This window comes from Scyliorhinus torazame, unplaced genomic scaffold (genome assembly GCF_047496885.1).
Source record: "Scyliorhinus torazame isolate Kashiwa2021f unplaced genomic scaffold, sScyTor2.1 scaffold_81, whole genome shotgun sequence".
NCBI lineage: Eukaryota > Metazoa > Chordata > Chondrichthyes > Carcharhiniformes > Scyliorhinidae > Scyliorhinus > Scyliorhinus torazame.
This window is the reverse complement of record NW_027307808.1, coordinates 437153-509241: the sequence shown is the minus strand read 5'-3', so window position 1 is coordinate 509241 and position 72089 is coordinate 437153.

Here is a 72089-nt window from a genome sequence, read left to right as displayed (position 1 = left end):
TGGTCCTGTCAAATCTGATACAACAAGGAGCTGGTTACAGAACGGTGTCGCCTCCTTCAGCGCGGCCTGGAGCCTGACACCAGGCTGTGGATGGTCCTGTCAAATCTGATATAACAAGGAGCTGGTTACAGAACGGTGTCGCCTCCTTCAGCACGGCCTGGAGCCTGACACCAGGCTGTGGATGGTCCTGTCAAATCTGATATAACAAGGTGCTGGTTCCAGAACGGTGTCACGTCCTTCAGCACGGCCTGGAGCCTGACACCAGGCTGTGGATAGTCCTGTCAAATCTGATATAACAAGGTGCTGGTTACAGAACGGTGTCGCCTCCTTCAGCACGGCCTGGAGCCTGACACCAGGCTGTGGATGGTCCTGTCAAATCTGATATAACAAGAGCTGGTTACAGAACGGTGTCACCTCCTTCAGCACGGCCTGGAGCCTGACACCAGGCTGTGGATGGTCCTGTCAAATCTGATATAACAAGGAGCTGGTTACAGAACGGTGGCACCTCCTTCAGCACGGCCTGGAGCCTGACACCAGGCTGTGGATGGTCCTGTCAAATCTGATATAACAAGAGATGGTTACAGAACGGTGTCACCTCCTTCAGCACGGCCTGGAGCCTGACACCAGGCTGTGGATGGTCCTATCAAATCTGACATAACAAGGTGCTGGTTACAGAACGGTGTCACCTCCTTCAGCACGGCCTGGAGCCTAACACCAGGCAGTGGATGGTCCTGTCAAATCTGATATAACAAGGAGCTTGTTACAGAAAGGTGTCGCCTCCTTCAGCACGCCCTGCAGCCTGACACCAGGCTGTGGATGGTCCTGTCAAATCTGATACAACAAGGAGCTGGTTACAGAACGGTGTCGCCTACTTCAGCACGGCCTGGAGCCTGACAGCAGGCTGTGGATGGTCCTGTCAAATCTGATATAACAAGAGCTGGTTACAGAACGGTGTCACCTCCTTCAGCACGGCCTGGAGCCTGACACCAGGCTGTGGATGGTCCTGTCAAATCTGATATAACAAGGAGCTGGTTACAGAACGGTGTCGCCTCCTTCAGCACGGCCTGGAGCCTGACACCTGGCTGTGGATGGTCCTGTCAAATCTGATATAACAAGGTGCTGGTTACAGAACGGTGTCACCTCCTTCAGCACGGCCTGGAGCCTGACACCAGGCTGTGGATGGTCCTGTCAAATCTGATATAACAAGGTGCTGGTTACAGAACAGTGTCGCCTCCTTCAGCACGGCCTGGAGCCTGACACCAAGCTGTGGATGGTCCTGTCAAATCAGACATAACAAGAGCTGGTTACAGAACGGTGTCACCTCCTTCAGCACGGCCTGGAGCCTGACACCAGGCTGTGGATGGTCCTGTCAAATCTGATATAACAAGGTGCTGGTTACAGAACGGTGTCGCCTCCTTCAGCACGGCCTGGAGCCTGACACCAGCCTGTGGATGGTCCTGTCAAATCTGATATAACAATGAGCTGGTTACAGAACGGTGTCGCCTCCTGCAGCACGGCCTGGAGCCTGACACCAGGCTGCGGGTGGTCCTGTCATATCTGATATAACAAGGAACTGGTTACAGAACGGTGTCGCCTCCTTCAGCACGGCCTGGAGCCTGACACCAGGCTGTGGATGGTCCTGTCAAATCTGATATAACAAGGTGCTGGTTCCAGAACGGTGTCACGTCCTTCAGCACGGCCTGGAGCCTGACACCAGGCTGTGGATAGTCCTGTCAAATCTGATATAACAAGGTGCTGGTTACAGAACGGTGTCGCCTCCTTCAGCACGGCCTGGAGCCTGACACCAGGCTGTGGATGGTCCTGTCAAATCTGATATAACAAGAGCTGGTTACAGAACGGTGTCACCTCCTTCAGCACGGCCTGGAGCCTGACACCAGGCTGTGGATGGTCCTGTCAAATCTGATATAACAAGGAGCTGGTTACAGAACGGTGGCATGTCCTTCAGCACGGCCTGGAGCCTGACACCAGGCTGTGGATGGTCCTGTCAAATCTGATATAACAAGAGATGGTTACAGAACGGTGTCACCTCCTTCAGCACGGCCTGGAGCCTGACACCAGGCTGTGGATGGTCCTATCAAATCTGACATAACAAGGTGCTGGTTACAGAACGGTGTCACCTCCTTCAGCACGGCCTGGAGCCTAACACCAGGCAGTGGATGGTCCTGTCAAATCTGATATAACAAGGAGCTTGTTACAGAACGGTGTCGCCTCCTTCAGCACGCCCTGCAGCCTGACACCAGGCTGTGGATGGTCCTGTCAAATCTGATACAACAAGGAGCTGGTTACAGAACGGTGTCGCCTACTTCAGCACGGCCTGGAGCCTGACAGCAGGCTGTGGATGGTCCTGTCAAATCTGATATAACAAGAGCTGGTTACAGAACGGTGTCACCTCCTTCAGCACGGCCTGGAGCCTGACACCAGGCTGTGGATGGTCCTGTCAAATCTGATATAACAAGGAGCTGGTTACAGAACGGTGTCGCCTCCTTCAGCACGGCCTGGAGCCTGACACCTGGCTGTGGATGGTCCTGTCAAATCTGATATAACAAGGTGCTGGTTACAGAACGGTGTCACCTCCTTCAGCACGGCCTGGAGCCTGACACCAGGCTGTGGATGGTCCTGTCAAATCTGATATAACAAGGTGCTGGTTACAGAACAGTGTCGCCTCCTTCAGCACGGCCTGGAGCCTGACACCAAGCTGTGGATGGTCCTGTCAAATCAGATATAACAAGAGCTGGTTACAGAACGGTGTCACCTCCTTCAGCACGGCCTGGAGCCTGACACCAGGCTGTGGATGGTCCTGTCAAATCTGATATAACAAGGTGCTGGTTACAGAACGGTGTCGCCTCCTTCAGCACGGCCTGGAGCCTGACACCAGGCTGTGGATGGTCCTGTCAAATCTGATATAACAATGAGCTGGTTACAGAACGGTGTCGCCTCCTGCAGCACGGCCTGGAGCCTGACACCAGGCTGCGGGTGGTCCTGTCATATCTGATATAACAAGGAACTGGTTACAGAACGGTGTCGCCTCCTTCAGCACGGCCTGGAGCCTGACACCAGGCTGCGGGTGGTCCTGTCATATCTGATATAACAAGGAACTGGTTACAGAACGGTGTCACCTCCTTCAGCACGGCCTGGAGCCTGACACCAGGCTGTGGATGGTCCTGTCAAATCTGATATAACAAGGAGCTGGTTACAGAACGGTGGCACCTCCTTCAGCACGGCCTGGAGCCTGACACCAGGCTGTGGATGGTCCTGTCAAATCTGATATAACAACAGCTGGTTACAGAACGGTGTCACCTCCTTCAGCACGGCCTGGAGCCTAACACCAGGCTGTGGATGGTCCTGTCAAATCTGATATAACAAGGAGCTTGTTACAGAACGGTGTCGCCTCGTTCAGCACGCCCTGCAGCCTGACACCAGGCTGTGGATGGTCCTGTCAAATCTGATACAACAAGGAGCTGGTTACAGAACGGTGTCGCCTCCTTCAGCACGGCCTGGAGCCTGACACCAGGCTGTGGATGGTCCTGTCAAATCTGATATAACAAGAGCTGGTTACAGAACGGTGTCACCTCCTTCAGCACGGCCTGGAGCCTGACACCAGGCTGTGGATGGTCCTGTCAAATCTGATATAACAAGGAGCTGGTTACAGAACGGTGGCACCTCCTTCAGCACGGCCTGGAGCCTGACACCAGGCTGTGGATGGTCCTGTCAAATCTGATATAACAAGGAGCTGGTTACAGAACGGTGTCGCCTCCTTCAGCACGGCCTGCAGCCTGACACCAGGCTGTGGATGGTCCTGTCAAATCTGATATAACAAGGTGCTGGTTACAGAACGGTGTCACCTCCTTCAGCACGGCCTGGAGCCTGACACCAGGCTGTGGATGGTCCTGTCAAATCTGATATAACAAGGTGCTGGTTACAGAACAGTGTCGCCTCCTTCAGCACGGCCTGGAGCCTGGCACCAAGCTGTGGATGGTCCTGTCAAATCAGATATAACAAGAGCTGGTTACAGAACGGTGTCACCTCCTTCAGCACGGCCTGGAGCCTGACACCAGGCTGTGGATGGTCCTGTCAAATCTGATATAACAAGGTGCTGGTTACAGAACGGTGTCGCCTCCTTCAGCACGGCCTGGAGCCTGACACCAGGCTGTGGATGGTCCTGTCAAATCTGATATAACAATGAGCTGGTTACAGAACGGTGTCGCCTCCTGCAGCACGGCCTGGAGCCTGACACCAGGCTGCGGGTGGTCCTGTCATATCTGATATAACAAGGAACTGGTTACAGAACGGTGTCGCCTCCTTCAGCACGGCCTGGAGCCTGACACCAGGCTGTGGATGGTCCTGTCAAATCTGATATAACAAGGAGCTGGTTACAGAACGGTATCACCTCCTTCAGCACGGCCTGGAGCCTGACACCAGGCTGTGGATGGTCCTGTCAAATCTGATATAACAAGGAGCTGGTTACAGAACGGTATCGCCTCCTTCAGCACGGCCTGGAGCCTGACACCAGGCTGTGGATGGTCCTGTCAAGTCTGATACAACAAGGGGCTGGTTACAGAACGGTGTCGCCTCCTTCAGCACGGCCTGGAGCCTGACACCAGGCTGTGGATGGCCCTGTCAAATCTGATATAACAAGGTGCTGGTTACAGAACGGTGTCGCCTCCTTCAGCACGGCCTGGAGCCTGACACCAGGCTGTGGATGGTCCTGTCAAATCTGATATAACAAGGAGCTGGTTACAGAACGGTGTCGCCTCCTTCAGCACGGCCTGGAGCCTGACACCAGGCTGCGGGTGGTCCTGTCATATCTGATATAACAAGGAACTGGTTAGAGAACGGTGTCGCCTCCTTCAGCACGGCCTGGAGCCTGACACCAGGCTGTGGATGGTCCTGTCAAATCTGATATAACAAGGAGCTGGTTACAGAACGGTGTCACCTCCTTCAGCACGGCATGGAGCCTGACACCAGGCTGTGGATGGTCCTGTCAATTCTGATATAACAAGGTGCTGGTTACAGAACGGTGTCGCCTCCTTCAGCACGGCCTGGAGCCTGACAACAGGCTGTGGATGGTCCCTGTCAAATCTGATATAACAAGGTGCTGGTTACAGAACGGTGTCGCCTCCTTCAGCACGGCCTGGTGCCTGGCACCAGGCTGTGAATGGTCCTGTCAAATCTGATATAACAAGGAGCTGGTTACAGAATGGTGTCGCCTCCTTCAGCACGGCCTGGAGCCTGACACCAGACTTTGGATGGTCCTGTCAAATCTGATATAACAAGGAGCTGGTTACAGAACGGTGTCGCCTCCTTCAGCACGGCCTGGAGCCTGACACCAGGCTGTGAATGGTCCTGTCAAATCTGATATAACAATGAGCTGGTTACAGAATGGTGTCGCCTCCTTCAGCGCGGCCTGGAGCCTGACACCAGGCTGTGGATGGTCCTCTCAATATCTGATATAACAAGGTGCTGGTTACAGAACGGTGTCACCTCGTTCAGCACGGTCTGGAGCCTGACACCAGGTTGTGGATGGTCCTGTCAAATCTGATATAACAAGGAGCTGGTTACAGAACGGTGTCGCCTCCTTCAGCACGGCCTGGAGCCTGACACCAGGCTGTGGAAGGTCCTGTCAAATCTGATATAACAAGGTGCTGGTTACAGAACGGTGTCGCCTCCTTCAGCACGGCCTGGAGCCTGACACCAGGCTGTAGATGGTCCTCTCTAATCTGGTATAACAAGGAGCTGGTTACAGAACGCTGTCGCCTCCTTCAGCACGGCCTGGAGCCTGACACCAGGCTGTGGATGGTCCTGTCAAATCTGATATAACAAGGAGCTGGTTACAGAACGGTGTCGCCTCCTTCAGCACGGCATGGAGCCTGACACCAGGCTGTGGAAGGTCCTGTCAAATCTGATATAACAAGGTGCTGGTTACAGAACGGTGTCGCCTCCTTCAGCACGGCCTGGAGCCTGACACCAGGCTGTGAATGGTCCTGTCAAATCTGGTATAACAAGGAGCTGGTTACAGAACGCTGTCGCCTCCTTCAGCACGGCCTGGAGCCTGACACCAGGCTGTGGATGGTCCTGTCAAATCTGATATAACAAGGTGCTTTTTACAGAACGGTGTCACCTCCTTCAGCACGGCCTGGAGCCTGACACCAGGCTGTGGACGGTCCTGTCAAATCTGATATAACAAGGAGCTGGTTACAGAACGGTGTCGCCTCCTTCAGCACGGCCTGGAGCCTGACACCAGATTGTGGATGGTCCTGTCAAATCTGATATAACAAGGTGCTGGTTCCAGAACGGTGTCACCTCCTTCAGCACGGCCTGGAGCCTAACACCAGGCTGTGGATGGTCCTGTCAAATCTGAAAAAACAAGGAGCTGGTTACAGAACGATGTCCCCTCCTTCAGTACGGCGTGGAGCCTGACACCAGGCTGTGGATGGTCCTGTCAAATCTGATAGAACAAGGAGCTGGTTACAGAACGGTGTCGCCTCCTTCAGCACGGCATGGAGCCTGACACCAGGCTGTGGATGGTCCTGTCTAATCTGATACAACAAGAAGCTGGTTACAGAACGGTGTCGCCTCCCTCAGCACGGCCTGGAGCCTGATAGCAGGCTGTGGATGGTCCTGTCAAATCTGATATAACAAGGAGCTTGTTACAGAACGGTGTCGCCTCCTTCAGCACGCCCTGGAGCCTGACACCAGGCTGTGGATGGTCCTGTCAAATCTGATACAACAAGAAGCTGGTTACAGAACGGTGTCGCCTCCCTCAGCACGGCCTGGAGCCTGACACCAGGCTGTGGATGGTCCTGTCAAATCTGATACAACAAGGAGCTGGTTACAGAACGGTGTTGCCTCCTTCAGCACGGCCTGGAGCCAGACACCAGGCTGTGGATGGTCCTGTCAAATCTGATACAACAAGGGGCTGGTTACAGAACGGTGTCGCCTCCTTCAGCACGGCCTGGAGCCTGACACCAGGCTGTGGATGGCCCTGTCAAATCTGATATAACAAGGTGCTGGTTACAGAACGGCGTCGCCTCCTTCAGCACGGCCTGGAGCCTGACACCAGGCTGTGGATGGTCCTGTCAAATCTGATGTAACAATGAGCTGGTTACAGAACGGTGTCGCCTCCTTCAGCACGGCCTGGAGCCTGACACAAGGCTGCGGGTGGTCCTGTCATATCTGATATAACAAGGAACTGGTTACAGAACGGTGTCGCCTCCTTCAGCACGGCCTGGTGCCTGGCAGCAGACTGTGAATGGTCCTGTCAAATCTGATATAACAATGAGCTGGTTACAGAACGGTGTCGCCTCCTTCAGCACAGCCTGGAGCCTGACACCAGGCTGCGGGTGGTCCTGTCATATCTGATATAACAAGGAACTGGTTACAGAACGGTGTCGCCTCCTTCAGCACGGCCTGGTGCCTGGCACCAGGCTGTGAATGGTCCTGTCAAATCTGATATAACAAGGAGCTGGTTACAGAATCGTGTCGCCTCCTTCAGCACGGCCTGGAGCCTGACACCAGGCTGTGGATGGTCCTGTCAAATCTGATATAACAGGGTGCTTGTTACAGAACGGTGTCACCTCCTTCAGCACGGCCTGGAGCCTGACACCAGACTTTGGATGGTCCTGTCAAATCTGATATAACAAGGAGCTGGTTACAGAACGGTGTCGCCTCCTTCAGCACGGCCTGGAGCCTGACACCAGGCTGTGAATGGTCCTGTCAAATCTGATATAACAAGGAGCTGGTTACAGAATGGTGTCGCCTCCTTCAGCGCGGCCTGGAGCCTGACACCAGGCTGTGGATGGTCCTCTCAAATCTGATATAACAAGGTGCTGGTTACAGAACGGTGTCACCTCCTTCAGCACGGTCTGGGGCCTGACATCAGGCTGTGGATGGTCCTGTCAAATCTGATATAACAAGGAGCTGGTTACAGAACGGTGTCGCCTCCTTCAGCACGGCCTGGAGCCTGACACCAGGCTGTGGAAGGTCCTGTCAAATCTGATATAACATGGTGCTGGTTACAGAACGGTGTCGCCTCCTTCAGCACGGCCTGGAGCCTGACACCAGGCTGTGAATGGTCCTGTCAAATCTGGTATAACAAGGAGCTGGTTACAGAACTCTGTCGCCTCCTTCAGCACGGCCTGGAGCCTGACACCAAGCTGTGGATGGTCCTGTCAAATCTGATATAACAAGGTGCTTGTTACAGAACGGTGTCACCTCCTTCAGCACGGCCTGGAGCCTGACACCAGGCTGTGGATGGTCCTGTCAAATCTGATATAACAAGGAGCTGGTTACAGAACGGTGTCGCCTCCTTCAGCACGGCCTGGAGCCTGACACCAGATTGTGGATGGTCCTGTCAAATCTGATATAACAAGGTGCTGGTTCCAGAACGGTGTCACCTCCTTCAGCACGGCCTGGAGCCTGACACCAGGCTGTTGATGGTCCTGTCAAATCTGATATAACAAGGAGCTGGTTACAGAACGGTGCCGCCTCCTTCAGCACGGCCTGGAGCCTGACACCAGGCTATGGATGGTCCTGTCAAATCTGATATAACAAGGAGCTGGTTACAGAACGGTGTCGCCTCCTTCAGCACGGCCTGGAGCCTGACACCAGGCTGTGGATGGTCCTGTCAAATATGATATAACAAGGAGCTGGTTACAGAACGGTGTCGCCTCCTTCAGCACTGTCTGGAGCCTGACACCAGGCTGTGAATGGTCCTGTCAAATCTGATATAACAATGAGCTGGTTACAGAACGGTGTCGCCACCTTCACACGGCCTGGAGCCTGACACCAGGCTGTGGATGGCCTGTCAAATCTGATATAACAAGGAGCTGGTTACAGAAGGAGGCGCCTCCTTCTGCGCGGCCTGGAGCCTGACACCAGACTCTGGATGGTCCTGTCAAATCTGATATAACAAGGTGCTGGTTAAAGAACGGTGTCGCCTCCTTCAGCACGGCCTGGACCCTAACACCAGGCTGTGGATGGTCCTGTCAAATCTGATATAACAAGGAGCTGGTTACAGAACGGTGTCGCCTCCTTCAGCACGGCCTGGACCCTAACACCAGGCTGTTGATGGTCCTGTCAAATCTGATACAGCAAGGTGCTTATTACAGAACGGTGTCGCCTACTTCAGCACGGCCTGGAGCCTGACACCAGGCTGTGGATGATCCTGTCACATCTGATATAACAAGGAGCTGGTTACAGAACGGTGTCGCCTCCTTCAGCACGGCCTGGCGCCTGACACCAGGCTGTGGATGTTCCTCTCAAATCTGATCTTACAAGGTGCTGGTTACAGAACGGTGTCACCTCCTCCAGCACGGCCTGGAGCCTGACACCAGGCTGTGGATGGTCCTGTCAAATCTGATATAACAAGGAGCTGGTTACAGAACGGTGTCGCCTCCTTCAGCACGGCCTGGAGCCTGACACCAGGCTGTGGATGGTCCTGTCAAATCTGATACAACAAGAAGCTGGTTACAGAACGGTGTCGCCTCCCTCAGCACGGCCTGGAGCCTGACACCAGGCTGTGGATGGTCCTGTCAAATCTGATACAACAAGGAGCTGGTTACAGAACGGTGTTGCCTCCTTCAGCACGGCCTGGAGCCAGACACCAGGCTGTGGATGGTCCTGTCAAATCTGATACAACAAGGGGCTGGTTACAGAACGGTGTCGCCTCCTTCAGCACGGCCTGGAGCCTGACACCAGGCTGTGGATGGCCCTGTCAAATCTGATAGAACAAGGTGCTGGTTACAGAACGGTGTCGCCTCCTTCAGCACGGCCTGGAGCCTGACACCAGGCTGTGGATGGTCCTGTCAAATCTGATGTAACAATGAGCTGGTTACAGAACGGTGTCGCCTCCTTCAGCACGGCCTGGAGCCTGACACCAGGCTGCGGGTGGTCCTGTCATATCTGATATAACAAGGAACTGGTTACAGAACGGTGTCACCTCCTTCAGCACGGCCTGGTGCCTGGCACCAGACTGTGAATGGTCCTGTCAAATCTGATATAACAATGAGCTGGTTACAGAACGGTGTCGCCTCCTTCAGCACGGCCTGGAGCCTGACACCAGGCTGCGCGTGGTCCTGTCATATCTGATATAACAAGGAACTGGTTACAGAACGGTGTCGCCTCCTTCAGCACGGCCTGGTGCCTGGCACCAGGCTGTGAATGGTCCTGTCAAATCTGATATAACAAGGAGCTGGTTACAGAATGGTGTCGCCTCCTTCAGCACGGCCTGGAGCCTGACACCAGGCTGTTGATGGCCCTGTCAAATCTGATATAACAGGGTGCTTGTTACAGAACGGTGTCACCTCCTTCAGCACGGCCTGGAGCCTGACACCAGACTTTGGATGGTCCTGTCAAATCTGATATAACAAGGAGCTGGTTACAGAACGGTGTCGCCTCCTTCAGCACGGCCTGGAGCCTGACACCAGGCTGTGAATGGTCCTGTCAAATCTGATATAACAAGGAGCTGGTTACAGAATGGTGTCGCCTCCTTCAGCGCGGCCTGGAGCCTGACACCAGGCTGTGGATGGTCCTCTCAAATCTGATATAACAAGGTGCTGGTTACAGAACGGTGTCACCTCCTTCAGCACGGTCTGGGGCCTGACATCAGGCTGTGGATGGTCCTGTCAAATCTGATATAACAAGGAGCTGGTTACAGAACGGTGTCGCCTCCTTCAGCACGGCCTGGAGCCTGACACCAGGCTGTGGAAGGTCCTGTCAAATCTGATATAACATGGTGCTGGTTACAGAACGGTGTCGCCTCCTTCAGCACGGCCTGGAGCCTGACACCAGGCTGTGAATGGTCCTGTCAAATCTGGTATAACAAGGAGCTGGTTACAGAACTCTGTCGCCTCCTTCAGCACGGCCTGGAGCCTGACACCAAGCTGTGGATGGTCCTGTCAAATCTGATATAACAAGGTGCTTGTTACAGAACGGTGTCACCTCCTTCAGCACGGCCTGGAGCCTGACACCAGGCTGTGGATGGTCCTGTCAAATCTGATATAACAAGGAGCTGGTTACAGAACGGTGTCGCCTCCTTCAGCACGGCCTGGAGCCTGACACCAGATTGTGGATGGTCCTGTCAAATCTGATATAACAAGGTGCTGGTTCCAGAACGGTGTCACCTCCTTCAGCACGGCCTGGAGCCTGACACCAGGCTGTTGATGGTCCTGTCAAATCTGATATAACAAGGAGCTGGTTACAGAACGGTGGCGCCTCCTTCAGCACGGCCTGGAGCCTGACACCAGGCTATGGATGGTCCTGTCAAATCTGATATAACAAGGAGCTGGTTACAGAACGGTGTCGCCTCCTTCAGCACGGCCTGGAGCCTAACACCAGGCTGTGGATGGTCCTGTCAAATCTGATATAACAAGGAGCTGGTTACAGAACGGTGTCGCCTCCTTCAGCACGGCCTGGACCCTAACACCAGGCTGTTGATGGTCCTGTCAAATCTGATACAGCAAGGTGCTTATTACAGAACGGTGTCGCCTACTTCAGCACGGCCTGGAGCCTGACACCAGGCTGTGGATGATCCTGTCACATCTGATATAACAAGGAGCTGGTTACAGAACGGTGTCGCCTCCTTCAGCACGGCCTGGCGCCTGACACCAGGCTGTGGATGTTCCTCTCAAATCTGATCTTACAAGGTGCTGGTTACAGAACGGTGTCACCTCCTCCAGCACGGCCTGGAGCCTGACACCAGGCTGTGGATGGTCCTGTCAAATCTGATATAACAAGGAGCTGGTTACAGAACGGTGTCGCCTCCTTCAGCACGGCCTGGAGCCTGACACCAGGTTGTGGATGGTCCTGTCAAATCTGATATAACAAAGAGCTGGTTACAGAACGGTGTCACCTCCTTCAGCACGGCCTGGAGCCTGACACCAGGCTGTGGATGGTCCTGTCAAATCTGATACAACAAGGAGTTGGTTACAGAACGGTGTCGCCTCCTTCAGCACGGCCTGGAGCCTGACACCAGGCTGTGGATGGTACTGTCAAATCTGATATAACAACGTGCTGGTTACAGAACGGTGTCGCCTCCTTCAGCAAGGCCTGGAGCCTGTCACCAGGCTGTGGATGGTCCTGTCGAATCTGATAAAACAAGGAGCTGGTTACAGAACGGTGTCGCCTCCTTGAGCACAGCCTGGAGCCTGACACCAGGCTGTGGATGGTCCTGTCAATTCTGATATAACAAGGAGCTGGTTACAGAACGGTGTCGCCTCCTTCAGCACGGCCTGGAGCCTGACACCAGGCTGTGGATGGTCCTGTCAAATCTGATATAACAAGGAGCTGGTTACAGAACGGTGTTGCCTCCTTCAGCGCGGTCTGGAGCCTGACACCAGGCTGTGGGTGGTCCTGTCAAATCTGATACAACAAGGAGCTGGTTACAGAACGGTGTCGCCTCCTTCTGCACGGCCTGGAGCCTGACACCAGGCTGTGGATGGTCCTGTCAAATCGGATATAACAAGGTGCTGGTTACAGAACGGTGTCGCCTCCTTCAGCGCGGCCTGGAGCCTGACACCAGGCTGTGGATGGTCCTGTCAAATCTGATATAACAAGGTGCTGGTTACAGAAAGGTGTTGCCTCCTTCAGCACGGCCTGGAGCCTGACACCAGGCTGTGGATGGTCCTGTCAAATCTGATATAACAAGGAGCTGGTTACAGAACGGTGTCGCCTCCTTCAGCACGGCCTGGAGCCTGACACCAGGCTGTGGAAGGTCCTGTCAAATCTGATATAACAAGGTGCTGGTTACAGAACGGTGTCGCCTCCTTCAGCACGGCCTGGAGCCTGACACCAGGCTGTGAATGGTCCTGTCAAATCTGGTATAACAAGGAGCTGGTTACAGAACGCTGTCGCCTCCTTCAGCACGGCCTGGAGCCTGACACCAGGCTGTGGATGGTCCTGTCAAATCTGATATAACAGGGTGCTTGTTACAGAACGGTGTCACCTCCTTCAGCACGGCCTGGAGCCTGAAACCAGGCTGTGGATGGTCCTGTCAAATCTGATATAACAAGGAGCTGGTTACAGAACGGTGTCGCCTCCATCAGCACGGCCTGGAGCCTGACACCAGACTTTGGTTGGTCCTGTCAAATCTGATATAACAAGGAGCTGGTTACAGAACGGTGTCGCCTCCTTCAGCACGGCCTGGAACCTGACACCAGGCTGTGAATGGTCCTGTCAAATCTGATATAACAATGAGCTGGTTACAGAATGGTGTCGCCTCCTTCAGCGCGGCCTGGAGCCTGACACCAGGCTGTAGATGGTCCTCTCAAATCTGATATAACAAGGTGCTGGTTACAGAACGGTGTCACCTCCTTCAGCACGGTCTGGAGCCTGACACCAGGCTGTGGATGGTCCTGTCAAATCTGATATAACAAGGAGCTGGTTACAGAACGGTGTCGCCTCCTTCAGCACGGCATGGAGCCTGACACCAGGCTGTGGAAGGTCCTGTCAAATCTGATATAACAAGGTGCTGGTTACAGAACGGTGTCGCCTCCTTCAGCACGGCCTGGAGCCTGACACCAGGCTGTGAATGGTCCTGTCAAATCTGGTATAACAAGGAGCTGGTTACAGAACGCTGTCGCCTCCTTCAGCACGGCCTGGAGCCTGACACCAGGCTGTGGATGGTCCTGTCAAATCTGATATAACAAGGTGCTTTTTACAGAACGGTGTCACCTCCTTCAGCACGGCCTGGAGCCTGACACCAGGCTGTGGATGGTCCTGTCAAATCTGATATAACAAGGAGCTGGTTACAGAACGGTGTCGCCTCCTTCAGCACGGCCTGGAGCCTGACACCAGATTGTGGATGGTCCTGTCAAATCTGATATAACAGGGTGCTTGTTACAGAACGGTGTCACCTCCTTCAGCACGGCCTGGAGCCTGACACCAGATTTTGGATGGTCCTGTCAAATCTGATATAACAAGGAGCTGGTTACAGAACGGTGTCGCCTCCTTCAGCACGGCCTGGAGCCTGACACCAGGCTGTGAATGGTCCTGTCAAATCTGATATAACAAGGAGCTGGTTACAGAATGGTGTCGCCTCCTTCAGCGCGGCCTGGAGCCTGACACCAGGCTGTGGATGGTCCTCTCAAATCTGATATAACAAGGTGCTGGTTACAGAACGGTGTCACCTCCTTCAGCACGGTCTGGGGCCTGACATCAGGCTGTGGATGGTCCTGTCAAATCTGATATAACAAGGAGCTGGTTACAGAACGGTGTCGCCTCCTTCAGCACGGCCTGGAGCCTGACACCAGGCTGTGGAAGGTCCTGTCAAATCTGATATAACATGGTGCTGGTTACAGAACGGTGTCGCCTCCTTCAGCACGGCCTGGAGCCTGACACCAGGCTGTGAATGGTCCTGTCAAATCTGGTATAACAAGGAGCTGGTTACAGAACTCTGTCGCCTCCTTCAGCACGGCCTGGAGCCTGACACCAAGCTGTGGATGGTCCTGTCAAATCTGATATAACATGGTGCTGGTTACAGAACGGTGTCGCCTCCTTCAGCACGGCCTGGAGCCTGACACCAGATTGTGGATGGTCCTGTCAAATCTGATATAACAAGGTGCTGGTTCCAGAACGGTGTCACCTCCTTCAGCACGGCCTGGAGCCTGACACCAGGCTGTTGATGGTCCTGTCAAATCTGATATAACAAGGAGCTGGTTACAGAACGGTGGCGCCTCCTTCAGCACGGCCTGGAGCCTGACACCAGGCTATGGATGGTCCTGTCAAATCTGATATAACAAGGAGCTGGTTACAGAACGGTGTCGCCTCCTTCAGCACGGCCTGGAGCCTAACACCAGGCTGTGGATGGTCCTGTCAAATCTGATATAACAAGGAGCTGGTTACAGAACGGTGTCGCCTCCTTCAGCACGGCCTGGACCCTAACACCAGGCTGTTGATGGTCCTGTCAAATCTGATACAGCAAGGTGCTTATTACAGAACGGTGTCGCCTACTTCAGCACGGCCTGGAGCCTGACACCAGGCTGTGGATGATCCTGTCACATCTGATATAACAAGGAGCTGGTTACAGAACGGTGTCGCCTCCTTCAGCACGGCCTGGCGCCTGACACCAGGCTGTGGATGTTCCTCTCAAATCTGATCTTACAAGGTGCTGGTTACAGAACGGTGTCACCTCCTCCAGCACGGCCTGGAGCCTGACACCAGGCTGTGGATGGTCCTGTCAAATCTGATATAACAAGGAGCTGGTTACAGAACGGTGTCGCCTCCTTCAGCACGGCCTGGAGCCTGACACCAGGTTGTGGATGGTCCTGTCAAATCTGATATAACAAAGAGCTGGTTACAGAACGGTGTCACCTCCTTCAGCACGGCCTGGAGCCTGACACCAGGCTGTGGATGGTCCTGTCAAATCTGATACAACAAGGAGTTGGTTACAGAACGGTGTCGCCTCCTTCAGCACGGCCTGGAGCCTGACACCAGGCTGTGGATGGTACTGTCAAATCTGATATAACAACGTGCTGATTACAGAACGGTGTCGCCTACTTCAGCAAGGCCTGGAGCCTGTCACCAGGCTGTGGATGGTCCTGTCGAATCTGATAAAACAAGGAGCTGGTTACAGAACGGTGTCGCCTCCTTGAGCACAGCCTGGAGCCTGACACCAGGCTGTGGATGGTCCTGTCAATTCTGATATAACAAGGAGCTGGTTACAGAACGGTGTCGCCTCCTTCAGCACGGCCTGGAGCCTGACACCAGGCTGTGGATGGTCCTGTCAAATCTGATATAACAAGGAGCTGGTTACAGAACGGTGTTGCCTCCTTCAGCGCGGTCTGGAGCCTGACACCAGGCTGTGGGTGGTCCTGTCAAATCTGATACAACAAGGAGCTGGTTACAGAACGGTGTCGCCTCCTTCTGCACGGCCTGGAGCCTGACACCAGGCTGTGGATGGTCCTGTCAAATCGGATATAACAAGGTGCTGGTTACAGAACGGTGTCGCCTCCTTCAGCGCGGCCTGGAGCCTGACACCAGGCTGTGGATGGTCCTGTCAAATCTGATATAACAAGGTGCTGGTTACAGAAAGGTGTTGCCTCCTTCAGCACGGCCTGGAGCCTGACACCAGGCTGTGGATGGTCCTGTCAAATCTGATATAACAAGGAGCTGGTTACAGAACGGTGTCGCCTCCTTCAGCACGGCCTGGAGCCTGACACCAGGCTGTGGAAGGTCCTGTCAAATCTGATATAACAAGGTGCTGGTTACAGAACGGTGTCGCCTCCTTCAGCACGGCCTGGAGCCTGACACCAGGCTGTGAATGGTCCTGTCAAATCTGGTATAACAAGGAGCTGGTTACAGAACGCTGTCGCCTCCTTCAGCACGGCCTGGAGCCTGACACCAGGCTGTGGATGGTCCTGTCAAATCTGATATAACAGGGTGCTTGTTACAGAACGGTGTCACCTCCTTCAGCACGGCCTGGAGCCTGAAACCAGGCTGTGGATGGTCCTGTCAAATCTGATATAACAAGGAGCTGGTTACAGAACCGTGTCGCCTCCATCAGCACGGCCTGGAGCCTGACACCAGACTTTGGTTGGTCCTGTCAAATCTGATATAACAAGGAGCTGGTTACAGAACGGTGTCGCCTCCTTCAGCACGGCCTGGAACCTGACACCAGGCTGTGAATGGTCCTGTCAAATCTGATATAACAATGAGCTGGTTACAGAATGGTGTCGCCTCCTTCAGCGCGGCCTGGAGCCTGACACCAGGCTGTAGATGGTCCTCTCAAATCTGATATAACAAGGTGCTGGTTACAGAACGGTGTCACCTCCTTCAGCACGGTCTGGAGCCTGACACCAGGCTGTGGATGGTCCTGTCAAATCTGATATAACAAGGAGCTGGTTACAGAACGGTGTCGCCTCCTTCAGCACGGCATGGAGCCTGACACCAGGCTGTGGAAGGTCCTGTCAAATCTGATATAACAAGGTGCTGGTTACAGAACGGTGTCGCCTCCTTCAGCACGGCCTGGAGCCTGACACCAGGCTGTGAATGGTCCTGTCAAATCTGGTATAACAAGGAGCTGGTTACAGAACGCTGTCGCCTCCTTCAGCACGGCCTGGAGCCTGACACCAGGCTGTGGATGGTCCTGTCAAATCTGATATAACAAGGTGCTTTTTACAGAACGGTGTCACCTCCTTCAGCACGGCCTGGAGCCTGACACCAGGCTGTGGATGGTCCTGTCAAATCTGATATAACAAGGAGCTGGTTACAGAACGGTGTCGCCTCCTTCAGCACGGCCTGGAGCCTGACACCAGATTGTGGATGGTCCTGTCAAATCTGATATAACAGGGTGCTTGTTACAGAACGGTGTCACCTCCTTCAGCACGGCCTGGAGCCTGACACCAGATTTTGGATGGTCCTGTCAAATCTGATATAACAAGGAGCTGGTTACAGAACGGTGTCGCCTCCTTCAGCACGGCCTGGAGCCTGACACCAGGCTGTGAATGGTCCTGTCAAATCTGATATAACAAGGAGCTGGTTACAGAATGGTGTCGCCTCCTTCAGCGCGGCCTGGAGCCTGACACCAGGCTGTGGATGGTCCTCTCAAATCTGATATAACAAGGTGCTGGTTACAGAACGGTGTCACCTCCTTCAGCACGGTCTGGGGCCTGACATCAGGCTGTGGATGGTCCTGTCAAATCTGATATAACAAGGAGCTGGTTACAGAACGGTGTCGCCTCCTTCAGCACGGCCTGGAGCCTGACACCAGGCTGTGGAAGGTCCTGTCAAATCTGATATAACATGGTGCTGGTTACAGAACGGTGTCGCCTCCTTCAGCACGGCCTGGAGCCTGACACCAGGCTGTGAATGGTCCTGTCAAATCTGGTATAACAAGGAGCTGGTTACAGAACTCTGTCGCCTCCTTCAGCACGGCCTGGAGCCTGACACCAAGCTGTGGATGGTCCTGTCAAATCTGATATAACAAGGTGCTTGTTACAGAACGGTGTCACCTCCTTCAGCACGGCCTGGAGCCTGACACCAGGCTGTGGATGGTCCTGTCAAATCTGATATAACAAGGAGCTGGTTACAGAACGGTGTCGCCTCCTTCAGCACGGCCTGGAGCCTGACACCAGATTGTGGATGGTCCTGTCAAATCTGATATAACAAGGTGCTGGTTCCAGAACGGTGTCACCTCCTTCAGCACGGCCTGGAGCCTGACACCAGGCTGTTGATGGTCCTGTCAAATCTGATATAACAAGGAGCTGGTTACAGAACGGTGGCGCCTCCTTCAGCACGGCCTGGAGCCTGACACCAGGCTATGGATGGTCCTGTCAAATCTGATATAACAAGGAGCTGGTTACAGAACGGTGTCGCCTCCTTCAGCACGGCCTGGAGCCTAACACCAGGCTGTGGATGGTCCTGTCAAATCTGATATAACAAGGAGCTGGTTACAGAACGGTGTCGCCTCCTTCAGCACGGCCTGGACCCTAACACCAGGCTGTTGATGGTCCTGTCAAATCTGATACAGCAAGGTGCTTATTACAGAACGGTGTCGCCTACTTCAGCACGGCCTGGAGCCTGACACCAGGCTGTGGATGGTCCTGTCACATCTGATATAACAAGGAGCTGGTTACAGAACGGTGTCGCCTCCTTCAGCACGGCCTGGCGCCTGACACCAGGCTGTGGATGTTCCTCTCAAATCTGATCTTACAAGGTGCTGGTTACAGAACGGTGTCACCTCCTCCAGCACGGCCTGGAGCCTGACACCAGGCTGTGGATGGTCCTGTCAAATCTGATATAACAAGGAGCTGGTTACAGAACGGTGTCGCCTCCTTCAGCACGGCCTGGAGCCTGACACCAGGTTGTGGATGGTCCTGTCAAATCTGATATAACAAAGAGCTGGTTACAGAACGGTGTCACCTCCTTCAGCACGGCCTGGAGCCTGACACCAGGCTGTGGATGGTCCTGTCAAATCTGATACAACAAGGAGTTGGTTACAGAACGGTGTCGCCTCCTTCAGCACGGCCTGGAGCCTGACACCAGGCTGTGGATGGTACTGTCAAATCTGATATAACAACGTGCTGGTTACAGAACGGTGTCGCCTCCTTCAGCAAGGCCTGGAGCCTGTCACCAGGCTGTGGATGGTCCTGTCGAATCTGATAAAACAAGGAGCTGGTTACAGAACGGTGTCGCCTCCTTGAGCACAGCCTGGAGCCTGACACCAGGCTGTGGATGGTCCTGTCAATTCTGATATAACAAGGAGCTGGTTACAGAACGGTGTCGCCTCCTTCAGCACGGCCTGGAGCCTGACACCAGGCTGTGGATGGTCCTGTCAAATCTGATATAACAAGGAGCTGGTTACAGAACGGTGTTGCCTCCTTCAGCGCGGTCTGGAGCCTGACACCAGGCTGTGGGTGGTCCTGTCAAATCTGATACAACAAGGAGCTGGTTACAGAACGGTGTCGCCTCCTTCTGCACGGCCTGGAGCCTGACACCAGGCTGTGGATGGTCCTGTCAAATCGGATATAACAAGGTGCTGGTTACAGAACGGTGTCGCCTCCTTCAGCGCGGCCTGGAGCCTGACACCAGGCTGTGGATGGTCCTGTCAAATCTGATATAACAAGGTGCTGGTTACAGAAAGGTGTTGCCTCCTTCAGCACGGCCTGGAGCCTGACACCAGGCTGTGGATGGTCCTGTCAAATCTGATATAACAAGGAGCTGGTTACAGAACGGTGTCGCCTCCTTCAGCACGGCCTGGAGCCTGACACCAGGCTGTGGAAGGTCCTGTCAAATCTGATATAACAAGGTGCTGGTTACAGAACGGTGTCGCCTCCTTCAGCACGGCCTGGAGCCTGACACCAGGCTGTGAATGGTCCTGTCAAATCTGGTATAACAAGGAGCTGGTTACAGAACGCTGTCGCCTCCTTCAGCACGGCCTGGAGCCTGACACCAGGCTGTGGATGGTCCTGTCAAATCTGATATAACAGGGTGCTTGTTACAGAACGGTGTCACCTCCTTCAGCACGGCCTGGAGCCTGAAACCAGGCTGTGGATGGTCCTGTCAAATCTGATATAACAAGGAGCTGGTTACAGAACGGTGTCGCCTCCATCAGCACGGCCTGGAGCCTGACACCAGACTTTGGTTGGTCCTGTCAAATCTGATATAACAAGGAGCTGGTTACAGAACGGTGTCGCCTCCTTCAGCACGGCCTGGAACCTGACACCAGGCTGTGAATGGTCCTGTCAAATCTGATATAACAATGAGCTGGTTACAGAATGGTGTCGCCTCCTTCAGCGCGGCCTGGAGCCTGACACCAGGCTGTAGATGGTCCTCTCAAATCTTATATAACAAGGTGCTGGTTACAGAACGGTGTCACCTCCTTCAGCACGGTCTGGAGCCTGACACCAGGCTGTGGATGGTCCTGTCAAATCTGATATAACAAGGAGCTGGTTACAGAACGGTGTCGCCTCCTTCAGCACGGCATGGAGCCTGACACCAGGCTGTGGAAGGTCCTGTCAAATCTGATATAACAAGGTGCTGGTTACAGAACGGTGTCGCCTCCTTCAGCACGGCCTGGAGCCTGACACCAGGCTGTGAATGGTCCTGTCAAATCTGGTATAACAAGGAGCTGGTTACAGAACGCTGTCGCCTCCTTCAGCACGGCCTGGAGCCTGACACCAGGCTGTGGATGGTCCTGTCAAATCTGATATAACAAGGTGCTTTTTACAGAACGGTGTCACCTCCTTCAGCACGGCCTGGAGCCTGACACCAGGCTGTGGATGGTCCTGTCAAATCTGATATAACAAGGAGCTGGTTACAGAACGGTGTCGCCTCCTTCAGCACGGCCTGGAGCCTGACACTAGATTGTGGATGGTCCTGTCAAATCTGATATAACAAGGTGCTGGTTCCAGAACGGTGTCACCTCCTTCAGCACGGCCTGGAGCCTAACACCAGGCTGTGGATGGTCCTGTCAAATCTGAAAAAACAAGGAGTTGGTTACAGAACGATGTCCCCTCCTTCAGTACGGCGTGGAGCCTGACACCAGGCTGTGGATGGTCCTGTCAAATCTGTTAGAACAAGGAGCTGGTTACAGAACGGTGTCGCCTCCTTCAGCACGGCATGGAGCCTGACACCAGGCTGTGGATGGTCCTGTCAAATCTGATACAACAAGAAGCTGGTTACAGAACGGTGTCACCTCCCTCAGCACGGCCTGGAGCCTGATAGCAGGCTGTGGATGGTCCTGTCAAATCTGATATAACAAGGAGCTTGTTACAGAACGGTGTCGCCTCCCTCAGCACGCCCTGGAGCCTGACACCAGGCTGTGGATGGTCCTGTCAAATCTGATACAACAAGAAGCTGGTTACAGAACGGTGTCGCCTCCCTCAGCACGGCCTGGAGCCTGACACCAGGCTGTGGATGGTCCTGTCAAATCTGATACAACAAGGAGCTGGTTACAGAACGGTGTTGCCTCCTTCAGCACGGCCTGGAGCCTGACACCAGGCTGTGGATGGTCCTGTCAAATCTGATACAACAAGGGGCTGGTTACAGAACGGTGTCGCCTCCTTCAGCACGGCCTGGAGCCTGCCACCAGGCTGTGGATGGCCCTGTCAAATCTGATATAACAAGGTGCTGGTTACAGAACGGTGTCGCCTCCTTCAGCACGGCCTGGAGCCTGACACCAGGCTGTGGATGGTCCTGTCAAATCTGATATAACAATGAGCTGGTTACAGAACGGTGTCGCCTCCTTCAGCACGGCCTGGAGCCTGACACCAGGCTGCGGGTGGTCCTGTCATATCTGATATAACAAGGAACTGGTTACAGAACGGTGTCGCCTCCTTCAGCACGGCCTGGTGCCTGGCACCAGGCTGTGAATGGTCCTGTCAAATCTGATATAACAATGAGCTGGTTACAGAACGGTGTCGCCTCCTTCAGCACGGCCTGGAGCCTGACACCAGGCTGCGGGTGGTCCTGTCATATCTGATATAACAAGGAACTGGTTACAGAACGGTGTCGCCTCCTTCAGCACGGCCTGGTGCCTGGCACCAGGCTGTGAATGGTCCTGTCAAATCTGATATAACAAGGAGCTGGTTACAGAATGGTGTCGCCTCCTTCAGCACGGCCTGGAGCCTGACACCAGGCTGTGGATGGTCCTGTCAAATCTGATATAACAGGGTGCTTGTTACAGAACGGTGTCACCTCCTTCAGCACGGCCTGGAGCCTGACACCAGACTTTGGATGGTCCTGTCAAATCTGATATAACAAGGAGCTGGTTACAGAACGGTGTCGCCTCCTTCAGCACGGCCTGGAGCCTGACACCAGGCTGTGAATGGTCCTGTCAAATCTGATATAACAAGGAGCTGGTTACAGAATGGTGACGCCTCCTTCAGCGCGGCCTGGAGCCTGACACCAGGCTGTGGATGGTCCTCTCAAATCTGATATAACAAGGTGCTGGTTACAGAACGGTGTCACCTCCTTCAGCACGGTCTGGGGCCTGACATCAGGCTGTGGATGGTCCTGTCAAATCTGATATAACAAGGAGCTGGTTACAGAACGGTGTCGCCTCCTTCAGCACGGCCTGGAGCCTGACACCAGTCTGTGGAAGGTCCTGTCAAATCTGATATAACATGGTGCTGGTTACAGAACGGTGTCGCCTCCTTCAGCACGGCCTGGAGCCTGACACCAGGCTGTGAATGGTCCTGTCAAATCTGGTATAACAAGGAGCTGATTACAGAACTCTGTCGCCTCCTTCAGCACGGCCTGGAGCCTGACACCAAGCTGTGGATGGTCCTGTCAAATCTGATATAACAACGTGCTTGTTACAGAACGGTGTCACCTCCTTCAGCACGGCCTGAAGCCTGACACCAGGCTGTGGATGGTCCTGTCAAATCTGATATAACAAGGAGCCGGTTACAGAACGGTGTCGCCTCCTTCAGCACGGCCTGGAGCCTGACACCAGATTGTGGATGGTCCTGTCAAATCTGATATAACAAGGTGCTGGTTCCAGAACGGTGTCACCTCCTTCAGCACGGCCTGGAGCCTGACACCAGGCTGTTGATGGTCCTGTCAAATCTGATATATCAAGGAGCTGGTTACAGAACGGTGGCGCCTCCTTCAGCACGGCCTGGAGCCTGACACCAGGCTGTGGATGGTCCTGTCAAATCTGGTATAACAAGGAGCTGGTTACAGAACGGTGTCGCCTCCTTCAGCACGGCCTGGAGCCTGACACCAGGCTGTGGATGGTCCTGTCAAATATGATATAACAAGGAGCTGGTTACAGAACGGTGTCGCCTCCTTCAGCACTGTCTGGAGCCTGACACCAGGCTGTGAATGGTCCTGTCAAATCTGATATAACAATGAGCTGGTTACAGAACGGTGTCGCCTCCTTCACACGGCCTGGAGCCTGACACCAGGCTGTGGATGGCCTGTCAAATCTGATATAACAAGGAGCTGGTTACAGAAGGAGGCGCCTCCTTCTGCGCGGCCTGGAGCCTGACACCAGACTCTGGATGGTCCTGTCAAATCTGATATAACAAGGTGCTGGTTAAAGAACGGTGTCGCCTCCTTCAGCACGGCCTGGACCCTAACACCAGGCTGTGGATGGTCCTGTCAAATCTGATATAACAAGGAGCTGGTTACAGAACGGTGTCGCCTCCTTCAGCACGGCCTGGACCCTAACACCAGGCTGTTGATGGTCCTGTCAAATCTGATACAGCAAGGTGCTGGTTACAGAACGGTGTCGCCTACTTCAGCACGGCCTGGAGCCTGACACCAGGCTGTGGATGATCCTGTCAAATCTGATATAACAAGGAGCTGGTTACAGAACGGTGTCGCCTCCTTCAGCACGGCCTGGAGCCTGACACCAGGCTGTGGATGTTCCTCTCAAATCTGATCTTACAAGGTGCTGGTTACAGAACGGTGTCACCTCCTTCAGCACGGCCTGGAGCCTGACACCAGGCTGTGGATGGTCCTGTCAAATCTGATATAACAAGGAGCTGATTACAGAACGGTGTCGCCTCCTTCAGCACGGCCTGGAGCCTGACACCAGGCTGTGGATGGTCCTGTCAAATCTGATATAACAAAGAGCTGGTTACAGAACGGTGTCACCTCCTTCAGCACGGCCTGGAGCCTGACACCAGGCTGTGGGTGGTCCTGTCAAATCTGATACAACAAGGAGTTGGTTACAGAACGGTGTCGCCTCCTTCAGCACGGCCTGGAGCCTGACACCAGGCTGTGGATGGTACTGTCAAATCTGATATAACAACGTGCTGGTTACAGAACGGTGTCGCCTCCTTCAGCAAGGCCTGGAGCCTGTCACCAGGCTGCGGATGGTCCTGTCAAATCTGATAAAACAAGGAGCTGGTTACAGAACGGTGTCGCCTCCTTCAGCACAGCCTGGAGCCTGACACCAGGCTGTGGATGGTCCTGTCAATTCTGATATAACAAGGAGCTGGTTACAGAACGGTGTCGCCTCCTTCAGCACGGCCTGGAGCCTGACACCAGGCTGTGGATGTCCTGTCAAATCTGATATAACAAGGAGCTGGTTACAGAACGGTGTTGCCTCCTTCAGCGCGGTCTGGAGCCTGACACCAGGCTGTGGATGGTCCTGTCAAATCTGATATAACAAGGAGCTGGTTACAGAACGGTGTTGCCTCCTTCAGCGCGGTCTGGAGCCTGACACCAGGCTGTGGGTGGTCCTGTCAAATCTGATACAACAAGGAGCTGGTTACAGAACGGTGTCGCCTCCTTCAGCACGGCCTGGAGCCTGACACCAGGCTGTGGATGGTCCTGTCAAATCTGATATAACAAGGTGCTGGTTACAGAACGGTGTCGCCTCCTTCAGCCCGGCCTGGAGCCTGGCACCAGGCTGTGGATGGTCCTGTCAAATCTGATATAACAAGGAGCTGGTTACAGAAAGGTGTCGCCTCCTTCAGCACGGCCTGGAGCCTGACACCAGTCTGTGGATGGTCCTGTCAAATCTGATGTAACAAGGAGCCGGTTACAGAACGGTGTCGCCTCCTTCAGCACGGCCTGGAGCCTGACACCAGGCTGTGGATGGTCCTGTCAAATCTGATGTAACAAGGAGCTGGTTACAGAACGGTGTCACCTCCTTCAGCACGGCCTGGAGCCTGACACCAGGCTGTGGATGGTCCTGTCAAATCTGATGTAACAAGGAGCTGGTTACAGAACGGTGTCGCCTCCTTCAGCGCGGCCTGGAGCCTGACACCAGGCTGTGGATGGTTCTGTCAAATCTGATATAACAAGGAGCTGGTTACAGAACGGTGTCACCTCCTTCAGCACGGCCTGGAGCCAGAGACCAGGCTGTGGATGGTCCTGTCAAATCTTATATAACAAGGAGCTGGTTACTGAACGGTGTCGCCTCCTTCAGCACGGCCTGGAGCCTGACACCAGGCTGTGGGTGGTCCTGTCAATTCAGATACAACACGGAGCTGGTTACAGACCGGTGTCGCCTCCTTCAGCACGGCCTGGAGCCTGAAACCAGGCTGTGGATGGTCCTGTCACATATGATATAACAAGGTGCTGGTTACACAACGGTGTCGCCTCCTTCAGCACGGCCTGGAGCCTGACACCAGGCTGTGGATGGTCCTGTCCAATCTGAAGTAACAAGGAGCTGGTTACAGCACGGTGTCGCCTCCTTCAGCACGGCCTGAAGCCTAACACCAGGCTGTGGATGGTCCTGTCAAATCTGATATAACAAGGAGCTGTTTACAGAACGGTGTCGCCTCCTTCAGCACGGCCTGGAGCCTGACACCAGGCTGTGGATGGTACTGTCAAATCTGATATAACAACGTGCTGGTTACAGAACGGTGTCGCCTCCTTCAGCAAGGCCTGGAGCCTGTCACCAGGCTGTGGATGGTCCTGTCAAATCTGATATAACAAGGAGCTGGTTACAGAACGGTGTCGCCTCCTTCAGCACAGTCTGGAGCCTGACACCAGGCTGTGGATGGTCCTGTGAATTCTGATATAACAAGGAGCTGGTTACAGAACGGTGTCGCCTCCTTCAGCACGGCCTGGAGCCTGACACCAGGCTGTGGATGGTCCTGTCAAATCTGATATAACAAGGAGCTGGTTACAGAACGGTGCTGCCTCCTTCCGCACGGCCTGGAGCCTGACACCAGGCTGTGGATGATCCTGTCAAATCTGATATAACAAGGAGCTGGTTACAGAACGGTGTCGCCTCCTTCAGCACGGCCTGGCGCCTGACACCAGGCTGTGGATGTTCCTCTCAAATCTGATCTTACAAGGTGCTGGTTACAGAACGGTGTCACCTCCTTCAGCACGGCCTGGAGCCTGACACCAGGCTGTGGATGGTCCTGTCAAATCTGATATAACAAGGAGCTGGTTACAGAACGGTGTCGCCTCCTTCAGCACGGCCTGGAGCCTGACACCAGGCTGTGGATGGTCCTGTCAAATCTGATATAACAAGGAGCTGGTTACAGAACGGTGTCGCCTCCTTCAGCACGGCCTGGAGCCTGACACCAGGCTGTGAATGGTCCTGTCAAATCTGATATAACAAGGAGCTGGTTACAGAATGGTGACGCCTCCTTCAGCGCGGCCTGGAGCCTGACACCAGGCTGTGGATGGTCCTCTCAAATCTGATATAACAAGGTGCTGGTTACAGAACGGTGTCACCTCCTTCAGCACGGTCTGGGGCCTGACATCAGGCTGTGGATGGTCCTGTCAAATCTGATATAACAAGGAGCTGGTTACAGAACGGTGTCGCCTCCTTCAGCACGGCCTGGAGCCTGACACCAGGCTGTGGAAGGTCCTGTCAAATCTGATATAACATGGTGCTGGTTACAGAACGGTGTCGCCTCCTTCAGCACGGCCTGGAGCCTGACACCAGGCTGTGAATGGTCCTGTCAAATCTGGTATAACAAGGAGCTGATTACAGAACTCTGTCGCCTCCTTCAGCACGGCCTGGAGCCTGACACCAAGCTGTGGATGGTCCTGTCAAATCTGATATAACAAGGTGCTTGTTACAGAACGGTGTCACCTCCTTCAGCACGGCCTGAAGCCTGACACCAGGCTGTGGATGGTCCTGTCAAATCTGATATAACAAGGAGCTGGTTACAGAACGGTGTCGCCTCCTTCAGCACGGCCTGGAGCCTGACACCAGATTGTGGATGGTCCTGTCAAATCTGATATAACAAGGTGCTGGTTCCAGAACGGTGTCACCTCCTTCAGCACGGCCTGGAGCCTGACACCAGGCTGTTGATGGTCCTGTCAAATCTGATATATCAAGGAGCTGGTTACAGAACGGTGGCGCCTCCTTCAGCACGGCCTGGAGCCTGACACCAGGCTGTGGATGGTCCTGTCAAATCTGATATAACAAGGAGCTGGTTACAGAACGGTGTCGCCTCCTTCAGCACGGCCTGGAGCCTGACACCAGGCTGTGGATGGTCCTGTCAAATATGATATAACAAGGAGCTGGTTACAGAACGGTGTCGCCTCCTTCAGCACTGTCTGGAGCCTGACACCAGGCTGTGAATGGTCCTGTCAAATCTGATATAACAATGAGCTGGTTACAGAACGGTGTCGCCTCCTTCACACGGCCTGGAGCCTGACACCAGGCTGTGGATGGCCTGTCAAATCTGATATAACAAGGAGCTGGTTACAGAAGGAGGCGCCTCCTTCTGCGCGGCCTGGAGCCTGACACCAGACTCTGGATGGTCCTGTCAAATCTGATATAACAAGGTGCTGGTTAAAGAACGGTGTCGCCTCCTTCAGCACGGCCTGGACCCTAACACCAGGCTGTGGATGGTCCTGTCAAATCTGATATAACAAGGAGCTGGTTACAGAACGGTGTCGCCTCCTTCAGCACGGCCTGGACCCTAACACCAGGCTGTTGATGGTCCTGTCAAATCTGATACAGCAAGGTGCTGGTTACAGAACGGTGTCGCCTACTTCAGCACGGCCTGGAGCCTGACACCAGGCTGTGGATGATCCTGTCAAATCTGATATAACAAGGAGCTGGTTACAGAACGGTGTCGCCTCCTTCAGCACGGCCTGGAGCCTGACACCAGGCTGTGGATGTTCCTCTCAAATCTGATCTTACAAGGTGCTGGTTACAGAACGGTGTCACCTCCTTCAGCACGGCCTGGAGCCTGACACCAGGCTGTGGATGGTCCTGTCAAATCTGATATAACAAGGAGCTGATTACAGAACGGTGTCGCCTCCTTCAGCACGGCCTGGAGCCTGACACCAGGCTGTGGATGGTCCTGTCAAATCTGATATAACAAAGAGCTGGTTACAGAACGGTGTCACCTCCTTCAGCACGGCCTGGAGCCTGACACCAGGCTGTGGGTGGTCCTGTCAAATCTGATACAACAAGGAGTTGGTTACAGAACGGTGTCGCCTCCTTCAGCACGGCCTGGAGCCTGACACCAGGCTGTGGATGGTACTGTCAAATCTGATATAACAACGTGCTGGTTACAGAACGGTGTCGCCTCCTTCAGCAAGGCCTGGAGCCTGTCACCAGGCTGCGGATGGTCCTGTCAAATCTGATAAAACAAGGAGCTGGTTACAGAACGGTGTCGCCTCCTTCAGCACAGCCTGGAGCCTGACACCAGGCTGTGGATGGTCCTGTCAATTCTGATATAACAAGGAGCTGGTTACAGAACGGTGTCGCCTCCTTCAGCACGGCCTGGAGCCTGACACCAGGCTGTGGATGTCCTGTCAAATCTGATATAACAAGGAGCTGGTTACAGAACGGTGTTGCCTCCTTCAGCGCGGTCTGGAGCCTGACACCAGGCTGTGGATGGTCCTGTCAAATCTGATATAACAAGGAGCTGGTTACAGAACGGTGTTGCCTCCTTCAGCGCGGTCTGGAGCCTGACACCAGGCTGTGGGTGGTCCTGTCAAATCTGATACAACAAGGAGCTGGTTACAGAACGGTGTCGCCTCCTTCAGCACGGCCTGGAGCCTGACACCAGGCTGTGGATGGTCCTGTCAAATCTGATATAACAAGGTGCTGGTTACAGAACGGTGTCGCCTCCTTCAGCCCGGCCTGGAGCCTGGCACCAGGCTGTGGATGGTCCTGTCAAATCTGATATAACAAGGAGCTGGTTACAGAAAGGTGTCGCCTCCTTCAGCACGGCCTGGAGCCTGACACCAGTCTGTGGATGGTCCTGTCAAATCTGATGTAACAAGGAGCCGGTTACAGAACGGTGTCGCCTCCTTCAGCACGGCCTGGAGCCTGACACCAGGCTGTGGATGGTCCTGTCAAATCTGATGTAACAAGGAGCTGGTTACAGAACGGTGTCACCTCCTTCAGCACGGCCTGGAGCCTGACACCAGGCTGTGGATGGTCCTGTCAAATCTGATGTAACAAGGAGCTGGTTACAGAACGGTGTCGCCTCCTTCAGCGCGGCCTGGAGCCTGACACCAGGCTGTGGATGGTTCTGTCAAATCTGATATAACAAGGAGCTGGTTACAGAACGGTGTCACCTCCTTCAGCACGGCCTGGAGCCAGAGACCAGGCTGTGGATGGTCCTGTCAAATCTTATATAACAAGGAGCTGGTTACTGAACGGTGTCGCCTCCTTCAGCACGGCCTGGAGCCTGACACCAGGCTGTGGGTGGTCCTGTCAATTCAGATACAACACGGAGCTGGTTACAGACCGGTGTCGCCTCCTTCAGCACGGCCTGGAGCCTGAAACCAGGCTGTGGATGGTCCTGTCACATATGATATAACAAGGTGCTGGTTACACAACGGTGTCGCCTCCTTCAGCACGGCCTGGAGCCTGACACCAGGCTGTGGATGGTCCTGTCCAATCTGAAGTAACAAGGAGCTGGTTACAGCACGGTGTCGCCTCCTTCAGCACGGCCTGAAGCCTAACACCAGGCTGTGGATGGTCCTGTCAAATCTGATATAACAAGGAGCTGTTTACAGAACGGTGTCGCCTCCTTCAGCACGGCCTGGAGCCTGACACCAGGCTGTGGATGGTACTGTCAAATCTGATATAACAACGTGCTGGTTACAGAACGGTGTCGCCTCCTTCAGCAAGGCCTGGAGCCTGTCACCAGGCTGTGGATGGTCCTGTCAAATCTGATATAACAAGGAGCTGGTTACAGAACGGTGTCGCCTCCTTCAGCACAGTCTGGAGCCTGACACCAGGCTGTGGATGGTCCTGTGAATTCTGATATAACAAGGAGCTGGTTACAGAACGGTGTCGCCTCCTTCAGCACGGCCTGGAGCCTGACACCAGGCTGTGGATGGTCCTGTCAAATCTGATATAACAAGGAGCTGGTTACAGAACGGTGCTGCCTCCTTCCGCACGGCCTGGAGCCTGACACCAGGCTGTGGATGATCCTGTCAAATCTGATATAACAAGGAGCTGGTTACAGAACGGTGTCGCCTCCTTCAGCACGGCCTGGCGCCTGACACCAGGCTGTGGATGTTCCTCTCAAATCTGATCTTACAAGGTGCTGGTTACAGAACGGTGTCACCTCCTTCAGCACGGCCTGGAGCCTGACACCAGGCTGTGGATGGTCCTGTCAAATCTGATATAACAAGGAGCTGGTTACAGAACGGTGTCGCCTCCTTCAGCACGGCCTGGAGCCTGACACCAGGCTGTGGATGGTCCTGTCAAATCTGATATAACAAAGAGCTGGTTACAGAACGGTGTCACCTCCTTCAGCACGGCCTGGAGCCTGACACCAGGCTGTGGATGGTCCTGTCAAATCTGATACAACAAGGAGTTGGTTACAGAACGGTGTCGCCTCCTTCAGCACGGCCTGGAGCCTGACACCAGGCTGTGGATGGTACTGTCAAATCTGATATAACAACGTGCTGGTTACAGAACGGTGTCGCCTCCTTCAGCAAGGCCTGGAGCCTGTCACCAGGCTGTGGATGGTCCTGTCAAATCTGATAAATCAAGGAGCTGGTTACAGAACGGTGTCGCCTCCTTCGGCACAGCCTGGAGCCTGACACCAGGCTGTGGATGGTCCTGTCAATTCTGATATAACAAGGAGCTGGTTACAGAACGGTGTCGCCTCCTTCAGCACGGCCTGGAGCCTGACACCAGGCTGTGGATGGTCCTGTCAAATCTGATATAACAAGGAGCTGGTTACAGAACGGTGTTGCCTCCTTCAGCGCGGTCTGGAGCCTGACACCAGGCTGTGGGTGGTCCTGTCAAATCTGATACAACAAGGAGCTGGTTACAGAACGGTGTCGCCTCCTTCAGCACGGCCTGGAGCCTGACACCAGGCTGTGGATGATCCTGTCAAATCTGATATAACAAGGAGCTGGTTACAGAACGGTGTCGCCTCCTTCAGCACGGCCTGGAGCCTGACACCAGGCTGTGGATGTTCCTCTCAAATCTGATCTTACAAGGTGCTGGTTACAGAACGGTGTCACCTCCTTCAGCACGGCCTGGAGCCTGACACCAGGCTGTGGATGGTCCTGTCAAATCTGATATAACAAGGAGCTGATTACAGAACGGTGTCGCCTCCTTCAGCACGGCCTGGAGCCTGACACCAGGCTGTGGATGGTCCTGTCAAATCTGATATAACAAAGAGCTGGTTACAGAACGGTGTCACCTCCTTCAGCACGGCCTGGAGCCTGACACCAGGCTGTGGGTGGTCCTGTCAAATCTGATACAACAAGGAGTTGGTTACAGAACGGTGTCGCCTCCTTCAGCACGGCCTGGAGCCTGACACCAGGCTGTGGATGGTCCTGTCAATTCTGATATAACAAGGAGCTGGTTACAGAACGGTGTCGCCTCCTTCAGCACGGCCTGGAGCCTGACACCAGGCTGTGGATGTCCTGTCAAATCTGATATAACAAGGAGCTGGTTACAGAACGGTGTTGCCTCCTTCAGCGCGGTCTGGAGCCTGACACCAGGCTGTGGATGGTCCTGTCAAATCTGATATAACAAGGAGCTGGTTACAGAACGGTGTTGCCTCCTTCAGCGCGGTCTGGAGCCTGACACCAGGCTGTGGGTGGTCCTGTCAAATCTGATACAACAAGGAGCTGGTTACAGAACGGTGTCGCCTCCTTCAGCACGGCCTGGAGCCTGACACCAGGCTGTGGATGGTCCTGTCAAATCTGATATAACAAGGTGCTGGTTACAGAACGGTGTCGCCTCCTTCAGCCCGGCCTGGAGCCTGGCACCAGGCTGTGGATGGTCCTGTCAAATCTGATATAACAAGGAGCTGGTTACAGAAAGGTGTCGCCTCCTTCAGCAAGGCCTGGAGCCTGACACCAGTCTGTGGATGGTCCTGTCAAATCTGATGTAACAAGGAGCCGGTTACAGAACGGTGTCGCCTCCTTCAGCACGGCCTGGAGCCTGACACCAGGCTGTGGATGGTCCTGTCAAATCTGATGTAACAAGGAGCTGGTTACAGAACGGTGTCACCTCCTTCAGCACGGCCTGGAGCCTGACACCAGGCTGTGGATGGTCCTGTCAAATCTGATGTAACAAGGAGCTGGTTACAGAACGGTGTCGCCTCCTTCAGCGCGGCCTGGAGCCTGACACCAGGCTGTGGATGGTTCTGTCAAATCTGATATAACAAGGAGCTGGTTACAGAACGGTGTCACCTCCTTCAGCACGGCCTGGAGCCAGAGACCAGGCTGTGGATGGTCCTGTCAAATCTTATATAACAAGGAGCTGGTTACTGAACGGTGTCGCCTCCTTCAGCACGGCCTGGAGCCTGACACCAGGCTGTGGGTGGTCCTGTCAATTCAGATACAACACGGAGCTGGTTACAGACCGGTGTCGCCTCCTTCAGCACGGCCTGGAGCCTGAAACCAGGCTGTGGATGGTCCTGTCACATATGATATAACAAGGTGCTGGTTACACAACGGTGTCGCCTCCTTCAGCACGGCCTGGAGCCTGACACCAGGCTGTGGATGGTCCTGTCCAATCTGAAGTAACAAGGAGCTGGTTACAGCACGGTGTCGCCTCCTTCAGCACGGCCTGAAGCCTAACACCAGGCTGTGGATGGTCCTGTCAAATCTGATATAACAAGGAGCTGTTTACAGAACGGTGTCGCCTCCTTCAGCACGGCCTGGAGCCTGACACCAGGCTGTGGATGGTACTGTCAAATCTGATATAACAACGTGCTGGTTACAGAACGGTGTCGCCTCCTTCAGCAAGGCCTGGAGCCTGTCACCAGGCTGTGGATGGTCCTGTCAAATCTGATATAACAAGGAGCTGGTTACAGAACGGTGTCGCCTCCTTCAGCACAGTCTGGAGCCTGACACCAGGCTGTGGATGGTCCTGTGAATTCTGATATAACAAGGAGCTGGTTACAGAACGGTGTCGCCTCCTTCAGCACGGCCTGGAGCCTGACACCAGGCTGTGGATGGTCCTGTCAAATCTGATATAACAAGGAGCTGGTTACAGAACGGTGCTGCCTCCTTCCGCACGGCCTGGAGCCTGACACCAGGCTGTGGATGATCCTGTCAAATCTGATATAACAAGGAGCTGGTTACAGAACGGTGTCGCCTCCTTCAGCACGGCCTGGCGCCTGACACCAGGCTGTGGATGTTCCTCTCAAATCTGATCTTACAAGGTGCTGGTTACAGAACGGTGTCACCTCCTTCAGCACGGCCTGGAGCCTGACACCAGGCTGTGGATGGTCCTGTCAAATCTGATATAACAAGGAGCTGGTTACAGAACGGTGTCGCCTCCTTCAGCACGGCCTGGAGCCTGACACCAGGCTGTGGATGGTCCTGTCAAATCTGATATAACAAAGAGCTGGTTACAGAACGGTGTCACCTCCTTCAGCACGGCCTGGAGCCTGACACCAGGCTGTGGATGGTCCTGTCAAATCTGATACAACAAGGAGTTGGTTACAGAACGGTGTCGCCTCCTTCAGCACGGCCTGGAGCCTGACACCAGGCTGTGGATGGTACTGTCAAATCTGATATAACAACGTGCTGGTTACAGAACGGTGTCGCCTCCTTCAGCAAGGCCTGGAGCCTGTCACCAGGCTGTGGATGGTCCTGTCAAATCTGATAAAACAAGGAGCTGGTTACAGAACGGTGTCGCCTCCTTCCGCACAGCCTGGAGCCTGACACCAGGCTGTGGATGGTCCTGTCAATTCTGATATAACAAGGAGCTGGTTACAGAACGGTGTCGCCTCCTTCAGCACGGCCTGGAGCCTGACACCAGGCTGTGGATGGTCCTGTCAAATCTGATATAACAAGGAGCTGGTTACAGAACGGTGTTGCCTCCTTCAGCGCGGTCTGGAGCCTGACACCAGGCTGTGGGTGGTCCTGTCAAATCTGATACAACAAGGAGCTGGTTACAGAACGGTGTCGCCTCCTTCAGCACGGCCTGGAGCCTGACACCAGGCAGTGGATGGTCCTGTCAAATCTGATATAACAAGGTGCTGGTTACAGAACGGTGTCGCCTCCTTCAGCGCGGCCTGGAGCCTGACACCAGGCTGTGGGTGGTCCTGTCAAATCTGATACAACAAGGAGCTGGTTACAGAACGGTGTCGCCTCCTTCAGCACGGCCTGGAGCCTGACACCAGGCAGTGGATGGTCCTGTCAAATCTGATATAACAAGGTGCTGGTTACAGAACGGTGTCGCCTCCTTCAGCGCGGCCTGGAGCCTGACACCAGGCTGTGGATGGTCCTGTCGAATCTGATATAACAAGGTGCTGGTTACAGAACGGTGTCGCCTTACTTCAGCACGGCCTGGAGCCTGACACCAGGCTGGGGATGGTCCTGTCAAATCTGATATAACAAGGAGCTGGTTACAGAACGGTGTCGCCTCCTTCAGCACGGCTGGAGCCTGACACCAGGCTGTGGATGGTCCTGTCAAATCTGATATAGCAAGGTGCTGGTTACAGAACGGTGTCGCCTCCTTCAGCCCGGCCTGGAGCCTGGCACCAGGCTGTGGATGGTCCTGTCAAATCTGATATAACAAGGAGCTGGTTGCAGAAAGGTGTCGCCTCCTTCAGCACGGCCTGGAGCCTGACACCAGTCTGTGGATGGTCCTGTCAAATCTGATGTAACAAGGAGCCGGTTACAGAACGGTGTCGCCTCCTTCAGCACGGCCTGGAGCCTGACACCAGGCTGTGGATGGTCCTGTCAAATCTGATATAACAAGGAGCTGGTTACAGAACGGTGTCACCTCCTTCAGCACGGCCTGGAGCCAGAGACCAGGCTGTGGATGGTCCTGTCAAATCTTATATAACAAGGAGCTGGTTACTGAACGGTGTCGCCTCCTTCAGCACGGCCTGGAGCCTGACACCAGGCTGTGGGTGGTCCTGTCAATTCAGATACAACACGGAGCTGGTTACAGACCGGTGTCGCCTCCTTCAGCACGGCCTGGAGCCTGAAACCAGGCTGTGGATGGTCCTGTCACATATGATATAACAAGGTGCTGGTTACACAACGGTGTCGCCTCCTTCAGCACGGCCTGGAGCCTGACACCAGGCTGTGGATGGTCCTGTCCAATCTGAAGTAACAAGGAGCTGGTTACAGCACGGTGTCGCCTCCTTCAGCACGGCCTGAAGCCTGACACCAGGCTGTGGATGGTCCTGTCAAATCTGATATAACAAGGAGCTGTTTACAGAACGGTGTCGCCTCCTTCAGCACGGCCTGGAGCCTGTCACCAGGCTGTGGATGGTCCTGTCAAATCTGATATAACAAGGAGCTGGTTACAGAACGGTGTCGCCTCCTTCAGCACAGCCTGGAGCCTGACACCAGGCTGTGGATGGTCCTGTCAATTCTGATATAACAAGGAGCTGGTTACAGAACGGTGTCGCATCCTTCAGCACGGCCTGGAGCCTGACACCAGGCTGTGGATGGTCCTGTCAAATCTGATATAACAAGGTGCTGGTTACAGAACGGTGTCGCCTCCTTCAGCGCGGCCTGGAGCCTGACACCAGGCTGTGGATGGTCCTGTCAAATCTGATATAACAAGGTGCTGGTTACAGAACGGTGTCGCCTCCTTCAGCACGGCCTGGAGCCTGACACCAGGCTGTGGATGGTCCTGTCAAATCTGATATAACAAGGAGCTGGTTACAGAACGGTGTCGCCTCCTTCAGCACGGCCTGGAGCCTGACACCAGGCTGTGGATGGTCCTGTCAAATCTGATATAGCAAGGTGCTGGTTACAGAACGGTGTCGCCTCCTTCAGCCCGGCCTGGAGCCTGGCACCAGGCTGTGGATGGTCCTGTCAAATCTGATCTAACAAGGAGCTGGTTACAGAAAGGTGTCGCCTCCTTCAGCACGGCCTGGAGCCTGACACCAGTCTGTGGATGGTCCTGTCAAATCTGATGTAACAAGGAGCCGGTTACAGAACGGTGTCGCCTCCTTCAGCACGGCCTGGAGCCTGACACCAGGCTGTGGATGGTCCTGTCAAATCTGATGTAACAAGGAGCTGGTTACAGAACGGTGTCACCTCCTTCAGCATGGCCTGGAGCCTGACACCAGGCTGTGGATGGTCCTGTCAAATCTGATGTAACATGGAGCTGGTTACAGAACGGTGTCGCCTCCTTTAGCACGGCCTGGAGCCAGACACCAGGCTGTGGATGGTCCTGTCAAATCTGATATAACAAGGAGCTGGTTACAGAACGGTGTCGCCTCCTTCAGCGCGGCCTGGAGCCTGACACCAGGCTGTGGGTGGTCCTGTCAAATCTGATATAACAAGTAGCTGGTTACAGAACGGTGTCACCTCCTTCAGCACGGACTGGAGCCTGAGACCAGACTGTGGATGGTCCTGTCAAATATGATATAACAATGTGCTGGTTACACAACGGTGTCGCCTCCTTCAGCACGGCCTGGAGCCTGACACCAGGCTGTGTGTGGTCCTGTCAATTCAGATACAACACGGAGCTGGTTACAGACCGGTGTCGCCTCCTTCAGCACGGCCTGGAGCCTGAAACCAGGCTGTGGATGGTCCTGTCAAATATGATATAACAAGGTGCTGGTTACACAACGGTGTCGCCTCCTTCAGCACGGCCTGGAGCCTGACACCAGGCTGTGGATGGTCCTGTCCAATCTGAAGTAACAAGGAGCTGGTTACAGAACGGTGTCGCCTCCTTCAGCACGGCCTGGAGCCTGACACCAGGTTGTGGATGGTCCTGCCAAATCTGATATAACAAGGAGCTGTTTACAGAACGGTGTCGCCTCCTTCAGCGCGGCCTGGAGCCTGACACCAGGCTGTGGATGGTCCTGTCAAATCTGATATAACAAGGAGCTGGATACAGAACGGTGTCGCCTCATTCAGCGCGGCCTCGAGCCTGACACCAGGCTATGGATGGTCCTGTCAAATCGGATACAACAAGGAGCTGGTTACAGAACGGTGTCACCACCTTCAGCACGGCCTGGAGCCTGTCACCAGGCTGTGGATGGTCCTGTCAAATCTGATATAACAAGGTGCTGGTTACAGAACGGTGTCGCCTCCTTCAGCACGGCCTGGAGCCTGACACCAGGCTGTGGATGGTCCTGTCAAATCTGATATAACAAGTAGCTCGTTACAGAACGGTGTCGCCTCCTTCAGCACGGCCTGGAGCCTGACACCAGGTTCTGGATGGTTCTGTCAAATCTGATACAGCAAGGTGCTGGTTACAGAACGATGTCGCCTCCTTCAGCGCGGCCTGGAGCCTGACACCAGGCTGTGGATGGTCCTGTCAAATCTGATATAACAAGGAGCTGGTTGCAGAACGGTGTCGCCTCCTTCAGCATGGCCTGGAGCCTGACACCAGGCTGTGGATGGTCCTGTCAAATCTGATACAACAAGGAGCTGGTTACAGAACGGTGTCGCCTCCTTCAGCACGGCCTCGAGCCTGACACCAGGCTGTGGATGGTCCTGTCAAATCTGATATAACAAGGAGCTGTTTCCAAATCTGTGTCACCTCCTTCAGCACGGCGTGGAGCCTGACACCAGGCTGTGGATGGTCCTGTCATATCTGATACAACAAGGAGCTGGTTACAGAACGGTGTCGCCTCCTTCAGCACGGCCTGGAGCCTGTCACCAGGCTGTGGTTGGTCCTGTCCAATCTGATATTACAAGGAGCTGGTTACAGAACGGTGTGACCACCTTCAGCACAGCCTGGAGCCTGACACCAGGCTGTGGATGGTCCTGTCAAATCTGATATAACAAAGAGCTGGTTACAGAAAGGTTTCACCTCCTTCAGCACGGCCTGGAGCCTGACACCAGGCTGTGGATGGTCCTGTCAATTCTGATACAACAAGGAGCTGGTTACAGAACGTTGTCGCCTCCTTCAGCACGGCCTGGAGCCTGTCACCAGGCTGTGGATGGTCCTGTCAAATCTGATATAGCAAGGAGTTGGTTACAGAACGGTGTCGCCTCCTTCAGCACGGCCTGGAGCCTGACACCAGGCTGTGGATGGTCCTGTCAAATATGATACAAGGAGCTGGTTACAGAACGGTGTCACCTCCTTCAGCACGGCCTTGAGCCTGACACCAGGCTGTGGATGGTCCTGTAAAATCTGATATAACAAGGAGCTGGTTACAGAATGGTGTCGCCTCCTTCAGCACGGCCTGGAGCCTGACACCAGGCTGTGGATGGTCCTGTCAAACCTGATATAACAAGGAGCTGGTTACAGAACGGTGTCGCCTCCTTCAGCACGGCCTGGAGCCTGACACCAGGCTGTGGGTGGTCCTGTCAAATCTGATGTAACAAGGAGTTGGTTACAGAACGGTGTCGCCTTCTTCAGCACGGCCTGGAGCCTGACACCAGGCTGTGGATGGTCCTGTCAAATCTGATATAACAAGGAGCTGTTTACAGATCTGTGTCACCTCCTTCAGCACGGCGTGGATCCTGACACCAGGCTGTGGATGGTCCTGTCAAATCTTATACAACAAGATGCTGGTTACAGAACGGTGTCACCACCTTCAGCACGGCCTGGAGCCTGACACCAGGCTGTGGTTGGTCCTGTCAAATCTGATATAACAAGGAGCTGGTTACAGAACGGTGTGACCACCTTCAGAACAGCCTGGAGCCTGACACCAGGCTGTGGATGGTCCTGTCAAATCTGATATAACAAGGAGCTGGTTACAGAACAGTGTCACCTCCTTCAGCACGGCCTGGAGCCTGAGACCAGACTGTGGATGGTCCTGTCAAATATGATATAACAAGGTGTTGGTTACACAACGGTGTCGCCTCCTTCAGCACGGCCTGGAGCCTGACACCAGGCTGTGGGTGGTCCTGTCAATTCAGATACAACACGGAGCTGGTTACAGACCCGTGTCGCCTCCTTCAGCACGGCCTGGAGCCTGAAACCAGGCTGTGGATGGTCCTGTCAAATCTGATATAACAAGGAGCTGGATACAGAACGGTGTCGCCTCCTTCAGCGCGGCCTCGAGCCTGACACCAGGCTATGGATGGTCCTGTCAAATCTGATACAACAAGGAGCTGGTTGCAGAACGGTGTCACCACCTTCAGCACGGCCTGGAGCCTGTCACCAGGCTGTGGATGGTCCTGTCAAATCTGATATAACAAGGAGCTGGTTACAGAACGGTGTCGCCTCCTTCAGCACGGCCTGGAGCCTGACACCAGGTTGTGGATGGTCCTGTCAAATCTGATATAACAAGTAGCTCGTTACAGAACGGTGTCGCCTCCTTCAGCACGGCCTGGAGCCTGACACCAGGCTGTGCATGGTCCTGTCAAATCTGATACAGCAAGGTGCTGGTTACAGAACGGTGTCGCCTCCTTCAGCACGGCCTGGAGCCTGACACCAGGCTGTGGATGGTCCTGTCAAATCTGATATAACAAGGAGCTGGTTACAGAACGGTGTCGCCTCCTTCAGCATGGCCTGGAGCCTGACACCAGGCTGTGGATGGTCCTGTCAAATCTGATACAACAAGGAGCTGGTTACAGAACGGTGTCGCCTCCTTCAGCACGGCCTCGAGCCTGACACCAGGCTGTGGATGGTCCTGTCAAATCTGATATAACAAGGAGCTGTTTACAGATCTGTGTCACTTCCTTCAGCACGGCGTGGAGCCTGACACCAGGCTGTGGATGGTCCTGTCATATCTGATACAACAAGGAGCTGGTTACAGAACGGTGTCGCCTCCTTCAGCACGGCCTGGAGCCTGTCACCAGGCTGTGGTTGGTCCTGTCAAATCTGATATAACAAGGAGCTGGTTTCAGAACGGTGTGACCACCTTCAGCACAGCCTGGAGCCTGACACCAGGCTGTGGATGGTCCTGTCAAATCTGATATAACAAAGAGCTGGTTACAGAACGGTTTCACCTCCTTCAGCACGGCCTGGAGCCTGACACCAGGCTGTGGATGGTCCTGTCAATTCTGATACAACAAGGAGCTGGTTACAGAACGGTGTCGCCTCCTACAGCACGGCCTGGGGCCTGTCACCAGGCAGTGGATGGTCCTGTCAAATCTGATATAGCAAGGAGCTGGTTACAGAACGGTGTCGCCTCCTTCAGCACGGCCTGGAGCCTGACACCAGGCTGTGGATGGTCCTGTCAAATCTGATATAACAAGGAGCTGGTTACAGAATGGTGTCGCCTCCTTCAGCACGGCCTGGAGCCTGACACCAGGCTGTGGATGGTCCTGTCAAATCTGATATAACAAGGAGCTGTTTACAGATCTGTGTCACCTCCTTCAGCACGGCGTGGAGCCTGACACCAGGCTGTGGATGGTCCTGTCAAATCTTATGCAACAAGGAGCTGGTTACAGAACGGTGTGACCACCTTCAGAACAGCCTGGAGCCTGACACCAGGCTGTGGATGGTCCTGTCAAATCTGATACAACAAGGAGCTGGTTACAGAACGGTGTCGCCTCCTTCAGCACGGCCTGGAGCCTGTCACCAGGCTGTGGATGGTCCTGGCAAATATGATACAAGGAGCTGGTTACAGAACGGTGTCACCTCCTTCAGCACGGCCTGGAGCCTGACACCAGGCTGTGGATGGTACTGTAAAATCTGATATAACACGGTGCTGGTTACAGAACGGTGTCGCCTCCTTCAGCACGGCCTGGATTCTGACACCAGGCTCTGGGTGGTCCTGTCAAATCTGATACAAGGAGCTGGTTACAGAACGGTGTCACCTCCTTCAGCACGGCCTGGAGCCTGACACCAGGCTGTGGATGGTCCTGTGAAATCTGATATATCACGGTGCTGGTTACAGAACGGTGTCGCCTCCTTCAGCACGGCCTGGAGCCTGACACCAGGCTGTTGGTTGCCCTGTCAAATCTGATATAACAAGGAGCTGGTTACAGAACGGTGTCGCCTCCTTCAGCACGGCCCTAAGCCTGACACCAGGCTGTGGATGGTCCTGTCAAATCTGATATAACAAGGAGCTGGTTACAGAACGGTGTCGCCTCCTTCAGCACGGCCTGGAGCCTGACAACAGGCTGTGGATTGTCCTGTCAAATCTGATATAACAAGGTGCTGGTTACAGAACGGTGTCACCTCCTTCAGCACGGCCTGGAGCCTGACACCAGGCTGTGGATGGTCCTGTCAAATCTGATATAACAAGGAGCTGGTTACAGAACGGTGTCGCCTCCTTCAGCACGGCCTGGAGCCTGACACCAGGCTGTGGATGGTCCTGTCAAATCTGATATAACAAGTAGCTCGTTACAGAACGGTGTCGCCTCCTTCAGCACGGCCTGGAGCCTGACACCAGGTTCTGGATGGTTCTGTCAAATCTGATACAGCAAGGTGCTGGTTACAGAACGATGTCGCCTCCTTCAGCACGGCCTGGAGCCTGACACCAGGCTGTGGATGGTCCTGTCAAATCTGATATAACAAGGAGCTGGTTGCAGAACGGTGTCGCCTCCTTCAGCATGGCCTGGAGCCTGACACCAGGCTGTGGATGGTCCTGTCATATCTGATACAACAAGGAGCTGGTTACAGAACGGTGTCGCCTCCTTCAGCACGGCCTGGAGCCTGTCACCAGGCTGTGGTTGGTCCTGTCAAATCTGATATTACAAGGAGCTGGTTACAGAACGGTGTCGCCTCCTTCAGCACGGCCTGGAGCCTGACACCAGGCTGTGGATGGTCCTGTCAAATCTGATATAACAAGGAGCCGGTTACAGAACGGTGTCGCCTCCTTCAGCACGGCCTGGAGCCTGACACCAGGCTGTGGATGGTCCTGTCAAATCTGATGTAACAAGGAGCTGGTTACAGAACGGTGTCACCTCCTTCAGCATGGCCTGGAGCCTGACACCAGGCTGTGGATGGTCCTGTCAAATCTGATGTAACACGGAGCTGGTTACAGAACGGTGTCGCCTCCTTTAGCACGGCCTGGAGCCAGACACCAGGCTGTGGATGGTCCTGTCAAATCTGATATAACAAGGAGCTGGCTACAGAACGGTGTCGCCTCCTTCAGCGCGGCCTGGAGCCTGACACCAGGCTGTGGGTGGTCCTGTCAAATCTGATATAACAAGTAGCTGGTTAGAGAACGGTGTCACCTCCTTCAGCACGGACTGGAGCCTGAGACCAGACTGTGGATGGTCCTGTCAAATATGATATAACAATGTGCTGGTTACACAACGGTGTCGCCTCCTTCAGCACGGCCTGGAGCCTGACACCAGGCTGTGTGTGGTCCTGTCAATTCAGATACAACACGGAGCTGGTTACAGACCGGTGTCTCCTCCTTCAGCACGGCCTGGAGCCTGAAACCAGGCTGTGGATGGTCCTGTCAAATCTGATATAACAAGGAGCTGGATACAGAACGGTGTCGCCTCATTCAGCGCGGCCTCGAGCCTGACACCAGGCTATGGATGGTCCTGACAAATCGGATACAACAAGGAGCTGGTTACAGAACGGTGTCACCACCTTCAGCACGGCCTGGAGCCTGTCACCAGGCTGTGGATGGTCCTGTCAAATCTGATATAACAAGGAGCTGGTTACAGAACGGTGTCGCCTCCTTCAGCACGGCCTGGAGCCTGACACCAGGCTGTGGATGGTCCTGTCAAATCTGATATAACAAGTAGCTCGTTACAGAACGGTGTCGCCTCCTTCAGCACGGCCTGGAGCCTGACACCAGGTTCTGGATGGTTCTGTCAAATCTGATACAGCAAGGTGCTGGTTACAGAACGATGTCGCCTCCTTCAGCACGGCCTGGAGCCTGACACCAGGCTGTGGATGGTCCTGTCAAATCTGATATAACAAGGAGCTGGTTGCAGAACGGTGTCGCCTCCTTTAGCATGGCCTGGAGCCTGACACCAGGCTGTGGATGGTCCTGTCAAATCTGATACAACAAGGAGCTGGTTACAGAACGGTGTCGCCTCCTTCAGCACGGCCTCGAGCCTGACACCAGGCTGTGGATGGTCCTGTCAAATCTGATATAACAAGGAGCTGTTTACAAATCTGTGTCACCTCCTTCAGCACGGCGTGGAGCCTGACACCAGGCTGTGGATGGTCCTGTCATATCTGATACAACAAGGAGCTGGTTACAGAACGGTGTCGCCTCCTTCAGCACCGCCTGGAGCCTGTCACCAGGCTGTGGTTGGTCCTGTCCAATCTGATATTACAAGGAGCTGGTTACAGAACGGTGTGACCACCTTCAGCACAGCCTGGAGCCTGACACCAGGCTGTGGATGGTCCTGTCAAATCTGATATAACAAAGAGCTGGTTACAGAAAGGTTTCACCTCCTTCAGCACGGCCTGGAGCCTGACACCAGGCTGTGGATGGTCCTGTCAATTCTGATACAACAAGGAGCTGGTTACAGAACGTTGTCGCCTCCTTCAGCACGGCCTGGAGCCTGTCACCAGGCTGTGGATGGTCCTGTCAAATCTGATATAGCAAGGAGCTGGTTACAGAACGGTGTCGCCTCCTTCAGCACGGCCTGGAGCCTGACACCAGGCTGTGGATGGTCCTGTCAAATATGATACAAGGAGCTGGTTACAGAACGGTGTCACCTCCTTCAGCACGGCCTTGAGCCTGACACCAGGCTGTGGATGGTCCTGTCAAATCTGATATAACAAGGAGCTGGTTACAGAATGGTGTCGCCTCCTTCAGCACGGCCTGGAGCCTAACACCAGGCTGTGGATGGTCCTGTCAAACCTGATATAACAAGGAGCTGGTTACAGAACGGTGTCGCCTCCTTCAGCACGGCCTGGAGCCTGACACCAGGCTGTGGGTGGTCCTGTCAAATCTGATGTAACAAGGAGCTGGTTACAGAACGGTGTCGCCTTCTTCAGCACGGCCTGGAGCCTGACACCAGGCTGTGGATGGTCCTGTCAAATCTGATATAACAAGGAGCTGTTTACAGATCTGTGTCACCTCCTTCAGCACGGCGTGGAGCCTGACACCAGGCTGTGGATGGTCCTGTCAAATCTTATACAACAAGATGCTGGTTACAGAACGGTGTCACCACCTTCAGCACGGCCTGGAGCCTGACACCAGGCTGTGGTTGGTCCTGTCAAATCTGATATAACAAGGAGCTGGTTACAGAACGGTGTGACCACCTTCAGAACAGCCTGGAGCCTGACACCAGGCTGTGGATGGTCCTGTCAAATCTGATATAACAAGGAGCTGGTTACAGAACAGTGTCACCTCCTTCAGCACGGCCTGGAGCCTGAGACCAGACTGTGGATGGTCCTGTCAAATATGATATAACAAGGTGTTGGTTACACAACGGTGTCGCCTCCTTCAGCACGGCCTGGAGCCTGACACCAGGCTGTGGGTGGTCCTGTCAATTCAGATACAACACGGAGCTGGTTACAGACCGGTGTCGCCTCCTTCAGCACGGCCTGGAGCCTGAAACCAGGCTGTGGATGGTCCTGTCAAATCTGATATAACAAGGAGCTGGATACAGAACGGTGTCGCCTCCTTCAGCGCGGCCTCGAGCCTGACACCAGGCTATGGATGGTCCTGTCAAATCTGATACAACAAGGAGCTGGTTGCAGAACGGTGTCACCACCTTCAGCACGGCCTGGAGCCTGTCACCAGGCTGTGGATGGTCCTGTCAACTCTGATATAACAAGGAGCTGGTTACAGAACGGTGTCGCCTCCTTCAGCACGGCCTGGAGCCTGACACCAGGCTGTGGATGGTCCTGTCAAATCTGATATAACAAGTAGCTCGTTACAGAACGGTGTCGCCTCCTTCAGCACGGCCTGGAGCCTGACACCAGGCTGTGCATGGTCCTGTCAAATCTGATACAGCAAGGTGCTGGTTACAGAACGGTGTCGCCTCCTTCAGCACGGCCTGGAGCCTGACACCAGGCTGTGGATGGTCCTGTCAATTCTGATATAACAAGGAGCTGGTTACAGAACGGTGTCGCCTCCTTCAGCACGGCCTGGAGCCTGACACCAGGCAGTGGATGGTCCTGTCAAATCTGATATAACAAGTAGCTCGTTACAGAACGGTGTCGCCTCCTTCAGCACGGCCTGGAGCCTGACACCAGGTTCTGGATGGTTCTGTCAAATCTGATACAGCAAGGTGCTGGTTACAGAACGATGTCGCCTCCTTCAGCACGGCCTGGAGCCTGACACCAGGCTGTGGATGGTCCTGTCAAATCTGATATAACAAGGAGCTGGTTGCAGAACGGTGTCGCCTCCTTCAGCATGGCCTGGAGCCTGACACCAGGCTGTGGATGGTCCTGTCATATCTGATACAACAAGGAGCTGGTTACAGAACGGTGTCGCCTCCTTCAGCACGGCCTGGAGCCTGTCACCAGGCTGTGGTTGGTCCTGTCAAATCTGATATTACAAGGAGCTGGTTACAGAACGGTGTCGCCTCCTTCAGCACGGCCTGGAGCCTGACACCAGGCTGTGGATGGTCCTGTCAAATCTGATATAACAAGGAGCCGGTTACAGAACGGTGTCGCCTCCTTCAGCACGGCCTGGAGCCTGACACCAGGCTGTGGATGGTCCTGTCAAATCTGATGTAACAAGGAGCTGGTTACAGAACGGTGTCACCTCCTTCAGCATGGCCTGGAGCCTGACACCAGGCTGTGGATGGTCCTGTCAAATCTGATGTAACACGGAGCTGGTTACAGAACGGTGTCGCCTCCTTTAGCACGGCCTGGAGCCAGACACCAGGCTGTGGATGGTCCTGTCAAATCTGATATAACAAGGAGCTGGCTACAGAACGGTGTCGCCTCCTTCAGCGCGGCCTGGAGCCTGACACCAGGCTGTGGGTGGTCCTGTCAAATCTGATATAACAAGTAGCTGGTTACAGAACGGTGTCACCTCCTTCAGCACGGACTGGAGCCTGAGACCAGACTGTGGATGGTCCTGTCAAATATGATATAACAATGTGCTGGTTACACAACGGTGTCGCCTCCTTCAGCACGGCCTGGAGCCTGACACCAGGCTGTGTGTGGTCCTGTCAATTCAGATACAACACGGAGCTGGTTACAGACCGGTGTCGCCTCCTTCAGCACGGCCTGGAGCCTGAAACCAGGCTGTGGATGGTCCTGTCAAATATGATATAACAAGGTGCTGGTTACACAACGGTGTCGCCTCCTTCAGCGCGGCCTGGAGCCTGACACCAGGCTGTGGATGGTCCTGTCCAATCTGAAGTAACAAGGAGCTGGTTACAGAACGGTGTCGCCTCCTTCAGCACGGCCTGGAGCCTGACACCAGGCTGTGCATGGTCCTGCCAAATCTGATATAACAAGGAGCTGTTTACAGAACGGTGTCGCCTCCTTAAGCGCGGCCTGGAGCCTGACACCAGGCTGTGGATGGTCCTGTCAAATCTGATATAACAAGGAGCTGGATACAGAACGGTGTCGCCTCATTCAGCGCGGCCTCGAGCCTGACACCAGGCTATGGATGGTCCTGTCAAATCGGATACAACAAGGAGCTGGTTACAGAACGGTGTCACCACCTTCAGCACGGCCTGGAGCCTGTCACCAGGCTGTGGATGGTCCTGTCAAATCTGATATAACAAGGAGCTGGTTACAGAACGGTGTCGCCTCCTTCAGCACGGCCTGGAGCCTGACACCAGGCTGTGGATGGTCCTGTCAAATCTGATATAACAAGTAGCTCGTTACAGAACGGTGTCGCCTCCTTCAGCACGGCCTGGAGCCTGACACCAGGTTCTGGATGGTTCTGTCAAATCTGATACAGCAAGGTGCTGGTTACAGAACGATGTCGCCTCCTTCAGCACGGCCTGGAGCCTGACACCAGGCTGTGGATGGTCCTGTCAAATCTGATATAACAAGGAGCTGGTTGCAGAACGGTGTCGCCTCCTTCAGCATGGCCTGGAGCCTGACACCAGGCTGTGGATGGTCCTGTCAAATCTGATACAACAAGGAGCTGGTTACAGAACGGTGTCGCCTCCTTCAGCACGGCCTCGAGCCTGACACCAGGCTGTGGATGGTCCTGTCAAATCTGATATAACAAGGAGCTGTTTACAAATCTGTGTCACCTCCTTCAGCAAGGCGTGGAGCCTGACACCAGGCTGTGGATGGTCCTGTCATATCTGATACAACAAGGATCTGGTTACAGAACGGTGTCGCCTCCTTCAGCACGGCCTGGAGCCTGTCACCAGGCTGTGGTTGGTCCTGTCCAATCTGATATTACAAGGAGCTGGTTACAGAACGGTGTGACCACCTTCAGCACAGCCTGGAGCCTGACACCAGGCTGTGGATGGTCCTGTCAAATCTGATATAACAAAGGGCTGGTTACAGAAAGGTTTCACCTCCTTCAGCACGGCCTGGAGCCTGACACCAGGCTGTGGATGGTCCTGTCAATTCTGATACAACAAGGAGCTGGTTACAGAACGTTGTCGCCTCCTTCAGCACGGCCTGGAGCCTGTCACCAGGCTGTGGATGGTCCTGTCAAATCTGATATAGCAAGGAGCTGGTTACAGAACGGTGTCGCCTCCTTCAGCACGGCCTGGAGCCTGACACCAGGCTGTGGATGGTCCTGTCAAATATGATACAAGGAGCTGGTTACAGAACGGTGTCACCTCCTTCAGCACGGCCTTGAGCCTGACACCAGGCTGTGGATGGTCCTGTCAAATCTGATATAACAAGGAGCTGGTTACAGAATGGTGTCGCCTCCTTCAGCACGGCCTGGAGCCTGACACCAGGCTGTGGATGGTCCTGTCAAACCTGATATAACAAGGAGGTGGTTACAGAACGGTGTCGCCTCCTTCAGCACGGCCTGGAGCCTGACACCAGGCTGTGGGTGGTCCTGTCAAATCTGATGTAACAAGGAGCTGGTTACAGAACGGTGTCGCCTTCTTCAGCACGGCCTGGAGCCTGACACCAGGCTGTGGATGGTCCTGTCAAATCTGATATAACAAGGAGCTGTTTACAGATCTGTGTCACCTCCTTCAGCACGGCGTGGAGCCTGACACCAGGCTGTGGATGGTCCTGTCAAATCTTATACAACAAGATGCTGGTTACAGAACGGTGTCACCACCTTCAGCACGGCCTGGAGCCTGACACCAGGCTGTGGTTGGTCCTGTCAAATCTGATATAACAAGGAGCTGGTTACAGAACGGTGTGACCACCTTCAGAACAGCCTGGAGCCTGACACCAGGCTGTGGATAGTCCTGTCAAATCTGATATAACAAGGAGCTGGTTACAGAACAGTGTCACCTCCTTCAGCACGGCCTGGAGTCTGAGACCAGACTGTGGATGGTCCTGTCAAATATGATATAACAAGGTGTTGGTTACACAACGGTGTCGCCTCCGTCAGCACGGCCTGGAGCCTGACACCAGGCTGTGGGTGGTCCTGTCAATTCAGATACAACACGGAGCTGGTTACAGACCGGTGTCGCCTCCTTCAGCACGGCCTGGAGCCTGAAACCAGGCTGTGGATGGTCCTGTCAAATCTGATATAACAAGGAGCTGGATACAGAACGGTGTCGCCTCCTTCAGCGCGGCCTCGAGCCTGACACCAGGCTATGGATGGTCCTGTCAAATCTGATACAACAAGGAGCTGGTTGCAGAACGGTGTCACCACCTTCAGCACGGCCTGGAGCCTGTCACCAGGCTGTGGATGGTCCTGTCAAATCTGATATAACAAGGAGCTGGTTACAGAACGGTGTCGCCTCCTTCAGCACGGCCTGGAGCCTGACACCAGGCTGTGGATGGTCCTGTCAAATCTGATATAACAAGTAGCTCGTTACAGAACGGTGTCGCCTCCTTCAGCACGGCCTGGAGCCTGACACCAGGCTGTGCATGGTCCTGTCAAATCTGATACAGCAAGGTGCTGGTTACAGAACGGTGTCGCCTCCTTCAGCACGGCCTGGAGCCTGACACCAGGCTGTGGATGGTCCTGTCAAATCTGATATAACAAGGAGCTGGTTACAGAACGGTGTCGCCTCCTTCAGCATGGCCTGGAGCCTGACACCAGGCTGTGGATGGTCCTGTCAAATCTGATACAACAAGGAGCTGGTTACAGAACGGTGTCGCCTCCTTCAGCACGGCCTCGAGCCTGACACCAGGCTGTGGATGGTCCTGTCAAATCTGATATAACAAGGAGCTGTTTACAGATCTGTGTCACCTCCTTCAGCACGGCGTGGAGCCTGACACCAGGCTGTGGATGGTCCTGTCAAATCTTATGCAACAAGGAGCTGGTTACAGAACGGTGTGACCACCTTCAGAACAGCCTGGAGCCTGACACCAGGCTGTGGATGGTCCTGTCAAATCTGATACAACAAGGAGCTGGTTACAGAACGGTGTCGCCTCCTTCAGCACGGCCTGGAGCCTGTCACCAGGCTGTGGTTGGTCCTGTCAAATCTGATATAACAAGGATCTGGTTACAGAACGGTGTGACCACCTTCAGCACAGCCTGGAGCCTGACACCAGGCTGTGGATGGTCCTGTCAAATCTGATATAACAAAGAGCTGGTTACAGAACGGTTTCACCTCCTTCAGCACGGCCTGGAGCCTGACACCAGGCTGTGGATGGTCCTGTCAATTCTGATACAACAAGGAGCTGGTTACAGAACGGTGTCGCCTCCTACAGCACGGCCTGGAGCCTGTCACCAGGCTGTGGATGGTCCTGTCAAATCTGATATAGCAAGGAGCTGGTTACAGAACGGTGTCGCCTCCTTCAGCACGGCCTGGAGCCTGACACCAGGCTGTGGATGGTCCTGTCAAATCTGATATAACAAGGAGCTGGTTACAGAATGGTGTCGCCTCCTTCAGCACGGCCTGGAGCCTGACACCAGGCTGTGGATGGTCCTGTCAAATCTGATATAACAAGGAGCTGTTTACAGATCTGTGTCACCTCCTTCAGCACGGCGTGGAGCCTGACACCAGGCTGTGGATGGTCCTGTCAAATCTTATGCAACAAGGAGCTGGTTACAGAACGGTGTGACCACCTTCAGAACAGCCTGGAGCCTGACACCAGGCTGTGGATGGTCCTGTCAAATCTGATACAACAAGGAGCTGGTTACAGAACGGTGTCGCCTCCTTCAGCACGGCCTGGAGCCTGTCACCAGGCTGTGGATGGTCCTGGCAAATATGATACAAGGAGCTGGTTACAGAACGGTGTCACCTCCTTCAGCACGGCCTGGAGCCTGACACCAGGCTGTGGATGGTACTGTAAAATCTGATATAACACGGTGCTGGTTACAGAACGGTGTCGCCTCCTTCAGCACGGCCTGGATTCTGACACCAGGCTCTGGGTGGTCCTGTCAAATCTGATACAAGGAGCTGGTTACAGAACGGTGTCACCTCCTTCAGCACGGCCTGGAGCCTGACACCAGGCTGTGGATGGTCCTGTGAAATCTGATATATCACGGTGCTGGTTACAGAACGGTGTCGCCTCCTTCAGCACGGCCTGGAGCCTGACACCAGGCTGTGGATGGTCCTGTCAAATCTGATATAACAAGGAGCTGGTTACAGAACGGTGTCGCCTCCTTCAGCACGGCCTGGAGCCTGACACCAGGCTGTGGGTGGTCCTGTCAATTCAGATACAACACGGAGCTGGTTACAGACCGGTGTCGCCTCCTTCAGCACGGCCTGGAGCCTGAAACCAGGCTGTGGATGGTCCTGTCAAATCTGATATAACAAGGAGCTGGATACAGAACGGTGTCGCCTCCTTCAGCGCGGCCTCGAGCCTGACACCAGGCTATGGATGGTCCTGTCAAATCTGATACAACAAGGAGCTGGTTGCAGAACGGTGTCACCACCTTCAGCACGGCCTGGAGCCTGTCACCAGGCTGTGGATGGTCCTGTCAAATCTGATATAACAAGGAGCTGGTTACAGAACGGTGCCGCCTCCTTCAGCACGGCCTGGAGCCTGACACCAGGCTGTGGATGGTCCTGTCAAATCTGATATAACAAGTAGCTCGTTACAGAACGGTGTCGCCTCCTTCAGCACGGCCTGGAGCCTGACACCAGGCTGTGCATGGTCCTGTCAAATCTGATACAGCAAGGTGCTGGTTACAGAACGGTGTCGCCTCCTTCAGCACGGCCTGGAGCCTGACACCAGGCTGTGGATGGTCCTGTCAAATCTGATATAACAAGGAGCTGGTTACAGAACGGTGTCGCCTCCTTCAGCATGGCCTGGAGCCTGACACCAGGCTGTGGATGGTCCTGTCAAATCTGATACAACAAGGAGCTGGTTACAGAACGGTGTCGCCTCCTTCAGCACGGCCTCGAGCCTGACACCAGGCTGTGGATGGTCCTGTCAAATCTGATATAACAAGGAGCTGTTTACAGATCTGTGTCACCTCCTTCAGCACGGCGTGGAGCCTGACACCAGGCTGTGGATGGTCCTGTCAAATCTTATGCAACAAGGAGCTGGTTACAGAACGGTGTGACCACCTTCAGAACAGCCTGGAGCCTGACACCAGGCTGTGGATGGTCCTGTCAAATCTGATACAACAAGGAGCTGGTTACAGAACGGTGTCGCCTCCTTCAGCACGGCCTGGAGCCTGTCACCAGGCTGTGGTTGGTCCTGTCAAATCTGATATAACAAGGATCTGGTTACAGAACGGTGTGACCACCTTCAGCACAGCCTGGAGCCTGACACCAGGCTGTGGATGGTCCTGTCAAATCTGATATAACAAAGAGCTGGTTACAGAACGGTTTCACCTCCTTCAGCACGGCCTGGAGCCTGACACCAGGCTGTGGATGGTCCTGTCAATTCTGATACAACAAGGAGCTGGTTACAGAACGGTGTCGCCTCCTACAGCACGGCCTGGAGCCTGTCACCAGGCTGTGGATGGTCCTGTCAAATCTGATATAGCAAGGAGCTGGTTACAGAACGGTGTCGCCTCCTTCAGCACGGCCTGGAGCCTGACACCAGGCTGTGGATGGTCCTGTCAAATCTGATATAACAAGGAGCTGGTTACAGAATGGTGTCGCCTCCTTCAGCACGGCCTGGAGCCTGACACCAGGCTGTGGATGGTCCTGTCAAATCTGATATAACAAGGAGCTGTTTACAGATCTGTGTCACCTCCTTCAGCACGGCGTGGAGCCTGACACCAGGCTGTGGATGGTCCTGTCAAATCTTATGCAACAAGGAGCTGGTTACAGAACGGTGTGACCACCTTCAGAACAGCCTGGAGCCTGACACCAGGCTGTGGATGGTCCTGTCAAATCTGATACAACAAGGAGCTGGTTACAGAACGGTGTCGCCTCCTTCAGCACGGCCTGGAGCCTGTCACCAGGCTGTGGATGGTCCTGGCAAATATGATACAAGGAGCTGGTTACAGAACGGTGTCACCTCCTTCAGCACGGCCTGGAGCCTGACACCAGGCTGTGGATGGTACTGTAAAATCTGATATAACACGGTGCTGGTTACAGAACGGTGTCGCCTCCTTCAGCACGGCCTGGATTCTGACACCAGGCTCTGGGTGGTCCTGTCAAATCTGATACAAGGAGCTGGTTACAGAACGGTGTCACCTCCTTCAGCACGGCCTGGAGCCTGACACCAGGCTGTGGATGGTCCTGTGAAATCTGATATATCACGGTGCTGGTTACAGAACGGTGTCGCCTCCTTCAGCACGGCCTGGAGCCTGACACCAGGCTGTGGATGGTCCTGTCAAATCTGATATAACAAGGAGCTGGTTACAGAACGGTGTCGCCTCCTTCAGCACGGCCTGGAGCCTGACACCAGGCTGTGGATTGTCCTGTCAAATCTGATATAACAAGGTGCTGGTTACAGAACGGTGTCACCTCCTTCAGCACGGCCTGGAGCCTGACACCAGGCTGTGGATGGTCCTGTCAAATCTGATATAACAAGGAGCTGGTTACAGAACGGTGTCGCCTCCTTCAGCACGGCCTGGAGCCTGACACCAGGCTGTGGATGGTCCTGTCAAATCTGATATAACAAGTAGCTCGTTACAGAACGGTGTCGCCTCCTTCAGCACGGCCTGGAGCCTGACACCAGGTTCTGGATGGTTCTGTCAAATCTGATACAGCAAGGTGCTGGTTACAGAACGATGTCGCCTCCTTCAGCACGGCCTGGAGCCTGACACCAGGCTGTGGATGGTCCTGTCAAATCTGATATAACAAGGAGCTGGTTGCAGAACGGTGTCGCCTCCTTCAGCATGGCCTGGAGCCTGACACCAGGCTGTGGATGGTCCTGTCATATCTGATACAACAAGGAGCTGGTTACAGAACGGTGTCGCCTCCTTCAGCACGGCCTGGAGCCTGTCACCAGGCTGTGGTTGGTCCTGTCAAATCTGATATTACAAGGAGCTGGTTACAGAACGGTGTGACCACCTTCAGCACAGCCTGGAGCCTGACACCAGGCTGTGGATGGTCCTGTCAAATCTGATATAACAAAGAGCTGGTTACAGAAAGGTTTCACCTCCTTCAGCACGGCCTGGAGCCTGACACCAGGCTGTGGATGGTCCTGTCAATTCTGATACAACAAGGAGCTGGTTACAGAACGTTGTCGCCTCCTTCAGCACGGCCTGGAGCCTGTCACCAGGCTGTGGATGGTCCTGTCAAATCTGATATAGCAAGGAGCTGGTTACAGAACGGTGTCGCCTCCTTCAGCACGGCCTGGAGCCTGACACCAGGCTGTGGATGGTCCTGTCAAATATGATACAAGGAGCTGGTTACAGAACGGTGTCACCTCCTTCAGCACGGCCTTGAGCCTGACACCAGGCTGTGGATGGTCCTGTCAAATCTGATATAACAAGGAGCTGGTTACAGAATGGTGTCGCCTCCTTCAGCACGGCCTGGAGCCTGACACCAGGCTGTGGATGGTCCTGTCAAACCTGATATAACAAGGAGCTGGTTACAGAACGGTGTCGCCTCCTTCAGCACGGCCTGGAGCCTGACACCAGGCTGTGGGTGGTCCTGTCAAATCTGATGTAACAAGGAGCTGGTTACAGAACGGTGTCGCCTTCTTCAGCACGGCCTGGAGCCTGACACCAGGCTGTGGATGGTCCTGTCAAATCTGATATAACAAGGAGCTGTTTACAGATCTGTGTCACCTCCTTCAGCACGGCGTGGAGCCTGACACCAGGCTGTGGATGGTCCTGTCAAATCTTATACAACAAGATGCTGGTTACAGAACGGTGTCACCACGTTCAGCACGGCCTGGAGCCTGACACCAGGCTGTGGTTGGTCCTGTCAAATCTGATATAACAAGGAGCTGGTTACAGAACGGTGTGACCACCTTCAGAACAGCCTGGAGCCTGACACCAGGCTGTGGATGGTCCTGTCAAATCTGATATAACAAGGAGCTGGTTACAGAACAGTGTCACCTCCTTCAGCACGGCCTGGAGCCTGAGACCAGACTGTGGATGGTCCTGTCAAATATGATATAACAAGGTGTTGGTTACACAACGGTGTCGCCTCCTTCAGCACGGCCTGGAGCCTGACACCAGGCTGTGGGTGGTCCTGTCAATTCAGATACAACACGGAGCTGGTTACAGACCGGTGTCGCCTCCTTCAGCACGGCCTGGAGCCTGAAACCAGGCTGTGGATGGTCCTGTCAAATCTGATATAACAAGGAGCTGGATACAGAACGGTGTCGCCTCCTTCAGCGCGGCCTCGAGCCTGACACCAGGCTATGGATGGTCCTGTCAAATCTGATACAACAAGGAGCTGGTTGCAGAACGGTGTCACCACCTTCAGCACGGCCTGGAGCCTGTCACCAGGCTGTGGATGGTCCTGTCAAATCTGATATAACAAGGAGCTGGTTACAGAACGGTGTCGCCTCCTTCAGCACGGCCTGGAGCCTGACACCAGGCTGTGGATGGTCCTGTCAAATCTGATATAACAAGTAGCTCGTTACAGAACGGTGTCGCCTCCTTCAGCACGGCCTGGAGCCTGACACCAGGCTGTGCATGGTCCTGTCAAATCTGATACAGCAAGGTGCTGGTTACAGAACGGTGTCGCCTCCTTCAGCACGGCCTGGAGCCTGACACCAGGCTGTGGATGGTCCTGTCAAATCTGATATAACAAGGAGCTGGTTACAGAACGGTGTCGCCTCCTTCAGCATGGCCTGGAGCCTGACACCAGGCTGTGGATGGTCCTGTCAAATCTGATACAACAAGGAGCTGGTTACAGAACGGTGTCGCCTCCTTCAGCACGGCCTCGAGCCTGAAACCAGGCTGTGGATGGTCCTTTCAAATCTGATATAACAAGGAGCTGTTTACAAATCTGTGTCACCTCCTTCAGCACGGCGTGGAGCCTGACACCAGGCTGTGGATGGTCCTGTCATATCTGATACAACAAGGAGCTGGTTACAGAACGGTGTCGCCTCCTTCAGCACGGCCTGGAGCCTGTCACCAGGCTGTGGTTGGTCCTGTCAAATCTGATATAACAAGGAGCTGGTTACAGAACGGTGTGACCACCTTCAGCACAGCCTGGAGCCTGACACCAGGCTGTGGATGGTCCTGTCAAATCTGATATAACAAAGAGCTGGTTACAGAACGGTTTCACCTCCTTCAGCACGGCCTGGAGCCTGACACCAGGCTGTGGATGGTCCTGTCAATTCTGATACAACAAGGAGCTGGTTACAGAACGGTGTCGCCTCCTACAGCACGGCCTGGAGCCTGTCACCAGGCTGTGGATGGTCCTGTCAAATCTGATATAGCAAGGAGCTGGTTACAGAACGGTGTCGCCTCCTTCAGCACGGCCTGGAGCCTGACACCAGGCTGTGGATGGTCCTGTCAAATCTGATATAACAAGGAGCTGGTTACAGAATGGTGTCGCCTCCTTCAGCACGGCCTCGAGCCTGACACCAGGCTGTGGATGGTCCTGTCAAATCTGATATAACAAGGAGCTGTTTACAGATCTGTGTCACCTCCTTCAGCACAGCGTGGAGCCTGACACCAGGCTGTGGATGGTCCTGTCAAATCTTATGCAACAAGGAGCTGGTTACAGAACGGTGTGACCACCTTCAGAACAGCCTGGAGCCTGACACCAGGCTGTGGATGGTCCTGTCAAATCTGATACAACAAGGAGCTGGTTACAGAACGGTGTCGCCTCCTTCAGCACGGCCTGGAGCCTGTCACCAGGCTGTGGATGGTCCTGGCAAATATGATACAAGGAGCTGGTTACAGAACGGTGTCACCTCCTTCAGCACGGCCTGGAGCCTGACACCAGGCTGTGGATGGTATTGTAAAATCTGATATAACACGGTGCTGGTTACAGAACGGTGTCGCCTCCTTCAGCACGGCCTGGATTCTGACACCAGGCTCTGGGTGGTCCTGTCAAATCTGATACAAGGAGCTGGGTACAGAACGGTGTCACCTCCTTCAGCACGGCCTGGAGCCTGACACCAGGCTGTGGATGGTCCTGTGAAATCTGATATATCGCGGTGCTGGTTACAGAACGGTGTCGCCTCCTTCAGCACGGCCTGGAGCCTGACACCAGGCTGTTGGTGGCCCTGTCAAATCTGATATAACAAGGAGCTGGTTACAGAACGGTGTCGCCTCCTTCAGCACGGCCCTAAGCCTGACACCAGGCTGTGGATGGTCCTGTCAAATCTGATATAACAAGGAGCTGGTTACAGAACGGTGTCGCCTCCTTCAGCACGGCCTGGAGCCTGACACCAGGCTGTGGATTGTCCTGTCAAATCTGATATAACAAGGTGCTGGTTACAGAACGGTGTCACCTCCTTCAGCACGGCCTGGAGCCTGACACCAGGCTGTGGATGGTCCTGACAAATCTGATATAACAAGGAGCTGGTTACAGAACGGTGTCGCCTCCTTCAGCACGGCCTCGAGCCTGACACCAGGCTGTGGATGGTCCTGTCAAATCTGATATAACAAGGAGCTGTTTACAGATCTGTGTCACCACCTTCAGCACGGCGTGGAGCCTGACACCAGGCTGTGGATGGTCCTGTCATATCTGATACAACAAGGAGCTGGTTACAGAACGGTGTCGCCTCCTTCAGCACGGCCTGGAGCCTGTCACCAGGCTGTGGTTGGTCCTGTCAAATCTGATATAACAAGGAGCTGGTTACAGAACGGTGTGACCACCTTCAGCACAGCCTGGAGCCTGACACCAGGCTGTGGATGGTCCTGTCAAATCTGATATAACAAAGAGCTGGTTACAGAACGGTTTCACCTCCTTCAGCACGGCCTGGAGCCTGACACCAGGCTGTGGATGGTCCTGTCAATTCTGATACAACAAGGAGCTGGTTACAGAACGGTGTCGCCTCCTACAGCACGGCCTGGAGCCTGTCACCAGGCTGTGGATGGTCCTGTCAAATCTGATATAGCAAGGAGCTGGTTACAGAACGGTGTCGCCTCCTTCAGCACGGCCTGGAGCCTGACACCAGGCTGTGGATGGTCCTGTCAAATCTGATATAACAAGGAGCTGGTTACAGAATGGTGTCGCCTCCTTCAGCACGGCCTGGAGCCTGACACCAGGCTGTGGATGGTCCTGACAAATCTGATATAACAAGGAGCTGGTTACAGAACGGTGTCGCCTCCTTCAGCACGGCCTCGAGCCTGACACCAGGCTGTGGATGGTCCTGTCAAATCTGATATAACAAGGAGCTGTTTACAGATCTGTGTCACCACCTTCAGCACGGCGTGGAGCCTGACACCAGGCTGTGGATGGTCCTGTCATATCTGATACAACAAGGAGCTGGTTACAGAACGGTGTCGCCTCCTTCAGCACGGCCTGGAGCCTGTCACCAGGCTGTGGTTGGTCCTGTCAAATCTGATATAACAAGGAGCTGGTTACAGAACGGTGTGACCACCTTCAGCACAGCCTGGAGCCTGACACCAGGCTGTGGATGGTCCTGTCAAATCTGATATAACAAAGAGCTGGTTACAGAACGGTTTCACCTCCTTCAGCACGGCCTGGAGCCTGACACCAGGCTGTGGATGGTCCTGTCAATTCTGATACAACAAGGAGCTGGTTACAGAACGGTGTCGCCTCCTACAGCACGGCCTGGAGCCTGTCACCAGGCTGTGGATGGTCCTGTCAAATCTGATATAGCAAGGAGCTGGTTACAGAACGGTGTCGCCTCCTTCAGCACGGCCTGGAGCCTGACACCAGGCTGTGGATGGTCCTGTCAAATCTGATATAACAAGGAGCTGGTTACAGAATGGTGTCGCCTCCTTCAGCACGGCCTGGAGCCTGACACCAGGCTGTGGATGGTCCTGTCAAATCTGATATAACAAGGAGCTGTTTACAGATCTGTGTCACCTCCTTCAGCACGGCGTGGAGCCTGACACCAGGCTGTGGATGGTCCTGTCAAATCTTATGCAACAAGGAGCTGGTTACAGAACGGTGTGACCACCTTCAGAACAGCCTGGAGCCTGACACCAGGCTGTGGATGGTCCTGTCAAATCTGATACAACAAGGAGCTGGTTACAGAACGGTGTCGCCTCCTTCAGCACGGCCTGGAGCCTGTCACCAGGCTGTGGATGGTCCTGGCAAATATGATACAAGGAGCTGGTTACAGAACGGTGTCACCTCCTTCAGCACGGCCTGGAGCCTGACACCAGGCTGTGGATGGTACTGTAAAATCTGATATAACACGGTGCTGGTTACAGAACGGTGTCGCCTCCTTCAGCACGGCCTGGATTCTGACACCAGGCTCTGGGTGGTCCTGTCAAATCTGATACAAGGAGCTGGTTACAGAACGGTGTCACCTCCTTCAGCACGGCCTGGAGCCTGACACCAGGCTGTGGATGGTCCTGTGAAATCTGATATATCACGGTGCTGGTTACAGAACGGTGTCGCCTCCTTCAGCACGGCCTGGAGCCTGACACCAGGCTGTTGGTGGCCCTGTCAAATCTGATATAACAAGGAGCTGGTTACAGAACGGTGTCGCCTCCTTCAGCACGGCCCTAAGCCTGACACCAGGCTGTGGATGGTCCTGTCAAATCTGATATAACAAGGATCTGGTTACAGAGCGGTGTCGCCTCCTTCAGCACGGCCTGGAGCCTGACACCAGGCTGTGGATTGTCCTGTCAAATCTGATATAACAAGGTGCTGGTTACAGAACGGTGTCACCTCCTTCAGCACGGCCTGGAGCCTGACACCAGGCTGTGGATGGTCCTGACAAATCTGATATAACACGGAGCTGCTTACAGAACGGTGTCGCCTCCTTCAGCACGGCCTGGAGCCTGACACCAGTCTGTGGATGGTCCTGTCAAATCTGATGTAACAAGGAGCTGCTTACAGAACGGTGTCGCCTCCTTCAGCACGGCCTGGAGCCTGTCACCAGGCTGTGGATGGTCCTGTCAAATCTGATATAGCAAGGAGCTGGTACAGAACGGTGTCGCCTCCTTCAGCCCGGCCTGGAGCCTGACACCAGGCTGTGGATGGTCCTGTCAAATATGATACAAGGAGCTGGTTACAGAACGGTGTCACCTCCTTCAGCACGGCCTGGAGCCTGACACCAGGCTGTGGATGGTCCTGTCAAATCTGATATAACAAGGAGCTGGTTACAGAATGGTGTCGCCTCCTTCAGCACGGCCTGGAGCCTGACACCAGGCTGTGGATGGTCCTGTCAAATCTGATATAACAAGGAGCTGTTTACAGATCTGTGTCACCTCCTTCAGCACGGCGTGGAGCCTGACACCAGGCTGTGGATGGTCCTGTCAAATCTTATACAACAAGGAGCTGGTTACAGAACGGTGTGACCACCTTCAGAACAGCCTGGAGCCTGACACCAGGCTGTGGATGGTCCTGTCAAATCTGATACAACAAGGAGCTGGTTACAGAACGGTGTCGCCTCCTTCAGCACGGCCTGGAGCCTGTCACCAGGCTGTGGATGGTCCTGTCAAATCTGATACAACAAGGAGCTGGTTACAGAACGGTGTCGCCTCCTTCAGCACGGCCTGGAGCCTGTCACCAGGCTGTGGATGGTCCTGTCAAATCTGATATAGCAATGAGCTGGTTACAGAATGGTGTCGCCTCCTTCAGCACGGCCTGGAGCCTGACACCAGGCTCTGGATGGTCCTGTCAAATATGATACAAGGAGCTGGTTACAGAACGGTGTCACCTCCTTCAGCACGGCCTGGAGCCTGACACCAGGCTGTGGATGGTACTGTCAAATCTGATATAACACGGTGCTGGTTACAGAACGGTGTCGCCTCCTTCAGCACGGCCTGGAGTCTGACACCAGGCTGTGGGTGGTCCTGTCAAATCTGATACAAGGAGCTGGTTACAGAACGGTGTCACCTCCTTCAGCACGGCCTGGAGCCTGACACCAGGCTGTGGATGGTCCTGTCAAATCTGATATATCACGGTGCTGGTTACAGAACGGTGTCGCCTCCTTCAGCACGGCCTGGAGCCTGACACCAGGCTGTTGGTGGCCCTGTCAAATCTGATATTACAAGGAGCTGGTTACAGAACGGTGTCGCCTCCTTCAGCACGGCCTGGAGCCTGACACCAGGCTGTGGATTGTCCTTTCAAATCTGATATAACAAGGTGCTGGTTACAGAACGGTGTCACCTCCTTCAGCACGGCCTGGAGCCTGACACCAGGCTGTGGATGGTCCTGACAAATCTGATATAACACGGAGCTGCTTACAGAACGGTGTCGCCTCCTTCAGCACGGCCTGGAGCCTGACACCAGTCTGTGGATGGTCCTGTCAAATCTGATGTAACAAGGAGCTGCTTACAGAACGGTGTCGCCTCCTTCAGCACGGCCTGGAGCCTGACACCAGGTTGTGGGTGGTCCTGTCAAATCTGATATAACAAGGTGCTGGTTACAGAACGGTGTCGCCTCCTTCAGCACTGCCTGGAGCCTGACACCAGGCTGTGGATGGTCCTGTCAAATCTGATATAACACGGTGCTGGTTACTGAACGGTGTCGCCTCCTTCAGCACGGCCTGGAGCCTGACACCAGGCTGTGGATGGTCCTGTCTAATCTGATATAACAAGGAGCTGGTTACAGAACGGTGTCGCCTCCTTCAGCACGGCCTGGAGCCTGACACCAGGCTGTGGATGGTCCTGTCAAATCTGATATAACAAGGAGCTGGTTACAGAACGGTGTCGCCTCCTTCAGCACGGCCTGGAGCCTGACACCAGGCTGTGGATGGTCCTGTCTAATCTGATATAACAAGGAGCTGGTTACAGAACGGTGTCACCACCTTCAGCACGGCCTGGAGCCTGTCACCAGGCTGTGGATGGTCCTGTCAAATCTGATATAACAAGGAGCTGGTTACAGAACGGTGTCGCCTCCTTCAGCACGGCCTGGAGCCTGACACCAGTCTGTGGATGGTCCTGTCTAATCTGATATAACAAGGAGCTGGTTACAGAACGGTGTCGCCTCCTTCAGCATGGCCTGGAGCCTGACACCAGGCTGTGGATGGTCCTGTCAAATCTGATACAACAAGGAGCTGGTTACAGAACGGTGTCGCCTCCTTCAGCACGGCCTCGAGCCTGACACCAGGCTGTGGATGGTCCTGTCAAATCTGATATAACAAGGAGCTGTTTACAGATCTGTGTCACCTCCTTCAGCACGGCGTGGAGCCTGACACCAGGCTGTGGATGGTCCTGTCATATCTGACACAACAAGGAGCTGGTTACAGAACGGTGTCGCCTCCTTCAGCACGGCCTGGAGCCTGTCACCAGGCTGTGGTTGGTCCTGTCAAATCTGATATAACAAGGAGCTGGTTACAGAACGGTGTGACCACCTTCAGCACAGCCTGGAGCCTGACACCAGGCTGTGTATGGTCCTGTCAAATCTGATATAACAAAGAGCTGGTTACAGAACGGTTTCACCTCCTTCAGCACGGCCTGGAGCCTGACACCAGTCTGTGGATGGTCCTGTCAATTCTGATACAACAAGGAGCTGGATACAGAACGGTGTCGCCTCCTACAGCACGGCCTGGAGCCTGTCACCTGGCTGTGGATGGTCCTGTCAAATCTGATATAGCAAGGAGCTGGTTACAGAACGGTGTCGCCTCCTTCAGCACGGCCTGGAGCCTGACACCAGGCTGTGGATGGTCCTGTCAAATATGATACAAGGAGCTGGTTATAGAACGGTGTCACCTCCTTCAGCACGGTCTGGAGCCTGACACCAGGCTGTGGATGGTCCTGTCAAATCTGATATAACAAGGAGCTGGTTACAGAATGGTGTCGCCTCCTTCAGCACGGCGGGGAGCCTGACACCAGGCTGTGGATGGTCCTGTCTAATCTGATATAACAAGGAGCTGGTTACAGAACGGTGTCACCACCGTCAGCACGGCCTGGAGCCTGGCACCAGGCTGTGGATGGTACTGTAAAATCTGATATAACACGGTGCTGGTTACAGAACGGTGTCGCCTCCTTCAGCACGGCCTGGATTCTGACACCAGGCTCTGGGTGGTCCTGTCAAATCTGATACAAGGAGCTGGTTACAGAAAGGTGTCACCTCCTTCAGCACGGCCTGGAGCCTGACACCAGGCTGTGGATGGTCCTGTCAAATCTGATATATCACGGTGCTGGTTACAGAACGGTGTCGCCTCCTTCAGCACGGCCTGGAGCCTGACACCAGGCTGTTGGTGGCCCTGTCAAATCTGATATAACAAGGAGCTGGTTACAGAACGGTGTCGCCTCCTTCAGCACGGCCTGGAGCCTGACACCAGGCTGTGGATTGTCCTTTCAAATCTGATATAACAAGGTGCTGGTTACAGAACGGTGTCACCTCCTTCAGCACGGCCTGGAGCCTGACACCAGGCTGTGGATGGTCCTGACAAATCTGATATAACACGGAGCTGCTTACAGAACGGTGTCGCCTCCTTCAGCACGGCCTGGAGCCTGACACCAGTCTGTGGATGGTCCTGTCAAATCTGATGTAACAAGGAGCTGCTTACAGAACGGTGTCGCCTCCTTCAGCACGGCCTGGAGCCTGACACCAGGTTGTGGGTGGTCCTGTCAAATCTGATATAACAAGGTGCTGGTTACAGAACGGTGTCGCCTCCTTCAGCACTGCCTGGAGCCTGACACCAGGCTGTGGATGGTCCTGTCAAATCTGATATAACACGGTGCTGGTTACTGAACGGTGTCGCCTCCTTCAGCACGGCCTGGAGCCTGACACCAGGCTGTGGATGGTCCGGTCTAATCTGATATAACAAGGAGCTGGTTACAGAACGGTGTCGCCTCCTTCAGCACGGCCTGGAGCCTGACACCAGGCTGTGGATGGTCCTGTCTAATCTGATATAACAAGGAGCTGGTTACAGAACGGTGTCACCACCTTCAGCACGGCCTGGAGCCTGACACCAGGCTGTGGTTGGTCCTGTCAAATCTGATATAACAATGAGCTGGTTACAGAACGGTGTGACCACCTTCAGAACAGCCTGGAGCCTGACACCAGGCTGTGGATGGTCCTGTCAAATCTGATATAACAAGGAGCTGGTTACAGAACGGTGTCACCACCTTCAGCACGGCCTGGAGCCTGTCACCAGGCTGTGGATGGTCCTGTCAAATCTGATATAACAAGGAGCTGGTTACAGAACCTTGTCGCCTCCTTCAGCACGGCCTGGAGCCTGACACCAGGCTGTGGATGGTCCTGTCAAATCTGATATAACAAGTAGCTCGTTACAGAACGGTGTCGCCTCCTTCAGCACGGCCTGGAGCCTGACACCAGGCTGTGGATGGTCCTGGCAAATCTGATACAGCAAGGTGCTGGTTACAGAACGGTGTCGCCTCCTTCCGCACGGCCTGGAGCCTGACACCAGTCTGTGGATGGTCCTGTCTAATCTGATATAACAAGGAGCTGGTTACAGAACGGTGTCGCCTCCTTCAGCATGGCCTGGAGCCTGACACCAGGCTGTGGATGGTCCTGTCAAATCTGATATAACAAGTAGCTCGTTACAGAACGGTGTCGCCTCCTTCAGCACGGCCTGGAGCCTGACACCAGGCTGTGGATGGTCCTGGCAAATCTGATACAGCAAGGTGCTGGTTACAGAACGGTGTCGCCTCCTTCCGCACGGCCTGGAGCCTGACACCAGTCTGTGGATGGTCCTGTCTAATCTGATATAACAAGGAGCTGGTTACAGAACGGTGTCGCCTCCTTCAGCATGGCCTGGAGCCTGACACCAGGCTGTGGATGGTCCTGTCAAATCTGATACAACAAGGAGCTGGTTACAGAACGGTGTCGCCTCCTTCAGCACGGCCTCGAGCCTGACACCAGGCTGTGGATGGTCCTGTCAAATCTGATATAACAAGGAGCTGTTTACAGATCTGTGTCACCTCCTTCAGCACGGCGTGGAGCCTGACACCAGGCTGTGGATGGTCCTGTCATATCTGATACAACAAGGAGCTGGTTACAGAACGTTGTCGCCTCCTTCAGCACGGCCTGGAGCCTGTCACCAGGCTGTGGTTGGTCCTGTCAAATCTGATATAACAAGGAGCTGGTTACAGAACGGTGTGACCACCTTCAGCACAGCCTGGAGCCTGACACCAGGCTGTGGATGGTCCTGTCAAATCTGATATAACAAAGAGCTGGTTACAGAACGGTTTCACCTCCTTCAGCACGGCCTGGAGCCTGACACCAGGCTGTGGATGGTCCTGTCAATTCTGATACAACTAGGAGCTGGATACAGAACGGTGTCGCCTCCTAAAGCACGGCCTGGAGCCTGTCACCTGGCTGTGGATGGTCCTGTCAAATCTGATATAGCAAGGAGCTGGTTACAGAACGGTGTCGCCTCCTTCAGCACGGCCTGGAGCCTGACACCAGGCTGTGGATGGTCCTGTCAAATATGATACAAGGAGCTGGTTATAGAACGGTGTCACCTCCTTCAGCACGGTCTGGAGCCTGACACCAGGCTGTGGATGGTCCTGTCAAATCTGATATAACAAGGAGCTGGTTACAGAATGGTGTCGCCTCCTTCAGCACGGCGGGGAGCCTGACACCAGGCTGTGGATGGTCCTGTCTAATCTGATATAACAAGGAGCTGGTTACAGAACGGTGTCACCACCTTCAGCACGGCCTGGAGCCTGACACCAGGCTGTGGATGGTACTGTAAAATCTGATATAACACGGTGCTGGTTACAGAACGGTGTCGCCTCCTTCAGCACGGCCTGGATTCTGACACCAGGCTGTGGATGGTCCTGTCAAATCTGATACAAGGAGCTGGTTACAGAACGGTGTCGCCTCCTTCAGCACGGCCTGGAGCCTGACACCAGGCTGTGGATGGTCCTGTCAAATCTGATATAACAAGGAGCTGTTTACAGATCTGTGTCACCTCCTTCAGCACGGCGTGGAGCCTGACACCAGGCTGTGGATGGTCCTGTCATATCTGATACAACAAGGAGCTGGTTACAGAACGGTGTCGCCTCCTTCAGCACGGCCTGGAGCCTGTCACCAGGCTGTGGTTGGTCCTGTCAAATCTGATATAACAAGGAGCTGGTTACAGAACGGTGTGACCACCTTCAGCACAGCCTGGAGCCTGACACCAGGCTGTGGATGGTCCTGTCAAATCTGATATAACAAAGAGCTGGTTACAGAACGGTTTCACCTCCTTCAGCACGGCCTGGAGCCTGACACCAGGCTGTGGATGGTCCTGTCAATTCTGATACAACTAGGAGCTGGATACAGAACGGTGTCGCCTCCTAAAGCACGGCCTGGAGCCTGTCACCTGGCTGTGGATGGTCCTGTCAAATCTGATATAGCAAGGAGCTGGTTACAGAACGGTGTCGCCTCCTTCAGCACGGCCTGGAGCCTGACACCAGGCTGTGGATGGTCCTGTCAAATATGATACAAGGAGCTGGTTATAGAACGGTGTCACCTCCTTCAGCACGGTCTGGAGCCTGACACCAGGCTGTGGATGGTCCTGTCAAATCTGATATAACAAGGAGCTGGTTACAGAATGGTGTCGCCTCCTTCAGCACGGCGGGGAGCCTGACACCAGGCTGTGGATGGTCCTGTCTAATCTGATATAACAAGGAGCTGGTTACAGAACGGTGTCACCACCTTCAGCACGGCCTGGAGCCTGACACCAGGCTGTGGATGGTACTGTAAAATCTGATATAACACGGTGCTGGTTACAGAACGGTGTCGCCTCCTTCAGCACGGCCTGGATTCTGACACCAGGCTCTGGGTGGTCCTGTCAAATCTGATACAAGGAGCTGGTTACAGAACGGTGTCACCTCCTTCAGCACGGCCTGGAGCCTGACACCAGGCTGTGGATGGTCCTGTGAAATCTGATATATCACGGTGCTGGTTACAGAACGGTGTCGCCTCCTTCAGCACGGCCTGGAGCCTGACACCAGGCTGTTGGTGGCCCTGTCAAATCTGATATAACAAGGAGCTGGTTACAGAACGGTGTCGCCTCCTTCAGCACGGCCCTAAGCCTGACACCAGGCTGTGGATGGTCCTGTCAAATCTGATATAACAAGGAGCTGGTTACAGAACGGTGTCGCCTCCTTCAGCACGGCCTGGAGCCTGACACCAGGCTGTGGATTGTCCTGTCAAATCTGATATAACAAGGTGCTGGTTACAGAACGGTGTCACCTCCTTCAGCACGGCCTGGAGCCTGACACCAGGCTGTGGATGGTCCTGACAAATCTGATATAACACGGAGCTGCTTACAGAACGGTGTCGCCTCCTTCAGCACGGCCTGGAGCCTGACACCAGTCTGTGGATGGTCCTGTCAAATCTGATGTAACAAGGAGCTGCTTACAGAACGGTGTCGCCTCCTTCAGCACGGCCTGGAGCCTGTCACCAGGCTGTGGATGGTCCTGTCAAATCTGATATAGCAAGGAGCTGGTTACAGAACGGTGTCGCCTCCTTCAGCCCGGCCTGGAGCCTGACACCAGGCTGTGGATGGTCCTGTCAAATATGATACAAGGAGCTGGTTACAGAACGGTGTCACCTCCTTCAGCACGGCCTGGAGCCTGACACCAGGCTGTGGATGGTCCTGTCAAATCTGATATAACAAGGAGCTGGTTACAGAATGGTGTCGCCTCCTTCAGCACGGCCTGGAGCCTGACACCAGGCTGTGGATGGTCCTGTCAAATCTGATATAAAAAGGAGCTGTTTACAGATCTGTGTCACCTCCTTCAGCACGGCGTGGAGCCTGACACCAGGCTGTGGATGGTCCTGTCAAATCTTATACAACAAGGAGCTGGTTACAGAACGGTGTGACCACCTTCAGAACAGCCTGGGCCTGACACCAGGCTGTGGATGGTCCTGTCAAATCTGATACAACAAGGAGCTGGTTACAGAACGGTGTCGCCTCCTTCAGCACGGCCTGGAGCCTGACACCAGGCTGTGGATGGTCCTGTCAAATATGATACAAGGAGCTGGTTACAGAACGGTGTCACCTCCTTCAGCACGGCCTGGAGCCTGACACCAGGCTGTGGATGGTACTGTCAAATCTGATATAACACGGTGCTGGTTACAGAACGGTGTCGCCTCCTTCAGCACGGCCTGGAGTCTGACACCAGGCTGTGGGTGGTCCTGTCAAATCTGATACAAGGAGCTGGTTACAGAACGGTGTCACCTCCTTCAGCACGGCCTGGAGCCTGACACCAGGCTGTGGATGGTCCTGTCAAATCTGATATATCACGGTGCTGGTTACAGAACGGTGTCGCCTCCTTCAGCACGGCCTGGAGCCTGACACCAGGCTGTTGGTGGTCCTGTCAAATCTGATATAACAAGGAGCTGGTTACAGAACGGTGTCGCCTCCTTCAGCACGGCTTGGAGTCTGACACCAGGCTGTGGATGGTCCTGTCAAATCTGCTATAACAAGGAGCTGGTTACAGAACGGTGTCGCCTCCTTCAGCACGGCCTGGAGCCTGACACCAGGCTGTGGATTGTCCTTTCAAATCTGATATAACAAGGTGCTGGTTACAGAACGGTGTCACCTCCTTCAGCACGGCCTGGAGCCTGACACCAGGCTGTGGATGGTCCTGACAAATCTGATATAACACGGAGCTGCTTACAGAACGGTGTCGCCTCCTTCAGCACGGCCTGGAGCCTGACACCAGTCTGTGGATGGTCCTGTCAAATCTGATGTAACAAGGAGCTGCTTACAGAACGGTGTCGCCTCCTTCAGCACGGCCTGGAGCCTGAAACCAGGTTGTGGGTGGTCCTGTCAAATCTGATATAACAAGGTGCTGGTTACAGAACGGTGTCGCCTCCTTCAGCACTGCCTGGAGCCTGACACCAGGCTGTGGATGGTCCTGTCAAATCTGAGATAACACGGTGCTGGTTTCTGAACGGTGTCGCCTCCTTCAGCACGGCCTGGAGCCTGACACCAGGCTGTGGATGGTCCTGTCTAATCTGATATAACAAGGAGCTGGTTACAGAACGGTGTCGCCTCCTTCAGCACGGCCTGGAGCCTGACACCAGGCTGTGGATGGTCCTGTCTAATCTGATATAACAAGGAGCTGGTTACAGAACGGTGTCACCACCTTCAGCACGGCCTGGAGCCTGACACCAGGCTGTGGTTGGTCCTGTCAAATCTGATATAACAAGGAGCTGGTTACAGAACGGTGTGACCACCTTCAGAACAGCCTGGAGCCTGACACCAGGCTGTGGATGGTCCTGTCAAATCTGATATAACAAGGAGCTGGTTACAGAACGGTGTCACCACCTTCAGCACGGCCTGGAGCCTGTCACCAGGCTGTGGATGGTCCTGTCAAATCTGATATAACAAGGAGCTGGTTACAGAACGGTGTCGCCTCCTTCAGCACGGCCTGGAGCCTGACACCAGGCTGTGGATGGTCCTGTCAAATCTGATATAACAAGTAGCTCGTTACAGAACGGTGTCGCCTCCTTCAGCACGGCCTGGAGCCTGACACCAGGCTGTGGATGGTCCTGTCAAATCTGATACAGCAAGGTGCTGGTTACAGAACGGTGTCTCCTCCTTCCGCACGGCCTGGAGCCTGACACCAGTCTGTGGATGGTCCTGTCTAATCTGATATAACAAGGAGCTGGTTACAGAACGGTGTCGCCTCCTTCAGCATGGCCTGGAGCCTGACACCAGGCTGTGGATGGTCCTGTCAAATCTGATACAACAAGGAGCTGGTTACAGAACGGTGTCGCCTCCTTCAGCACGGCCTCGAGCCTGACACCAGGCTGTGGATGGTCCTGTCAAATCTGATATAACAAGGAGCTGTTTACAGATCTGTGTCACCTCCTTCAGCACGGCGTGGAGCCTGACACCAGGCTGTGGATGGTCCTGTCATATCTGATACAACAAGGAGCTGGTTACAGAACGGTGTCGCCTCCTTCAGCACGGCCTGGAGCCTGTCACCAGGCTGTGGTTGGTCCTGTCAAATCTGATATAACAAGGAGCTGGTTACAGAACGGTGTGACCACCTTCAGCACAGCCTGGAGCCTGACACCAGGCTGTGGATGGTCCTGTCAAATCTGATATAACAAAGAGCTGGTTACAGAACGGTTTCACCTCCTTCAGCACGGCCTGGAGCCTGACACCAGGCTGTGGATGGCCCTGTCAATTCTGATACAACAAGGAGCTGGATACAGAACGGTGTCGCCTCCTACAGCACGGCCTGGAGCCTGACACTAGGCTGTGGATGGTCCTGTCAATTCTGATACAACAAGGAGCTGGATACAGAACGGTGTCGCCTCCTTCAGCACGGCCTGGAGCCTGACACCAGGCTGTTGGTGGCCCTGTCAAATCTGATATAACAAGGAGCTGGTTACAGAACGGTGTCGCCTCCTTCAGCACGGCCCTAAGCCTGACACCAGGCTGTGGATGGTCCTGTCAAATCTGATATAACAAGGAGCTGGTTACAGAACGGTGTCGCCTCCTTCAGCACGGCCTGGAGCCTGACACCAGGCTGTGGATTGTCCTGTCAAATCTGATATAACAAGGTGCTGGTTACAGAACGGTGTCACCTCCTTCAGCACGGCCTGGAGCCTGACACCAGGCTGTGGATGGTCCTGACAAATCTGATATAACACGGAGCTGCTTACAGAACGGTGTCGCCTCCTTCAGCACGGCCTGGAGCCTGACACCAGTCTGTGGATGGTCCTGTCAAATCTGATGTAACAAGGAGCTGCTTACAGAACGGTGTCGCCTCCTTCAGCACGGCCTGGAGCCTGTCACCAGGCTGTGGATGGTCCTGTCAAATCTGATATAGCAAGGAGCTGGTTACAGAACGGTGTCGCCTCCTTCAGCCCGGCCTGGAGCCTGACACCAGGCTGTGGATGGTCCTGTCAAATATGATACAAGGAGCTGGTTACAGAACGGTGTCACCTCCTTCAGCACGGCCTGGAGCCTGACACCAGGCTGTGGATGGTCCTGTCAAATCTGATATAACAAGGAGCTGGTTACAGAATGGTGTCGCCTCCTTCAGCACGGCCTGGAGCCTGACACCAGGCTGTGGATGGTCCTGTCAAATCTGATATAACAAGGAGCTGTTTACAGATCTGTGTCACCTCCTTCAGCACGGCGTGGAGCCTGACACCAGGCTGTGGATGGTCCTGTCAAATCTTATACAACAAGGAGCTGGTTACAGAACGGTGTGACCACCTTCAGAACAGCCTGGGCCTGACACCAGGCTGTGGATGGTCCTGTCAAATCTGATACAACAAGGAGCTGGTTACAGAACGGTGTCGCCTCCTTCAGCACGGCCTGGAGCCTGTCACCAGGCTGTGGATGGTCCTGTCAAATCTGATACAACAAGGAGCTGGTTACAGAACGGTGTCGCCTCCTTCAGCACGGCCTGGAGCCTGTCACCAGGCTGTGGATGGTCCTGTCAAATCTGATATAGCAATGAGCTGGTTACAGAATGGTGTCGCCTCCTTCAGCACGGCCTGGAGCCTGACACCAGGCTGTGGATGGTCCTGTCAAATATGATACAAGGAGCTGGTTACAGAACGGTGTCACCTCCTTCAGCACGGCCTGGAGCCTGACACCAGGCTGTGGATGGTACTGTCAAATCTGATATAACACGGTGCTGGTTACAGAACGGTGTCGCCTCCTTCAGCACGGCCTGGAGTCTGACACCAGGCTGTGGGTGGTCCTGTCAAATCTGATACAAGGAGCTGGTTACAGAACGGTGTCACCTCCTTCAGCACGGCCTGGAGCCTGACACCAGGCTGTGGATGGTCCTGTCAAATCTGATATATCACGGTGCTGGTTACAGAACGGTGTCGCCTCCTTCAGCACGGCCTGGAGCCTGACACCAGGCTGTTGGTGGTCCTGTCAAATCTGATATAACAAGGAGCTGGTTACAGAACGGTGTCGCCTCCTTCAGCACGGCTTGGAGTCTGACACCAGGCTGTGGATGGTCCTGTCAAATCTGCTATAACAAGGAGCTGGTTACAGAACGGTGTCGCCTCCTTCAGCACGGCCTGGAGCCTGACACCAGGCTGTGGATTGTCCTTTCAAATCTGATATAACAAGGTGCTGGTTACAGAACGGTGTCACCTCCTTCAGCACGGCCTGGAGCCTGACACCAGGCTGTGGATGGTCCTGACAAATCTGATATAACACGGAGCTGCTTACAGAACGGTGTCGCCTCCTTCAGCACGGCCTGGAGCCTGACACCAGTCTGTGGATGGTCCTGTCAAATCTGATGTAACAAGGAGCTGCTTACAGAACGGTGTCGCCTCCTTCAGCACGGCCTGGAGCCTGAAACCAGGTTGTGGGTGGTCCTGTCAAATCTGATATAACAAGGTGCTGGTTACAGAACGGTGTCGCCTCCTTCAGCACTGCCTGGAGCCTGACACCAGGCTGTGGATGGTCCTGTCAAATCTGATATAACACGGTGCTGGTTTCTGAACGGTGTCGCCTCCTTCAGCACGGCCTGGAGCCTGACACCAGGCTGTGGATGGTCCTGTCTAATCTGATATAACAAGGAGCTGGTTACAGAACGGTGTCGCCTCCTTCAGCACGGCCTGGAGCCTGACACCAGGCTGTGGATGGTCCTGTCTAATCTGATATAACAAGGAGCTGGTTA